Source organism: Leptodactylus fuscus, chromosome 2, assembly GCF_031893055.1.
Source record: "Leptodactylus fuscus isolate aLepFus1 chromosome 2, aLepFus1.hap2, whole genome shotgun sequence".
Lineage (NCBI taxonomy): Eukaryota > Metazoa > Chordata > Amphibia > Anura > Leptodactylidae > Leptodactylus > Leptodactylus fuscus.
The window spans coordinates 54355613-54427701 of record NC_134266.1 but is presented as its reverse complement, the minus strand read 5'-3'; positions in this window follow the sequence as shown (position 1 = coordinate 54427701).

Below are 72089 nucleotides of genomic sequence, written 5' to 3'. Positions count from 1 at the left end.
TGGTGGTGTGTGTGTGTGTGTGTGTGTGGGTCCTATGACCAGCCGCAATATCAATGTATAGAATCTCCCATAAAATAGTGAAAAAAAGAGAAGCTTTAGAAAAGTTAAAAAATAAAAGTTCTAAATCCCTCCTTTCCCTAGAATACATACAAAAGAAAATTACTGTGAAACACAAACACATTAGATCTCCCTGTGTCTGAAAGTGCCCGGTCTACTGAATATAGGGGATCTGCAGTGCTCCTGTTCCGTCGGGAAGAGGTTAATAGGAGCACTGCAGATACCCTATATTCAGCCAGGCTGAATTCCAAGTGTGTGTGTGTGGGGGGGGAATCCCAGTCCTCAAGTTTAGGGAAGGGGCAGACAGACAACCAAAACACCCCCTCCCCTTCCCCAGCACCCAGCAACTACTGCACCCAAAAACTCAGACCATTTTAATTTTTGAAATTTTCCAGTAGCTGCTGCATTTCCCCCCCTAGGCTTATACTCAAGTCAATAAGTTTTCCCAGTTTTTTGTGGTAAAATTAGGGGCCTCGGCTTATATTTGGGTCAGCTTATACTCGAGTATATACGGTAATTCCCTGGCAACAGATTCCCTTTAACTACTTTTTCACAATTAAAGAAGATTTTTCAATTTTTCATCAATGTAGCTGTATGTGGCCTTGTTCTTTTGCAGTTGTATTATTTAATAAAATCATTCTTGGGTAAATATAAATTATTTATTAAGCTTTAATATTTTTTTGAGAAGAAGGGAATGGAATGAACAGACATTTTGTCAGTATTTTTTGTTATGTATAGTAATTTTATTTTATCAACACAGTGAATTAAAACTACCATATATAGATATATGATGTATTCTTTCAAGCTTCAGTTGTTTATTATACTGCCTCTGCTCTGCTGACGGAATTGTCTGAAACTTTGCTGCACTTAACAGTTTCAATGCTGGTGCTGATACCAGGATGTGAACTAATTAGGTCCTGATGTGAGAACCCAGACTAGAGACTGTTAGGCCGGGGCCCCATGGGACAGAAACACTGCAGCATTTTACAGTATGGGCAAAGTGGATGGGATTCTAATGAATCCCATGCCCACCTTGTGGTAAAAACGGCTGTTTGGACACGCCACGATTTCCAAAACCACGGAGGTTTTGGAAATCACAGCATATCAATTATACCTACAGAAATGCTGGCAGTTTCCCCATAGGTATAATTGTAACAAAAAGTCCGCAGAGGAAAACTCCACAAACTTTCTATTTAAAGTGCTGGGGGAAGAAAGAACCGTGATGCGTTTTTTGTTGCAGGTCGTCCCGTGGGGCCTTAGCCTTAATTGCAGCTATACCTCCAACATCAACAAGCAGAATTCCAATGATCTCTGAGGGAAGGAGGGCCATAACTATCTGTTAGAATGTAATATAATTACCTGTAAACATCAGAAAGTAATACTTGATGTCATCTATAACTACAAATGAGTTAAGATTTAACATGGCATTTAATTTGTTACATGTCATGATGAAGTAAACTTTACATTGACATTTAATAGAATGCATGCCATTAAGCAATATACAGGTAGCTAAACTTTGCTGCATCATAGTACAGAATGTAACATACTAAATGTCAAGTTGAACTAAATCCAAGCTGTCCTGGATTGGCTTAGGGTCACCGTCACTGAGCGGTGGATTGGGGAGGCCGCTGGATCAGCGCTGCTCCAGCGGCCGCCCCTCACGCTCAGGCAGAGAGCAGGTCCTCTCCCTGCCTGCTCTCTACCTGCTAAAGACACTTGCTCCACTCGTCCCCGTCCCCTCGGCATGGCCCCGCCCCATTCCGCTCTGGTCCACCCCTTCCGGGGGGAGGGTTGACTATCTGACGTCCGCCTCAGGAGGCAGAAACCCATGGTTCACCCCTGGTTCTGTACAGTACATATAGGAAAAATTTTAAGTGCATAACATAAGACAATAAGAATAAACTAAATGAATGTACAGAGGGAGAGGGGAGTCTGTAGAAAAGGTGTAAAGTCTACAAGGGAAGAAGAAGGAAACGGAAAATAAGGGTAGAAACCCTTTATATGGCAATTTATAAAGAAGAGTAATTCTAAGTTGAAGACTTTTCTTAAATGTTGGAGCTTCAGGTTGCTTTTAAAGGTCTTAGTAGTGGGGAAAGTTTGATCTGCTTGGATAGTGAATTCTAGTATAGGGGCATGCACAGGAGAATTCTTGGAGAAGATTGTGTAGTATATACTATCCAAGTGCTACAATATAGTATCACACATAAAAGAAATATTGTAAATAGTTAATGCCATTCATTTCCAAAAGCTTGTAGCATCCCTTTAAGTTGTAGTTTGTAAAGTCACGTTGGATGTTTAAAAGAAATGACTTCCAAAGATTCAGACAGTTTTCATTTTATTATGAATTTGTTCAATCTCTTCTGCTTATAAAACCATTTGTCAACTTATGTGGGTGTAAGTGGGAGAAATAAATGATTCATTTTTATGATGTTTTGAATATTTAAGTACTCAAGATGCAATATTAGTCTGTGTTTCAAGGAGATTTATTACAGATTAGCAGTCTTTAAAAATGCTGTTGGTTATTGTCTCTCTTCAGTACATTATAATTAATAGTTGTGAATTTAAATACACTTACAGCAATTTAGTATCATGTCATCCACAATTCTGGATATTAAAGTTCAGTCTGGAAATTGTTAACCCATTTGACACCCAGAGTTGTTTGTTCTTTAATTATGTAATTTTTAGGAGACCTTTATAATTTTTAATTATGCTATGGGTAAAGTAAGAAAGAAAATGGATGTAAATGCACAAAACATATTTATATTTATGGTTGCTCAATATGAATTATGTATGGAAGTAATTGGAGCTCTGTTCACGATAATATTTTAGAGCATATTGTGTTAGATCGGGAAACAGATGCATTCTTTCATCATTTGTTAAAGTTTTTATTTACAAATCAAAAGGTTTATTGTTTTTCTATATTCTTACTGTACCAGCAATTCCCATCTAACAATGTAGGATATCCTGCAGAAGTATACTTTCTCAGTATAACAATGATACAAACATGACTATGAAGCAATGATATAAACCTATACAAGCAATTCAGGAACATATTACATTCCATGTGTCACCATGGTTCTGTCACCTAACACCCAGTACAGGTGGTGAGGACAGAAGGATACTGTCCGTGGTGAGCTCCATGCTGAAAAATAACTCCCATTCCATGTATGAAACTGTGATAGCACTGGGCAGTACTGTCAGTGACCGACTGCTTCATCCTAAGTGCAAGAAGGAACGTTATAAGAGATCCTTCCTCCCAACCGCAGTCAGGCTGTATAATCAACATCAGAGAACTAAGTGATCCTGAGTAGAGATGAGCGAGTAGTACTCGATCGAGTAGGTATTCGATCGAATACTATGGTATTCAAAATACTCGTACTCGATCGAGTACCACTCGCTGTTCGAATGTAAAAGTTCGATGCAGAACCAGCATTGATTGGCCGAATGCTATACAGTCGGCCAATCAATGCTGGTTCTTCTCCTACCTTTAGAAGTCTTCTCCATGCAGCTTCCCCGCGGCATCTTCTGGCTTTTCATTCACTCTGCCAGGCATTGGGCCTGGGCAGAGCTGACTGCGCATGTCCGCTTGTAGTGCAGGCATGCGCAGTCAGCTCTGTCCAGGCCCGATGCCTGGCAGAGTGAATGAAGAGCCGGAAGACGCCGCGGGGATGCTGCACGGAGAAGACTTCTCGGAGGATCCAGCCCGACCCTCACTCATGGACTTGGTAAGTATAATTTGATCGAATGTTGCCTACCCCTGAAATGAGCATTTTCTCCCCATAGACTATAATAGGGTTCGATATTCGATTCGAGTAGTCGAATATTGAGGGGCTACTCGAAAGGAATATCGAACCTCAAACATTTTACTGTTCGCTCATCTCTAATCCTGAGTCTTTCTTTTTCTTCTTAGTTGCTATGACTCCTAGTATCTTTTCTATCTGCTATGAGCTTGTACATGTTCTTTCTTGAAATATATTACTGTATTATCCATGCTGCTGTAACACACTGAATTTTCCCATGGTGGGACTATTAAAGAATTATCTTATCTTATCATATCTTATATTTGTTAGTAAGTATTACAACTAATTCTAGAGTTATTGATGTCATTCATTTCATTAATGCCGTTTTGAACCCTGATATATACAAAACTGCCATATTGTGCAGCCACATTATTCATGAATGACGAAGGTGTTAGTGGACGTCTACCAGTTATTTATCTGTGTTCACTCCTCCATTCCTACAAGAGCAAACATATGCTAATACAAACCTGATCAATCTCCCCTGATTGGGATCAAATGAATACCAACACCTTTCTATTATTTTGATAAAAATATGCCTAAAAACGGAGGAAATGAGAGCAAAAAATATAAATCCAGGCTCACATCCATTTGAGATACCGCATAAATTAATTCCACTGCACCAAGCCTACTGTAGACTGTGATACAACTGGAATAAATGAAGCAAGCAATAAATGAATAAAGAGAATGAAGCAAGCCTTCTGTGAGTGAAATACAGCATACGATAAACCGTTCAAGAAAGCATTGCAAATGCTAATTAGGTAAATAGGTTGCAATTTTATAATAGGCATGAAATTGGTCGAGATTAGCTCGATGGAGAGACAGAATCAATTTTTTGTATCTTACATAAGGAATATAATATTGATACAATTTTTGTGGAATGAGAAAATATATAAATCAACACCATACGTCATGATATAGTTCATGGAAAACAAAAGAAAGAAAGTCATTATTTTAAATGTCCCCATTAGTTTCACCACTGAGCTGAATAGTAAATATTCCTACTTTAGAGCATGAAAAATGCCATGTAATTTAATAATGATTGATTTTTCTAAAGAACATGAATGTGTCATGCTATTTAATAAATCTTCATGAAAATAAATGAACTGAGATATCCCTTGATAAACTCAGAGGTAGGTAACAAAGTAATTGAATTTATAACTGCTTGTAAAGGATTATTGTACAATGTAATGGTCCTTTGATAAGAAGAACAAAGATTAAATAGCTTTCTTAATACCTTGGTTTACAATACTGCATATCTAAACTGTTAGAATAGTCAGGAAATTTCCGCTAAAACATGAACAAATATAATAATCCTTTTTTAATATTTTGTATCAACAATCCTTATTTTTATGAAGAGACAAGATTATCCAAAGAAGACAAATGAATTTCATGTTCTTAAAGTGCAGTGTGCAAATGTGCCATGTAAACAGGGTGATGCCATGAATATTAAGTATATTAATCTGTATAGATGTAACACCGTACAGACAAGGAAAATAAATACATGTAAGGTCACAATGAATACCTATTCAGATGTTCAGATGAACATAGCCCCAAGATCTATGACTGGTTATTAATATAGTAAATGGGATTTAAAGTGTGCAGTGATTCCACCTATATAAGTATGCATCACGTTTAAGTGAGATATAGTGGTATATATCAGATATCAAATGCATATACACTAAATATTCTAGATTTTCACAACAAGAATCCTTCCATTAAGCTGAACAGAGTACATCTGAAGGGCCAGGTCTGTCCTTGTACTTGAGGTTAAGGTCCGGTTCACATCTGCATTTGGTACTCTGTTTGGGGAGTCCGTACAGGGACTCCTCAAACGGAATACCAAACGCATTGACAAGCGGTGAGCGCTGAAAGCACATGGACCCCATAGACTATAATGGGTTCCATGTGTTTTCTGCATGCTGTCCGCACGAGTCATTTGGAGGGAAAAGCCGTTCATGAAGTACTTTTCTCTACACATGGGCGTTGTTAGGATTGGGTCTCGCAGGGTTCTTGCTCAGCACACAGCGCCACCTGTGGGTCAGTCTAACTCTGGCCCTCAGCCTCGGATAGTGAGGTGTCTGGAGTGTAAGTCCAGCTTTCAGCCTACTGAGCATGCTCAGACCTATTGGAGCCGCTTGCAAGCTAAGTGCCATTTCGTCCCTACTGAGCATGAGCGGTTAGGTCATTGACCATTCGATCGAGTAGGTATTTGATCAAATACTACGGTATTCGAAATACTCGTACTCGATCGAGTACCACTCGCTATTCGAATGGAAAAGTTTGATGCAGAACCAGCATTGATTGGCCGAATGCTATACAGTCGGCTAATCAACGCTGGTTCTTCTCCTACCTTTAGAAGACTTCTCCGTGCAGCTTCCCCGCGGCGTCTTCCAGCTCTGAATTCACTCTGCCAGGCATCGGGCCTGGGCAGAGCCGACTGCGCATGTCCGCTTGTAGTGCGGGCATGCGCAGTCGGCTCTGCCCAGGCCCAATGCCTGGCAGAGTGAATTCAGAGCTGGAAGATGCCACGGGGACGCTGCACTGAGAAGACTTCTTGGAGGATCCAGCCCGACCCTCACTCATGGACTTGGTAAGTATAATTTGATCGAACGTTGCCTACCCCTGAAACGAGCATTTTCCCCCCATAGACTATAATAGGGTTCGATATTCGATTCGAGTAGTCGAATATTGAGGGGCTACTCGAAACGAATATCGAACCTCGAACATTTTACTGTTCGCTCATCTCTAATAATAAGGCATTGTGCCATATTTGTGACATTATTTTTCATTTAGAAAGATCTCAGGCAAACATAAAATTTTACCTGCAGCAATGAAGCTACCACAAATGATTTCTAGGCCTATAATAAATTAGATAATTACTATTTTAGCAATTTTCTAACCTTTTCTAAAAATGTCCTTTAAACTGGATGATGATTAGTAAACCGATATATCTGCCATGAAAGGTCTATTACAAGATACATATTTTCTTACCTATAGTGACACAGCTTCAATACCTTTTGTTCATGTTGATAGAAGAGTGAGGTTATAATTTATTGCTGGCCATATCTCAGACTGAGCGGGTTTCTAGCTATGCTATTTAATTATAAACTTTGGGAAAGTATTAATTTTACTTGCAGCTAACTCATTAATGTGAATGTGACTGAATCAGGAAAACTTTTTTTTTTTATGTAATCCTTACAAAATCATGTGAATATTATACGTAATTAGGGATGAAAAATTCAAAAGAACAACTTAATATGCAGAAGACATTGCCACTGCAATATTTTACATGGGAAAAAGCGAAAACTATATAAAAAGAGTAACTAACCATACACCAGCTTTGTCTATATATGATAGATGAACTCATTTATCATTGCTTACAGATGCAAATCAAAAGAGGCATTCAATTGAAAATATAGCATATGTATCATCATCATAAGCCTCCTGTGTTTGGGCAATTTAACAGATGTGCATCAGTTTATACAAAAAAAAGGCTCCGAGCTCAGTGTTTATTCAGTTATACATATGGGTGTCAACTTCTCTTGCTTAAGATTTAAAATTTGTATAGGATCATGTTATTTTCCATAAATGCAATGACTAATACTAACATTAGTCTTTAACAAAAAAAAATCTAACATGCATTAATGAAGTGGATGTTGCTTTTATTCTTTAGTCTTTGCTGGAATACTGAATTAATAGGAGTTTTCTGGCGATTTGCATAGAAAACTTGCGAACAGCTGATAGGAGGAAGGTTGTAAAAGTCAGGAATATTTTGACAGATTCTCAGCAGTATTAGCAGAAGGGAGGAAGAATTTGATTAGAATATGCAGATTTAAGAAACTTCTTTGGATATAGCATCTTAAACCTTCAGATATCTGACCTTCATAGCTTTCAGCATGACATGTGTTTGTGCTTAAACGTTTTAAACTGCCAAAAGTCCAATGCAGATTGTGTGTAAAGAGATAATCAGTGGCGTAACTACCACCGTAGCAGCAGAGGCAGCTGCCACAGGGCCCGGGACATTAGGGGGCCCGGTGACAGCTACCCCTGCTACCCCTGCTCTTATCACAGACAAACTGTTGTAACTGCCATAAGATCGGGGGAAAGTTTGTAGGACCTGTAGCTGAAGGACCTTGTGTGACATCAGCCGTCACATGACTAGGTGGGCGTGTCTTTATAGCCCGTGCAGTCCTGCAAGAGATAAAGAGAAGGAGAGATGTGGTGCTAGGTACTGAGGGGGAGGGATAATGTGAGATGCAGAATGGAGTGTGTGTGTGTGTGTGTGTGTGTGTGTGTGTGTGTGTGTGTCTCTGTGTGAGTGTGTATGTATGTGTGGTCTGGAGGAGGGGAGAGGACAGTGTCCTGATATCTGTGTATTAGAAGGAGAGGACAGTGTCCTGATATCTGTGTATGAGGAGGAGGGGGAGGTCAGTGTCAATAGATGGGTCAGTACGCTACACATTGTTTGTATTCAGACTTGCTTGCAATTGCTGTTACTAATGACTGTCTAATAGTAGTCAGGGGGCGCTCTGTGTATTGTATTGTATTGTACTGAAGGGGAGGGGAATGTGAGATGCAGAATGGAGAGTGTGTGTGTGTCTGTGTGTGAGTGTGTATGTATGTGTGGTGTGGAGCAATTGAGGAGCAACAGTAACCTAGGGGCAGAGATGGAGGGGAGGTCATGAAAATAGGGGTAGAGATGAGGGGTGCATGAAACTGGGGGCAGATGGAGGGAGGACATGAAATGTCATGTGGCATCCTTGCGTTATTAAAGATGGCCAACACCACCAAAGACTGCAGCGGAGCCGGAGACAGGTAAGTAACTTTTTTTTATGTCTGTATCTCCCCTCGGTCTTCGGTTATTATACTCTGGGGTCTGAAAATAACCCAGAGTATAATAATTGTTCATGGGTGTTTATTATGGGGCATAATCCCATGTGCAGAGGTCACAATTGGGTGTAATACTGTGTGCAGGGGCCACTGAGGGACATAATAGAGCGCGCAGGAATGCGGCGTGGGGGGGTGTCGGTCGGTCAAAGTCTTCGGTTTCGGTCAGGAAGGGGGGCCCCATGTCAAAAGTTCACCACGGGGCCCCGCTTTTCCTAGTTACACTACTTGAGATAATATTAGTAAATCCATAAAGTCATGTTTTCTGGGAAGGAATTTTTATTTTTTATTTTTTACCAAAAACAGTTTATCATTAGGATAGGTCTTAGCCTAATTAATATAATAATAATAATAATAATAATAATAATAATAATAATAATAAATTTTATTTCTATAGTGCCAACATATTCTGCAGCGCTGTACAATTTGTAGGGTTCAAATACAGATACATTACAAAGAAAGTAATTTCACACAATGGGACTGAGGGCCCTGCTTACAAGAGCTTACAATCTATGAGGTAGAGGGGGTGACACAAGAGGTAGCAGGGGCGGCATTGCTTATGAAGAGGTCAGACACTTCTGTAATAGAGGTGACTGTCATTGCATAAACATAAGACTTTATGAGCAGTCGACAGTCGTGTCCTTTAACATGTGGATGGAGCTTGGACAGATAAAGTTATCCTGAGATGACATCATATCATGTGGGGAAATGTGGGAGCGGGGACCGAGGAAGGTTAAGGGTTTACGTTAGACTTTCAATAATGTCCCTTTGCACCACTAACCATTTGTTCATATCTGCATTGATATTCTGTCTGGGGAGTCCATATGAGGACCCCCCGAATGGAATACCGAACGCAACTTCAAGCGGTGTGCCAGTGAAAGCACACGGACCCCATAGACTATAATGGGGTCCGTGTGAAAGCACATGGACCCCATAGACAATAATGGGATCTGTGTGCTTACCGCCAGATCCGCTTTTCTGCCTGCATGATTCCTGCATTATAGCCTATGGGGTCCATGTGCTTTTACTGCACACCGCTTGCAGTTTCATTCAGTATTCCGTTCTTGAAGTCCCCATTCAGACTCCCTGAATGGAATACCAAACGCAGATGTGAACGAAGGGTAAGAAAGAATAATAATAAGAACAATAGAATATAATTTTTATTTTATATCATGTATAAGTATGGATTTAAAATAATACAGAGTATAATATCCTTTTTACTTCCAATGTGATATTATCTTATAAACAATTTAGTTTATTAACAAACAAAAAAATCAGATGTTGGATTTTTTTTCCAGTAAATAAGACCCAGAAGACCCAGAAATAAGACCCAGAAACAAAATATTGTATACACAGCAATTCCATAATGTAGCATAGCGCATCTTCATAGAACAATCCCAGCAGCTCAGGATGAGCTTTAGTTGATAGGTCACATACTCTATACTCAGCTAGTCAAACTATTGGCTATAAAACAAAATAAATTGTGCTCCAAAAACTAATGCAAGCAATTCCATAACAGTTAGGATTACTCTTCAAGATGACTGCCTGCTATATGTTTGAAAAATGTTGTTACTTCCTCTTATCTGGTAAAACAGATATGGTTAAATGGGTTGTTCAGTTTCAGATGGATAATAAGAGACTAATATTTTATTTGTTTTTGTATGAGTAGCTGGACAATTTTTCAATATACAGTCTATATTGATTTCTCAAAATTTTATAGATTTCTACTTGCTGTTGTTCATTTTACTTACTATCAGTGGATAAAAATTAGTCTTGGTCATGTGATAATTACATAGTAACATAGTAGATGAGGTTCGATGGAGACATCAGTCCATCAAATCCAACCTATAACCCTGAAACCCCTACAGTGTTGAAAGAGAGGAAAACAAAAAACCCCATGAGGCTTATGCCAATTGCCCCATTTCTGGGGAAAAAATTCCTTCCCGACTGCAATCTGGTAGTCAGTATAAAAACCCTGGATCAATGTGTCCTTAAAATCTAGAGTCCGTAACCCGTAATATTGTTCTCTTAAAGAAAGGTATCCAGGCCCTCTTTGAACTTGTTTAATGAATCCTATTAGGTGTAAATCTGGAGGTGGGAATTACGAAGGAATAGATTTATCCCATTATCATCATAAGTCAAAAAAGTAAGGAAGATGATGAAATTACTAAATCTAATGAATGTTCTATTGCAAATTAGTCCTGGCAACTGGTTCATGATGACATTGTGACATCAGAGAAAGAGGGTGATTGCAGCTGCAATGGTAAAATTTTAGTCAATGTGCAGCCTCAACAACAACAAAAAAGATAGATCAAAGCCAAGCTTAGGTAATGGCTATGATGGTTGCATGGATGGCAACAGTAGACACATTTCCACTACTGCTGTTGGCAATAGAGATGAGCGAACAGTGTTCTATCGAACTCATGTTCGATCGGATATTAGGCTGTTCAGCATGTTCGAATCGAATCGAACACCGCGTGGTAAAGTGCGCCATTACTCGATTCCCCTCCCACCTTCCCTGGCGCCTTTTTTGCTCCAATAACAGCGCAGGGTAGGTGGGACAGGAACTACGACACCGGTGACGTTGAAAAAAGTAGGCAAAACCCATTGGCTGCCGAAAACATGTGACCTCTAATTTAAAAGAACAGCGACGCCCAGCTTCGCGTCATTCTGAGCTTGCAATTCACCGAGGACGGAGGTTTCCGTCCAGCTAGCTAGGGCTTAGATTCTGGGTAGGCAGGGACAGGCTAGGATAGGAAGGAGAAGACAACCAACAGCTCTTATAAGAGCTAAATTCCAGGGAGAAGCTTGTCAGTGTAACGTGGCACTGACGGGCTCAATCGCCGCAACCCAGCTTTCCCAGGATCCTGAATGGAATACACTGTCAGTGTATTCCTGTATACCCCATATATACACCCCAAATCCCCGTTCCAACGGTGTGCCCCCCCCCCACCTTCACCTCAGAAATACCCTGCAAGTCCCCTAGCAATAGGATTGGGGCTATATACACCCACTATTTTTGCTACTGCCAAATAGTGCCATTGTCTGACTGGGAATTCAAAGAATATATTGGGGTTACAAATACCCTCATTTCTTGCTACTGCCATATAGTGCCATTTTCTGACTGGGAATTCAAAGAATATATTGGGGTTACAAATACCTTCAAGTCCTGCCACTGACATATAGTGCCATTGTCTGACTGGGAATTCAAAGAATATATTGGGGTTACAAATACCCTCATTTCTTGCTACTGCCATATAGTGCCAGTTTCTGACTGGGAATTTAAAGAATATATTGGGGTTACGTGCACCCACAATTTTTGCTACTGGTATATAGTGCCATTGTCTGACTGGGAATTCAAAGAATATATTGGGGATACAAATACCCTCATTTCTTGCTACTGCCATATAGTGCCATTGTCTGACTGGTAATTCAAAGAATATATTGGGGTAACGTGCACCCACAATTTTTGCTACTGGTATATAGTGCAATTGTCTGACTGGGAATTCAAAGAATATATTGGGGTTACAAATAACATCATTTCTTGCTACTGCCATATAGTGCCAGTTTCTGACTGGGAATTCAAAGAATATATTGGGGTAACGTGCACCCACAATTTTTGCTACTGGTATATAGTGCCATTGTCTGACTGGGAATTCAAAGAATATATTGGGGTTACAAATACCCTCATTTCTTGCTACTGCCATATAGTGCCAGTTTCTGACTGGTAATTCAAAGAATATATTGGGGTAACGTGCACCCACAATTTTTGCTACTGGTATATAGTGCCATTGTCTGACTGGGAATTCAAAGAATATATTGGGGTTACAAATGCCCTCATTTCTTGCTACTGCCATATAGTGCCAGTTTCTGACTGGGAATTCAAAGAATATATTGGGGTTACGTGCACCCACAATTTTTGCTACTGGTATATAGTGCCATTGTCTGACTGGGAATTCAAAGAATATATTGGGGTTACAAATACCCTCATTTCTTCCAACTGCCATATAGTGCCATTGTCTGACTGGGAATTCAAAGAATATATTGGGGTTACGTGCACCCACAATTTTTGCTACTGGTATATAGTGCCATTGTCTGACTGGGAATTCAAAGAATATATTGGGGTTACAAATACCCTCATTTCTTGCTACTGCCATATAGTGCCAGTTTCTGACTGGTAATTCAAAGAATATATTGGGGTAACGTGCACCCACAATTTTTGCTACTGGTATATAGTGCTATTGTCTGACTGGGAATTCAAAGAATATATTGGGGTTACAAATACCCTCATTTCTTGCTACTGCCATATAGTGCCAGTTTCTGACTGGGAATTCAAAGAATATATTGGGGTTACGTGCACCCACAATTTTTGCTACTGGTATATAGTGCCATTGTCTGACTGGGAATTCAAAGAATATATTGGGAATACAAATACCCTCATTTCTTGCTACTGCCATATAGTGCCAGTTTCTGACTGGTAATTCAAAGAATATATTGGGGTAACGTGCACCCACAATTTTTGCTACTGGTATATAGTGCCATTGTCTGACTGGGAATTCAAAGAATATATTGGGGTTACAAATACCCTCATTTCTTGCTACTGCCATATAGTGCCAGTTTCTGACTGGGAATTCAAAGAATATATTGGGGTTACGTGCACCCACAATTTTTGCTACTGGTATATAGTGCCATTGTCTGACTGGGAATTCAAAGAATATATTGGGGTTACAAATACCCTCATTTCTTGCTACTGCCATATAGTGCCAGTTTCTGACTGGTAATTCAAAGAATATATTGGGGTAACATGCACCCACAATTTTTGCTACTGGTATATAGTGCTATTGTCTGACTGGGAATTCAAAGAATATATTGGGGTTACAAATACCCTCATTTCTTGCTACTGCCATATAGTGCCAGTTTCTGACTGGGAATTCAAAGAATATATTGGGGTTACGTGCACCCACAATTTTTGCTACTGGTATATAGTGCCATTGTCTGACTGGGAATTCAAAGAATATATTGGGGTTACAAATACCCTCATTTCTTGCTACTGCCATATAGTGCCAGTTTCTGACTGGTAATTCAAAGAATATATTGGGGCAACGTGCACCCACAATTTTTGCTACTGGTATATAGTGCCATTGTCTGACTGGGAATTCAAAGAATATATTGGGGTTACGTGCACCCACAATCTTTGCTACTGGTATATAGTGCCATTGTCTGACTGGGAATTCAAAGAATATATTGGGGTTACAAATACCCTCATTTCTTGCTACTGCCATATAGTGCCAGTTTCTGACTGGGAATTCAAAGAATATATTGGGGTAACGTGCACCCACAATTTTTGCTACTGGTATATAGTGCCATTGTCTGACTGGGAATTCAAAGAATATATTGGGGTTACAAATACCCTCATTTCTTGCTACTGACATATAGTGCCAGTTTCTGACTGGTAAATCAAAGAATATATTGGGGTAACGTGCACCTACAATTTTTGCTACTGCTATATAGTGCCATTTTCTGACTGGGAATTCAAAGAATATATTGGGGTTACGTGCACCCACAATTTTTGCTACTGGTATATAGCGCCATTGTCTGACCGGGAATTCAAAGAATATATTGGGGTTACAAATACCCTCATTTCTTGCTACTGCCATATAGTGCCAGTTTCTGACTGGGAATTCAAAGAATATATTGGGGTAACGTGCACCCACAATTTTTGCTACTGGTATATAGTGCCATTGTCTGACTGGGAATTCAAAGAATATATTGGGGTTACAAATATCCTCATTTCTTTCTACTGCCATATAGTGCCAGTTTCTGACTGGTAATTCAAAGAATATATTGGGGTAACGTGCACCCACAATTTTTGCTACTGGTATATAGTGCCATTGTCTGACTGGGAATTCAAATAGTATATTGGGGTTGCAAATACCCTCATTTCTTGCTACTGCCATATAGTGCCAGTTTCTGACTGGGAATTCAAAGAATATATTGGGGTAATGTGCACCCACAATTTTTGCTACTGGTATATAGTGCCATTGTCTGACTGGGAATTCAAAGAATATATTGGGATTACAAATGCCCTCGTTTCTTGCTACTGCCATATAGTGCCAGTTTCTGACTGGTAATTCAAAGAATATATTGGGGTAACGTGCACCCACAATTTTTGCTACTGGTATATAGTGCCATTGTCTGACTGGGAATTCAAAGAATATATTGGGGTTACGTGCACCCACAATTTTTGCTACTGGTATATAGTGCCATTGTCTGACTGGGAATTCAAAGAATATATTGGGGTAACGTGCACCCACAATTTTTGCTACTGGTATATAGTGCCATTGTCTGACTGGGAATTCAAAGAATATATTGGGGTTACAAATACCCTCATTTCTTGCTACTGCCATATAGTGCCAGTTTCTGACTGGTAATTCAAAGAATATATTGGGGTAACATGCACCCACAATTTTTGCTACTGGTATATAGTGCCATTGTCTGACTGGGAATTCAAAGAATATATTGGGGTTACGTGCACCCACAATTTTTGCTACTGGTATATAGTGCCATTGTCTGACTGGGAATTCAAAGAATATATTGGGGTTACAAATACCCTCATTTCTTGCTACTGCCATATAGTGCCAGTTTCTGACTGGTAAATCAAAGAATATATTGGGGTAACGTGCACCCACAATTTTTGCTACTGGTATATAGTGCCATTGTCTGACTGGGAATTCAAAGAATATATTGGGGTTACGTGCACCCACAATTTTTGCTACTGGTATATAGTGCCATTGTCTGACTGGGAATTCAAAGAATATATTGGGTTACAAATACCCTCATTTCTTGCTACTGCCATATAGTGCCAGTTTCTGACTGGTAATTCAAAGAATATATTGGGGTTACGTGCACCCACAATTTTTGCTACTGGTATATAGTGCCATTGTCTGACTGGGAATTCAAAGAATATATTGGGGTTACAAATACCCTCATTTCTTGCTACTGCTATATAGTGCCAGTTTCTGACTGGGAATTCAAAATGCGCAAGGCTCCCAGAAAGGGACGTGGACGAGGCCATGGGCGAGGTCGGGGGAATGGTTCTGGGGAGCAAGGTAGCAGTGAAGCCACAGGGCGTCCCGTGCCTACTCCTGTGGGGCAGCAAGCATTGCGCCACTCCACAGTGCCAGGGTTGCTTGCCACATTAACTAAACTGCAGGGTACAAACCTTAGTAGGCCCGAGAACCAGGAACAGGTCTTGCAATGGCTGTCGGAGAACGCTTACAGCACATTGTCCAGCAGCCAGTCAGGCTCTGCCTCCTCTCCTCCTATTACCCAACAGTCTTGTCCTCCTTCCTCCCAAAATTCCCAAGCTTCACAGAACAATAACCCCAACTGTCCCTGCTCCCCATAGCTGTTCTCCGCTCCTTTCATTGTCCCTCAACCTGCCCCTCCACGTCACGATTCCACGAACCTAACAGAGGAGCATCTGTGTCCAGATGCTCAAACACTAGAGTCTCCTCCATCTCCGTTCGATTTGGTGGTGGATGACCAGCAACCCACCCTCATCGACGATGATGTGACGCAGTTGCCGTCAGGGCATCCAGTTGACCTGCGCATTGTGCGGGAGGAGGAGATGAGACAGGAGTTGGAAGAGGAAGTGGTGGATGATGAGGACACTGACCCGACCTGGACAGGGGGGATGTCAAGCGGGGAAAGTAGTGTGGATGTTGAGGCAGGTGCAGCACCAAAAAGGGTAGCTAGAGGCAGAGGTCAGCAGCTTAGGCGAAGCCAGGCCACACCCGGAATCTCCCAAGATGTTCCAGTTCGTACCCAGCCCCGAAAAACTCCCACCTCGAGGGCACGTTTCTCGAAGGTGTGGAGTTTTTTCAAGGAATGCGCCGAGGACAGATATAGTGTTGTCTGCACAATTTGCCTCTCGAAATTGATTAGGGGCTCTGAGAAGAGCAACCTGTCCACCACTTCAATGCGCCGTCATTTGGAATCCAAGCACTGGAATGAGTGGCAGGCAGCAACGGCAGGACAAAGGCCGCCTGCCGTTCACGCCACTGCCACTGCCTCTGCCACTGCCACTGCTGACTGTGCTGGCAATGCACTCCAGAGGACGAGCCAGGACACCACTTCATCTGCCTCCGCCACTTTGTTGACTTCTTCCTCATCCTCCCCTGTTCCTGTCTTATCTCCTTCTCCTGCACCATCAAAGGCACCATCAGGCGCTTCTTTACAACAACCCACCATCTCTCAGACATTGGAGCGGCGGCAGAAATACACTGCTAACCACCCACACGCGCAAGCCTTGAACGCCAACATCGCTAAACTGCTGGCCCAGGAGATGTTGGCGTTCCGGCTTGTTGAAACTCCCGCCTTCCTGGACCTGATGGCAACTGTGGCACCTCGCTATGCCGTCCCTAGCCGTCACTACTTCTCCCGGTGTGCCGTCCCCGCCTTGCACCAGCACGTGTCACTCAACATCAGGCGGGCCCTTAGTTCCGCGCTTTGCACAAAGGTCCACTTGACCACCGACGCGTGGACAAGTGCATGCGGACAGGGACGCTACATTTCACTGACGGCACACTGGGTGAATGTAGTTGAGGCTGGGACTGCTTCCCAAACTGGCCCGGTGTACCTCGTCTCCCCGCCTAACATTCCTGGCAGGGACACGAGAAGAACACCCCCCTCCTCCTCCACCGCCTCCTCCTCCGCCACCGCCTCCTCCTCCGCTGTTAGATTGACCCCAGCTACGAGTTGGAAACGTTGCAGCACTGGCGTTGGTAGACGTCAGCAGGCCGTGCTGAAGCTGATCAGCTTGGGGGACAGACAGCACACTGCCTCCGAGGTGAGGGATGCCCTCCTCGATGAGATGGCAATATGGTTTGAGCCGCTGCACCTGGGCCCAGGCATGGTCGTTTGTGATAACGGCCGGAACCTGGTAGCAGCTCTGGAGCTTGCCGGACTCCAACATGTTCCATGCCTGGCCCACGTCTTCAACCTAGTGGTGCAACGTTTCCTAAAGAGCTACCCCAATGTTCCAGAGCTACTGGTGAAAGTGCGGCGCATGTGCACCCACTTTCGCAAGTCGACAGTAGCCGCTGCTAGCTTAAAATCTCTCCAGCAATGCCTGCATGTGCCACAACACGCTTTTGTGCGATGTCCCCACACGCTGGAACTCAACATTTCAGATGTTGAATAGAGTGGTTGAGCAGCAGAGACCTTTGATGGAATACCAGCTACAAAACCCTAGGGTGCCACAAAGTCAGCTGCCTCAGTTTCTCATCCATGAGTGGCCATGGATGAGAGACCTTTGTGACATCCTACGGGTGTTTGAGGAGTCCACAAGGAGGGTGAGCTCTGAGGATGCGATGGTGAGCCTTACAATCCCGCTCTTGTGTGTTCTGAGAGAATCCCTGATTGACATCAGGGATAACTCAGATCACACAGAGGAGTCAGGGATAGCATCCGATCCGTCACAGCTGGAGAGTAGGTCCACACATCTGTCCGCTTCATCGCGTTTAATGGAGGAGGAGGAGGAGGAGGAGGAGGAGGAGGAGGAGGAAGAAGAGTTGTCCGATGATGTGATGGTGATACAGGAGGCTTCCGGGCAACTTCGAATCGTCCCATTGTTGCAGCGCGGATGGGTAGACATGGAGGATGAGGAGGAAATGGAGATTGAACTTTCCGGTGGGGCCAGAGGAGTCATGCCAACTAACACTGTGGCAGACATGGCTGAGTTCATGTTGGGGTGCTTTACAACCGACAAGCGTATTGTCAAAATCATGGAGGACAACCAGTACTGGATCTTTGCTATCCTTGACCCCCGGTATAAAAACAACATCTCCTCTTTTATTCCGGTAGAGGGGAGGGCCAATCGCATCAATGCTTGCCACAAGCAATTGGTGCAGAATATGATGGAGATGTTTCCAGCATGTGACGTTGGCGGCAGGGAGGGCAGTTCCTCCAGTAGGCGACCAAGTTCTCACCGGTCCACACAAACGAGGGGCACACTGTCTAAGGTCTGGGACACCTTGATGGCACCCCCTTGCCAAAGTGCCACCACGGAGGGTCCTAGTGTCACCAGGCGTGAGAAGTATAGGCGCATGTTGCAGGAATACCTTTCCGACCACAGCCCTGTCCTCTCCGACCCCTCTGCGCCCTACACGTATTGGGTGTTGAAGTTGGACCTGTGGCTTGAACTTGCCCTATATGCCTTGGAGGTGCTGTCCTGTCCTGCCACCAGCGTCCTATCTGAGAGGGTGTTCAGTGCAGCCGGTGGCATCATCACTGACAAGCGCACCCGTCTGTCAGCTGAGAGTGCCGACCGGCTCACTTTGATAAAAATGAACCACCACTGGATAGAGCCTTCATTTTTGTGCCCACCTGTGTAAAGCACCCCAACATGAAACTCCATGTCTGTACTCAACCTCTCCAATTCTTCCGCATCCTCATACTCATCCACCATAAGCGTTGCACAATTCTGCTAATACTAGGCTCCCTCCACCCTGATTTCCCCCAACTCTGCTGGTTAGAGGCTCCCTCCACCCTGCTTTCCCCCAACTCTGCTGGTTAGAGGCTCCCTCCACCCTGATTTCCACCAACTCTGCTGGTTAAAGGCTCCCTCCACCCTGATTTCCCCCAACTCTGCTGGTTAGAGGCTCCCTCCACCCTGCTTTCCCACAACTCTGCTGGTTAGAGGCTCCCTCCACCCTGCTCTCCCACAACTCTGCTGGTTAGAGGCTCCCTCCACCCTGATTTCCCACAACTCTGCTGGTTAGAGGCTCCCTCCACCCTGATTTCCCCCAACTCTGCTGGTTAGAGGCTCCCTCCACCATGAATTGGTCCAAACTGGGGTTTTTAGAGGCTCCCTCCACCATGAATTGGTCCAAACTGGGGTTTTTAGAGGCTCCCTCCACCATGAATTTGCCCAAACTGGGCTGGTTAGAGGCTCCCTCCACCATGAATTGGTCCAAACTGGGGTTTTTAGAGGCTCCCTCCACCATGAATTGGTCCAAACTGGGGTTTTTAGAGGCTCCCTCCACCATGAATTGGTCCAAACTGGGTTTTTAGAGGCTCCCTCCACCATGAATTGGTCCAAACTGGGTTTTTTAGAGGCTCCCTCCACCATGAATTGGTCCAAACTGGGGTTTTTAGAGGCTCCCTCCACCATGAATTGGTCCAAACTGGGGTTTTTAGAGGCTCCCTCCACCATGAATTTGCCCAAACTGGGCTGTTTAGAGGCTCCCTCCACCATGAATTGGTCCAAACTGGGGTTTTTAGAGGCTCCCTCCAACATGAATTGGTCCAAACTGGGTTTTTTAGAGGCTCCCTCCACCATGAATTGGTCCAAACTGGGGTTTTTAGAGGCTCCCTCCACCATGAATTGGTCCAAACTGGGGTTTTTAGAGGCTCCCTCCACCATGAATTGGTCCAAACTGGGGTTTTTAGAGGCTCCCTCCACCATGAATTGGTCCAAACTGGGTTTTTAGAGGCTCCCTCCACCATGAATTGGTCCAAACTGGGTTTTTTAGAGGCTCCCTCCACCATGAATTGGTCCAAACTGGGGTTTTTAGAGGCTCCCTCCACCATGAATTGGTCCAAACTGGGGTTTTTAGAGGCTCCCTCCACCATGAATTTGCCCAAACTGGGCTGTTTAGAGGCTCCCTCCACCATGAATTGGTCCAAACTGGGGTTTTTAGAGGCTCCCTCCAACATGAATTGGTCCAAACTGGGTTTTTTAGAGGCTCCCTCCACCATGAATTGGTCCAAACTGGGGTTTTTAGAGGCTCCCTCCACCATGAATTGGTCCAAACTGGGGTTTTTAGAGGCTCCCTCCACCATGAATTGGTCCAAACTGGGGTTTTTAGAGGCTCCCTCCACCATGAATTGGTCCAAACTGGGTTTTTTAGAGGCTCCCTCCACCATGAATTGGTCCAAACTGGGGTTGTTAGAGGCTCCCTCCACCATGAATTGGTCCAAACTGGGGTTTTTAGAGGCTCCCTCCACCATGAATTGGTCCAAACTGGGGTTTTTAGAGGCTCCCTCCACCATGAATTGGTCCAAACTGTGCTGGTTAGAGGCTCCCTCCACCATGAATTGGTCCAAACTGGGTTTTTAGAGGCTCCCTCCACCATGAATTGGTCCAAACTGGGCTGGTTAGAGGCTCCCTCCACCATGAATTTGCCCAAACTGGGCTGGTTAGAGGCTCCCTCCACCATGAATCTGCCCAAACTGGGCTGTTTAGAGGCTCCCTCCACCATGAATTGGTCCAAACTGGGGTTTTTAGAGGCTCCCTCCACCATGAATTGGTCCAAACTGGGTTTTTTAGAGGCTCCCTCCACCATGAATTGGTCCAAACTGGGTTTTTTAGAGGCTCCCTCCACCATGAATTGGTTCAAACTGGGGTTTTTAGAGGCTCCCTCCACCATGAATTTGCCCAAACTGGGCTGGTTAGAGGCTCCCTCCACCATGAATTGGTCCAAACTGGGGTTTTTAGAGGCACCCTCCACCATGAATTGGTCCAAACTGGGGATTTTAGAGGCTCCCTCCACCATGAATTGGTCCAAACTGGGGTTTTTAGAGGCTCCCTCCACCATGAATTGGTCCAAACTGGGTTTTTTAGAGGCTCCCTCTACCATGAATTGGTCCAAACTGGGGTTTTTAGAGGCTCCCTCCACCATGAATTTGCCCAAACTGGGCTGGTTAGAGGCTCCCTCCACCATGAATTGGTCCAAACTGGGGTTTTTAGAGGCTCCCTCCACCATGAATTGGTCCAAACTGGGGGTTTTAGAGGCTCCCTCCACCATGAATTGGTCCAAACTGGGGTTTTTAGAGGCTCCCTCCACCATGAATTGGTCCAAACTGGGGTTTTTAGAGGCTCCCTCCACCATGAATTGGTCCAAACTGGGTTTTTTAGAGGCTCCCTCCACCATGAATTTGCCCAAACTGGGCTGGTTAGAGGCTCCCTCCACCATGAATTTGCCCAAACTGGGCTGTTTAGAGGCTCAATCCACCCTGATTTTCAAAACAAATGTTGGTGCCAACCTCAACTTACTACAAGGGCCAAATTCACTGCTGGTGACAAGCTCTCCTCACTGCAAGTGCCAAATACACGTTTCAAGGTGTTTTCCTACTGTCAGAGAGGTGGTATTGAGTGTGTAAAGTGTGTAGTTGTTAGGCTGTGATGTTGGGGTAATAGAGGGTCTTTGGTGTGTTAGATGCCCCCAGACATGCTTCCCCTGCTGTCCCAGTGTCATTCCAGAGGTGTTGGCGTCATTTCCTGTGGTGTCATAGTGGACTTGGTGACCCTCCAGACACGGATTTGGGTTTCCCCCTTAACGAGTATATGTTCCCCATAGACTATAATGGGGTTCGAAACCCGTTCGAACACACGAACAGTGAGCGGCTGTTCGATTCGAATTTCGAACCTCGAACATTTTAGTGTTCACTCATCTCTAGTTGGCAACAGCAGCTGCAGTACAGACCAAAAGTTTGGACACACCTTCTCATTCAAAGAGTTTTCTATATTTTCATGACTATGAAAATTGTAGATTCACACACACTAAAGGCATCAAAACTATGAATTAACACATGTGGAATTATAGACTTAACAAAAAAGTGTGAAACAACTGAAAATATGTCTTATATTCTAGGTTCTTCAAAGTAGCCACCTTTTGCTTTGATTACTGCTTTGCACACTCTTGCACACTCCATTCTTTTGATGAGCTTCAAGAGGTAGTCACCTGAAATGGTCTTCCAATAGTATTGAAGGAGTTCCCAGAGATGCTTAGCACTTGTTGGCCCTTTTGCCTTCACCCTGCTGTCCAGCTCACCCCAAACCGTCTTGATTGGGTTCAGGTCAGGTGACTGTGGAGGCCAGGTCATCTGGCGTAGCACCCAATCACTCTCCTTCTTTGTCAACTAGCCCTTACACAGCCTGGGGGTTTGTTTGGGGTCATTGTCCTATTGAAATTTAAATGATGGTCCAACTAGACGTAAACCGGATGGAATAGCATGCCGCTGCAAGATGCTGTGGTAGTCATGCTGGTTCAGTATGCCTTCAATTTTGAATAAATCCCCAACAGTGTCCCCAGCAAAGCACCCCCACACATCACACCTCCTCCTCCATGCTTAATGGTGGGAACCAGGCATGTAGAGTCCATCCATTCACCTTTTCTGTGTCGCTCAAAGACACGGTGGTTGGAACCAAAGATCTCAAATTTGGACTGATCAGACCAAAGCACAGATTTCCACTGGTCTAATGTCCATTCCTTGCATTCTTTAGCCCAAACAAATCTCTTCTGCTTGTTGTCTGTCCTTATCAGTGGTTTTCTAGCAGCTATTTTACCATGAAGGCCTGCTGCTGCACAAAGTCTCCTCTTAACAGTTGTTGTAGAGATGTGTCTGCTGCTAGAACTCTGTGTGGCATTGACCTGGTCTCTAATCTGAGCTGCTGTTAACCTGCGATTTCTGAGGCTGATGACTCGGATGAACTTATCCTCCGCAGCAGAGGTGACTCTTGGTCTTCCTTTTCTGGGGCGGTCCTCATGTGAGCCACTTTCTTTGCAGCGCTAGTTGGTTTTTGCAACTGCACTTGGGGACACTTTCAAAGTTTTCCCAATTTTTCAGACTGATTGACCTTCATTTCTCAAAGTAATGATGGCCACTCATTTTTCTTTACTTAGTTGCTTTTTTTCTTGCCATAATACAAATTCTAACAGTCTATTCAATAGGACTATCAGCTGTGTATCCACCTGACCTCTGCACAACACTACTGATGGTCCCAATCCCATTTATAAGGCAAGTAATCCCACTTATTAAACCTGTGACACCTGTGAAGTGAAAACCATTTCCAGAGACTACCTCTTGAAGCTCATCAAGTGAATGGCAAGTGTGCAAAGCAGTAATCAAAGTAAAAGGTGGCTATTTTGAAGAACCAAGAATATAAGACATATTTTCAGTTGTTTCACACTTTTTTGTTAAGTATATATTTCCATATGTGTTAATTCATAGTTTTGATGCCTTCATGCCATAGTCATGAAAATACAGAAAACTCTTTGAATGAGAAAGTGTGTCCAAACTTTTGGTCTGTACTGTACATATGATCATCTCCCATATGGGAATTTTTTTGTACAAAATAACAAATCCATGGCAAGGTGCAAGATCTCCAAGCATAAAATTAGCCATGGCTGTGCAGGCACACACATAGGAACTAAGTCTCTCCATATTCACGTGAAATGGAGAGCTATATTAATCAAAGTTTTCTCTTCTTCCCCTACCTGGAGAAATACTCAATTTATTGCTCAAATCCATTTACAGTTAAGACCATTTGCCTCGCATTCATAGGCAGAGGAAGAAGAGAAGGTGAGAGAAATAAATACATGGATACAGAAACTTTACCGCAGATAACAAGTTAAATCTCCAGAGTACTTTATGTATTTGCACAGTAGTGTCAAATACAGTGTTAAAAACCTACTTATAGCTGCAGCAAGACCATTGCGTCCATACCTCTCACATTGCTCCTTCTATTGCCCACTATATATACAGTATTACTATGTAATCTGATCTGAACTGCTTACCATTCTTTACTGAAGATAGCCTGAGCAGTAAATTTAGAAGTGTAGCTGTAAGGAGGGTCCTCTGAGTAGACATTTTACAAAGTTTATTTGAGTGTCTTATGGTAAAGGGCAATGTTTCTGGCTGCTGTTTAACAGAGTTCATTTGTATAACTACAAAAGCAAAATGTAAGGAAATTGAGTTGTGCAACTCCATAGTGCTGCTGCTGAAAACAGGAAAAAGGGAAAACAGAGGCATTGAGTCCTAAACTCGACCCAGACCCTTTCCCTACCGACTTGCCAGAACTGTCCTAGGTGACAGACGGCAAATGGGTGGCAGTCCCCACTCTGAATAAGTGATACACAGAACAAGGAAAGACAACACAGTAGAGGTCTCAACAATCCAAGGGTCAAATTCAGAGAGTCAAACAGTACCAAATCGTAATCCAAAAGAGTAGTCAAGAAAAGCCAAATGTCAATAATATAATACAATAGCAAGTAGAAAGCTTAGTGAGGACAAAATCACAGGACAGAGTCAAAATAGCCAGCAAACCTGTGTGGGCTGATGACCTGTATATGAGAAGTCCAGGACCTGCGCCCGACTTGATTGGTAGACAGGCTGTCATTCACACAGGCAAGGCTAAGATTAATTATTTGAGGGAAACAAGGTGCAGGAGATGGGTGTGGTGGAAATTTAAATACAGAGGAGAGGTAATAGAGGAGCAACAAAAAAACCCCTCTAAGCAGAGAATCAAACTGAACATGCCTCCTACACCGTAGAGTGCAAGTGGAGGGTGGTGCAAAGACCCGAACAAACAGAAACATTACACACAAACACTTGGAAAAGGAAGCACTGATTAACTAAGGCAAAAGACCATTTCATTCAGGAGACTCCACCCTATCTAACTTTGAGACTAGCCTTGTATACTGTGTTCTGGAGACAGGTCCTATTTATCTATAAGTGCATTGGAATAAATCCATTTTTTTTTTCAATTTTTACTTGTCAATATTGAATACACTTATTATAGCACAGTTAAATGTAACTTTATATTCTTGGAAATATTCATTTTTTAGATGTATTTATTATCTTTGTTTTTTAAATGTAATATCACTGTAGTTCACTAGAAACTAAACCACTGACATACATACTAATCCGCATTATCTCAACCTGGCATCATTTTAGAATTTTATATGTGTACTGGTTAATTGTTTGTCCAACAATATAGTGCATCATGCACTTTTGAACAGCATGAATAATGCAATTCACTCTTCTCTCTTATAAAACCAGTGTGCCAGTATTTTTCATAAAAAAGATGTTTTATAAAATATGCATGCTTATTTTATTAAAATAACATCAGCTGGAGTTGTATCTTAAATCAAACAACAGTGTATATCCATCAGGGGTTCCAATGGTAAATTTTAAATGGGGGTTAGATATTGCAAAAAAGCAAGAAAATAGTTCTATGCATTTTTTTTAGTACAAACATACACATGTAACCGAGATAAATTTGAATTCAATATCTTGCAACAAAAGCAATTAAAAATGAACGTCAAGTTAAAGTTTGCTGAAAACGTTCTTTAGATTTTACACTCTTAGGCCAGGGCCCCACGGGACGTAAACGCCGCGATTTGCCCGCAGCGTTATTTACCCACGCATTGAAGACTGTAAAAGAAAAATCTAAAAGAAGATGGCAGAATAGCCTTTTTTTTTTGGTCTGTCAGTCGCCAAAAAATGTTACAAAAAGCAATCAAAGTGTCACATTTTCCAAAACTACATCAATTAAAATGTACAGTCTTCCCGCAAAATTAATAATCCCTTCCACAATGCTTTTAACAAAAAAATAATTAAGTTAAGTTAAGTTAATATGCTGGAATTGGTGATGGAATTTTTTTTTTATTATTACAAAAAGGGTTTTTACTTTGCAAAAATAGTAACACTTTAAAAAATTATACAGATTTAATTGTATCTAGCCAGTGAATAAATTAGTCATATTATTTAAGTCACATGGTGAATGTTACAGTATTTATAGCATAAAAAGGCATTGATAAAATTGTTTATTTCTGTTCCTTCCTAGAAAGAGTTAATAAAAGTTATTCAATGAGGTACATCTACCCAAAAATAGTGCCATTATTCACTACCACTTGTCCTGCAAAAAAAAATTTCTCTTATACAGTTACATTGACAAAAATTGTTTTATAAGTTATAGGGCTTGGTATGTGATGATGAGAAAAAAACACAAAAAATGGTTTGTCCATTAAGATCTAAAAGAGGCCAATCACTAAAGGGTTAAATATCCTAGGTCATTAATCAGTGGCGTAACTAGGAATGGCGGGGCCCCGTGGCGAACTTTTGACATGCCCCCCCCCCCCGACCGACACCGACGACCTCGACCGACCCCCTCCTACGCATTCCTGCACACTCTGTTATTGTCCATAGTGGCCCCTGTACACAGTATTATCCCCCATAGTGGCCCCTCCACACAGTATTATCCCCCATAGTGGCCCCTGCACACAGTATTATCCCCCATAGTGGCCCCTGCACACAGTATTATCCCCCATAGTGGCCCCTACACACAGTATTGTACCCCATAGTGGCCCCTACACACATTATTATCCCCCATAGTGGACCCTGCACACAGTATTATCCCCTAGAGTGGCCCCTACACACAGTGTTATCCCCCATAGTGGCCCCTACACACAGTATTATCCCCCATAGTGGCCCCTCCACACAGTATTATCCCCCATAGTGGCCCCTGCACACAGTATTATCCCCCATAGTGGCCCCTACACACAGTATTGTACCCCATAGTGGCCCCTACACACATTATTATCCCCCATAGTGGACCCTGCACACAGTATTATCCCCTAGAGTGGCCCCTACACACAGTGTTATCCCCCATAGTGGCCCCTACACACAGTATTATCCCCCATAGTGGCCCCTACACAAAGTATTATGCCCCATAATGAACACCCATAAACAATTATTATACCCTGGGGTCTTTTCAGACCACAGAGTATAATAATCAGAGACCCAAGGGGAGAAAAACATTTAAAAAAACCTCTGTTACTCACCTATCTCCCGGCTCCTACGCTGTCGGCCTCCGAATTAGTCGATCTTCAATTACGTCATACGTGACATGACCCGGGACGCAGGCCCGACTCATGTGACGTCGGACGACTAGGCCGAAGTCTGCATGGATCGTGGAGAGGTAAGTAACAGCGTTTGTTATGTTTCTTACCTCTCCCGGTCCACCGATCATTATACTCGGGGGTCTGAAAAGACCCCCGAGTATAATGATAGCAGCTGTAGCGGCTGTCACCGGGCCCCTAATGTCCCGGGCCCTGTGGCAGCTGCCTCTGCTGCTATGGCGGTAGCTACGCCACTGACATTAATGTATAATTTCAGCTGTAATAATATGAGACAGTGTGATATCTAGCAACGATAATGTGAATCACCCCTAAGATAGTAGAAACTTCCGGTACAAGAAAACATCATGGGAGCTTGAATTAGTGTTAACAATATGTTGTTGTTTTAGAATTTAGAAAAAATGTTGAACGCAGCAATGCATATGAGTGTTTATGAATTTAAAAGATGAAATGATTGGATTTGAAAAGTTGCTCAACATTATTTACATTTCTACTGTGAAGATGTCTTAAATGTCAAAATTTGATTCAATCATGTGAATAGATGAAACTATTATTTAATATTATATTATTTCATTATCTAGCATACCATGTACCTGAAAACTGTCAAGTTGATTTTATATATTTAGAAGCAACATTCTAGTAACAAATATATAGTGTCATGGCTATAAGTGTTTGTACCACTGAAATGTTTCCAGATAATGAAGTATTTTTTTCACAGAAAATCATTACAATTATACATGTTTTATTATGCACATGCTTATTTACTTTGTTGGAACAACATAAAAAACAGAGCAAAAGTGATATAATTTCATGCAAAACTCCAAAAATGGGCCTGGACAAAATTACTGGCGCACTCTATATTTGGTTGCGTACCCTTTGGAACAAAATAACTGAAATTGATTACTTCTTACAACCATCAACTGGAATTTTGGCCCGCTGTTATTTTTCAAAGTGTTCCAGGTCTCATAGTTGAAGGTTGCCTTCTCCCATCAGCAATTTTAAGATCTCTTCACCAGTGTTCAATGGGATTTAGATCTGGACTCATTGATGGCCACTTCAGAACTCTCCAGTGCTTTGTTTCCATCTACTTCTGGGTGATTTTGAAGTATTTTTGGGGTCATTGTCTTGCTGTCACTGACCTAGGACTCAAACCCATCAGTCTAACACTGGGCACTACACTGTGACCCAAAATCGCAGTGGTAATCTTCAGATTTCATGATTCTTTCACACAGTAAAGACACAGTCAAGACAACCCAAAACATCTTTGAACCTACAACATTTTTGACTGTACTGTCTTATTTTCTTTATAGGCCTCATTCTGTTTTCAGCAAACTGTAGAATGATTTTGTTTACCAAAAAGCTGTATCTTGGTCTCCATCTGTCCACAAAACACGATTTTGGCTTACTCACGTACATTTTGGCAAACTGCAGTCTAGCTTTTTCATGTCTCTGTGTCAGCAGTGGGGTCCTCCTTGGTCTCCTGCCATAGCATTTTATTTCATTCAAATGTTGATGTATAGTTCACACTGACACTGATGCACCCTGAGCCTGCAAGACAGCTTGAATTTCTTTGGAACTTATTTAGGCTGCTTATTCACCATCCAGACTCTTCCACATCCCGGGAGATTAGCTACAGTGCCATGGGTGGTAAACTTCTTGATTATGTTGCACACTGTGGACAAAGGAACATCAAAATCTATAGAGATAGACTTGTAACCTTCAGATTGCTGTTATTTTTCCACAATTTCTGTTCTCAAGTCCTCAAACAGTTTTCTTCTCCTCTTTATGTTCTCCATGCTTAATGTGGCACACACTGACACAAAGCTTAAAGATTGATTCAACTTATATATTTTTATCTGGTTTCAGGTGTAATTTTTATATTGCCCACACCTGTTACTTGCCATTGGTATGAGCAATCAGCATCACAAGCTGGAAACAAAGTTGTTTACCCACAATTTTGAAAAGGTGCCAACAATTTTCTCCAGCCATATTATGGAGTTCTGTGCAAAATTATGTCCAGTTTGCCTGAAGATATATTTCTTTAAGGGGTTGTCCCATCTCAAGGATCCTATCTACACTGGCAGATTATATAAATTGAAGCCTTTTCCTAAATATATTGCTTTAGAAATTCTGCTTTGTTTGCCAGCTATGTGACCTTACTCCTCCCATTGTTTATACAGCATTGCTATAACCACGGACCTATAGGACAAGTGACATAACTCACTCACTGCTCTTGCCAGCAGGACAATCATTCAGCTAATTGCAGTTTGCTGATAAAGCTGAGTCTGTTATATCTCTATGTAAACACACAGATAACACTGAGACGGTTCTGTACAAGCATCTGTATAGTAACTGATCTACATAAATGTTACTGTCCTGTTCAGCCAGAGGAAGGAGGGGGGAAAGAAATACAGGAAGTGAGCAGGAGACAGTGCAGTCAGACTGCTAAGATACCGAGATGGGAAAACCCCTTTAATAATATATAATACAAAGTTTCTTATTTTCTTATACTAACTGGCACTATTTATTTATAAAACGTTGTCTGTAACTGGAGGTATGCGTGACACAAATTGAATCAAATATTGAAAAATGTTATTATAATCCTTGACAGACTGCAATTCACAAAACAAGTAGACAAAACGGTTGGATATCTCGTGAAAATATCAGGAACTCATTAAAAAGGTCATTTTGTGCCACACATGTTCGAATTTGTTTTGCCAAGGAGAAAAGTAAGCTTGTACACTTCTTCCTCTGGTTTTCTTAAAATGTAGTTTGTATATTTTCCCATGTCTAGTATTGCAGTATAGCTGCACAAATATAGCGTACAAATATGTGGTGATGTTTTTAGATAAAAATACATCTAAAACAGAATGGTAACACTTACAGAGACAGCTATGTTTCTTGCATGGATTTACATTTAATTAATAAAAATTCAATTAAATAATGAGACGTTCCCTTTAAGACATTTTTTTTTAATTTTGACTATTGTCTAAACTGTTATTTAATTGTAAGAAAAAGCCGGAGGGATTTTATTTTCTTGTTCATGGCTTAGTTACGAGGGCTAAGGCTTACTTACTTACATCTTATAAAATGTTATTGGATTACAGAGTTTTAATTACAATTCTATTGAGGGAATTTCATTAGGATGCAGATAGGTTATATTTTCTATTAACAAAGAAACAGGGGGTCCAAATGTTACTGTGAAGAAGAGAATATCTTTATTTAATACCCATTGCTTTGAGTGGATCCTGCTGGCAAGGGAGTAGGTTGCCATATGCCCTGGGAAGTGCTTCTACTCTGTTGATGTTCAATATGTTATAGCCTACATATGTGTATTTTCAGACTCCAGATGTACTCATGTATTCTAAAAATACACGCGGTAAGCCTTATGATTTCATTTTCTTAAAAAAAAAAATCCAATGTAAAAAAGTGAATTAATATTTTATCTTATTTTGATTTGTTTCAGAGAATTAAAAAAACAACAACTTTAAGTTTGTCTAATTATATAAGAATGTAATAAAAAGCAAAATAATACTAAATATCTTAAATGTATACAAAATTATCTAACAATTTAATTATAAAGATATTAAGATGAATATTCAATTTGCTTTACCACAGCAATGCATAAATAACGTATACTAATAATACCTTTTACTATTTCAGCATCAAATCACTGTTTTACAAAATTTTAATATGCAATATGGTGGTCGTGTGCGGGGGAGAGGAGGAGAGAATATCGAGACCAGTGCATTGTGCACCAATCATAAAATGAGATGTGCTGGAACTATTAAAAACTCTACCACTAAGAAACCATAACCCTTGTGCTCTAATACTCTAAAAGGTCAGGGATATCAAGATTGCACACATAAAATTACACAATACAGATATGTTTGTGCTTGTAGTTACCTACACTATAACACATTCTACATACTTCAATTGTGATAGCGATTGTGGAGATGACAAACTCACTTTGTCTTAGGCTCTGTTCATATTATCTTCAAAGGTTATGATTAGAGATGAACGAACAGTAAAATGTTCAAGGTTCGATATTCGTTTCGAGTAGCCCCTCAATGTTCGACTACTCAAATCGAATATCGAGTCCTATTATAGTCTATGGGGGGAAAATGCTTGTTTCAGGGGTAGGCAACATTCGATCAAATTACACTTACCAAGTCCACGAGTGAGGGTCAGGCTGGATTCTCCGAGCAGTCTTCTCTGTGCAACGTCCCCGCGGCGTCTTCCGGCTCTGAATTCATTCTGCCAGGCATTGGGCCTGGGCAGAGCCGACTGCGCATGCCCGCACTACAAGAAAATGGCCGCTTACAGTCAAAGCGGCTATTTTCTTGTAGCGTGGGCATGCGCAGTCGGCTCTGCCCAGGCCCGATGCCTAGCAGAGTGAATTCAGAGCCAGAAGACGCCGCAGGGAAGCTGCACGGAGAAGACTTCTAAAGGTAGGAGAAGAACCAGCATTGATTGGCCGACTGTATATGCAGATAACTTTATAGAAGCATTAAAGTCATTAGCCCAAAAGTGTGGCTACTAATTGCATTCATACTCCAGTTAATGATTATAGATAGACAGAGACTAAAACATCCCTAACTGAGGTATGCTGATATTATTGCTATAATGTGACTGTATTGCGGTAGACACCAGCCCTACTCACGTATCTGCAGTCTAATAAGATGAATATAGCACAGGAACCATTTGCCTTACAGATGAAGTCTCTGATTGTTCACATCTGGATCACAATGACCACTTCTTCCACCTATGGCTTGTCTCTATCTTTGGCTCCCCACTTTACCAGGCACTCTTCTTCTCACTCACACCCCACTCTGCTGCTACCTCTAAATATAAAATGTATAAAAAAAAAAATCCCTTGGAAATTAGTAATAACCCTGGGTTCATTTTTAATCTAATAATTAATAGTGCCCCTCAGTTAATAATGTACCTTAATTAATAATATGCCATGTATTCTGATATAGCAATAATGCTCGAGTGCCACCTAAAGTTAATATTTCCCTAATCCCCTCTCATGTTTCCTTCTGTTAATTATACCCCTGATGCTCCCTAATGCCCCATTGTATTGGCTCTTGCATTAAAGGGGCTATTCAGGGAATATGAAAACCCTGTTTAATACGTTTGCATAGGACAACTGGTCAGGAGAGAACTCTCATTCCTCTACCTCCCCAGCTGACACATGACTTTTGGTCACATCATCTCCCCTCTACTCAATGGACCTGCGGACTGAATAAAGCAGCATCTTAGTGAGAGTCAAAGCAGCTGTTGCTCATACAGAGGAATAAGAGTTATGACCACAGCAGTTTCCCTCCGCACATGCAGTAAATGGAGCACTAGGGGGTCAGTTATGTATTAATAACAAAGTTTAACCAGTGCAAGCAATGCTGCAGCCTCAGGGTGGGCCCCACAGAGACAGTGGGCCCAGGATAGCAGCCCCTCCCCTCCCCCCCCTCCCGCTAGCTATATCTCTGAAGATGACTGAACCTTGCAGGATTAATTTTGCAAGTAGAAGCAAGGTTCAATCACCAATTTAGTTTTAGACTGAACTTATTTGATCCAAACCAATATGGCTTTTATTATACTACAGGATCTCTTCAGAACCCAGAGCATAATAAGCAAAGGTCCAGGGAAGCTGGTATAAAATAACTAAGACTGAAACTCACTTCCCCTGAGCTGTCCTGTACTTCCTTGCAACATCCAGTACTCAGTTGTGGTTTTCTTCTGGTCTCTCCTGGTTGATGTCACGGGCCCCATAGTACCACTGAGGTCTGTGATTGGACCTCAGGTGTTATGCGAAGCCCCCAACATTATTTTCTTTGACACAGGTGTCATGACTTTGGCGAACCCAACAAGAACGTTGAGACACAATCACAGGCATCAGTGGTGTCCTTAGGCTGTGACATCATTAAGGAGTGTGAAAAAAAGAACTTGATGGAACACTAGAAGCCACGAGGTCAGGGAAGATGAGTATCAGTGTTTATTATTTTATCCATCTCCCCAGGCCTCCACTTACTATTAATATCTTAGTGATTCTTGGAAAATTTGTAACAAAACTGGCTCATATTGAATCATCTTACTAATCTCTACACATGAACATGTAGGCACAGCTTCTGTGCTCGCAAAATATCTATACTTTCACCAGCTCTGTACTATTATGTGTGCCAACAGGTTGATGATGGCACTCCATCTGAAAGTATAGAAGAGACAATTTCTCACAAATTTATTTAAAAATCTAAAATCTTGAGAGGCTTGAGAGTTTTTGTGAAAAGAAAAACAAGATAGCATTCAGGATGTGCCAAGATTTTATTATTTAGAAGTAGCTTTTAATATTTAGCATGATGAGTGCATTTTGCCAGTAATACTCCGCCAATTTACACAGTCAATTATAGCTCTTGAAAGCTTGCTCAAAAAAAGCATACAATTCAGAGTACATTCATATTGATAACTCATGAGGGAAATTAATACCATTATGGATCAAAAAGCCAAAAGGATTCTCAGGATGTTGCTGACTAATGATTCCTTGAACTTCCCTTTAAATGACTTAAAACAGTCTGTATATAATATCACATAACAGAGCTCTAGTAATTGTTTCATTATTTGTGTACCACTTTTTGCATTGCAAGACATTCACCTTTTACACTCAATATTTGATATTGCACTTTTATAAGGATATGTGTTCCCTTTCCTTTTCTAGTCTGGATATGTTCAGATGACCAGCTTTTCAAAAAAACATGATATCGCAGTATTCTTTAGGATGTCTCATGTATATGTTTCTTTAGATTTGTTCACACTTAAAGGGGCTCTATCACTGGAAAAAGTCATTTTTAACTTATCACATGCTTGCATGGCCTTTAGAAAGGCTATTCCACACGTACCTTTTGTATGTAAATTTCCTTAGTAGATTTTGAATATGTCCATTTTTATTCATATGCTAATTAGCTTCTCCATGCACCCCGGAAATCTCTTTGTGCACTGTCTGCTGTGTATACAGCACAGGCTGCTGCTGATGACTCCTCCTCCCTGCTGTCATACACAGTACACAGCAGGGAGAGGACAGCTGGCTGACAACTTCCTGTGAACACTGGAGCCTAATTAGCATATGAATAAAAACTGACTTATTCAAACACTACTGAGGCGATTTACATACTAAAGGTAGGTGTGGAATAGCCTTTCTAAAGGCTATGCAAGGATGTGATTAGTTAAAAATGACTTTTGCCAATGATAGAGCCTCTTTAACTGATCACTAGAGATGAGCGAACACCGTTTGATCGAACAGGTATTCGATTGAATATCAGGCCGTTCGAGGTATTCATTTCCAATCAAATACCACGCCGCATTTGCAGTAAAAATTTGCATCCCCTCCCACCTTCCCTGGCGTGTTGCACCAATAATTTGCACCAATAACTGTGCAGGAGAGGTGGGACAGGAACTACGACAACAGAGGCATTGAAAAAAAATTCAAAAAACCCATTGACTGCCTAAAACATGTGACCTCTGATTCATAAGAACATGGGCCGCCATCTTCGATTCATTTTCCGGCATTCAGACATAGGGACAGACGTACTGCTAAGCGCTAGATAGGGATTAGCTTCAGATAGGCAGGGAAAAACTCAAGAAGAACAACAACAGGTCTTTTCAGAGCTATATACTGCAGGGAGAGGAGTCAAGCTTTAACGGGGTTCTCCCCAAATCAGGGATACGGAGCAATTGAGTCCAGCGATATACGCTCAACCTAGCTTTACAGGCATTGTCCCCACAAACACACAACAGGGAGACAGAGCAATTCAGTCCAGCAATATATGCTCAACCCAGCTTTGCAGGCAGTGTGTAATCCCAAAAAAGGGATACAGAAAAATTCAGTGCTTTTCAGGCAGTGTGTAACCCCAAAACAGAGATACAGAAAAATTCAGTCCAGCTATATACGCTCAACCCAACTTTACAGGCAGTGTACCCCCAAACACCTAACAGGGATACAGAGCAATTCAGTCCAGTTATATACGCTCAACCCAGCTTTGCAGGCAGTGTCCCACCAAAACAGGGATACAGAGCAATTAAGTCTGGCTATGTATGCTCAATTCAGATATACAGGGTGTGTACCCCCAAAACCTAGGTTGGAGACACCGAAATTCAGTCAGGCTATGTACGCACAATCCAGATATCCATGGTGAGTACCCCCAAAACCTTGATGGTATACACAGAAATTCAGTCAGGCTATGTATGCTCAATCCAGTTTTTCACGGTGTGTACCCCCAAAACCTAGGTAGGAGACACAGAAATTCTGTCAGGCTATGTACGCTGAATCCAATTTTTAAGGGTCTACCCCCCCAAAGCTAAGTGGGAGACACATAAATTCAATCAGGCTATATCAGCTCAATCCAATTTTTAAGGGTCTACCCCCCAAAGCTAAGTGGGAGACACATAAATTCAATCAGGCTATATCAGCTCAATCCAATTTTTAAGGGTGTACCCCCTGAAGTTAAGTAGGAGACTCATTCATTCAGGCCATGTATGGTCAAATCTGTTTTTAATGCTGTACCCCCCTAAGCTAAGTGGGATACAGCCGTTCATTCAGTCAGGCCATGTATGGACACCTGAAGTATCTGTGTGCCAAATTTGGTGAAGATCGGTCCAGTCGTTTGGTCGCGCATAAAGAACAGACAGACGGAAATTCATTTTTATACGATAGAGAGATAATATATTATACAACTATAACATATAAACAAGATTAAATTAAAGGGATTTTATCACAAAATATATTTATGGCATATCCTCTGGGATCTGTACCTTATATCTATAATGATAGTCTTTGTGGCCCCCTAATTAACCAGACAAAGAATCGTCTAAGCAAGACATTCAGTAATGGTTGGGCTGTACAGAAACAATGTAGGGGGCCACACGGTGGCTCAGTGGTTAGCACTGCAGCCTTGCAGCGCTGGAGTCCTGGTGTTCAAATCCCGCCATGGGCAAAAAAACCATCTGCAAGGAGTTTGTATGTTCTCCCCGTGTTTGCATGGATTTCCATCCCATATTCCAAAGACATACTGATAGGGAAAAATGTACATTGTGAGCTCTATGTGGGGCTCACAATCCACATTTAAAAAAAAAAAAAAAAAAGAAACAATGTAGCTCTGAGGTATATGGCTTTTATAACTGTCATGAAAGTGACTGGGAGTTACAAAAACAACATTCTGTTATGTTTCTATGTACTGTTCTAGTTCCATCCAGCTTGTCCATTGCTGAAAGTCTTCACAATGAGGTTGTGGATGGGAAAGTAGTGTGTCACCGAGGCTGAGTGGGGTGGATTTTTAGAAATAGGTGCAGGTCCCAAGGGCAGTACCCACATCTATCAGACATTTATGGATATGCCATGGAAAAACCCTTTCAATGCCTTAGAATTGTGTTTTTATTAGGGAATATTGCTTCTTAATTTTCTGAAAGTTTTATTCTTTTGTGTAGTCATTCTTGTGTTGGTTTATATGTAAATTTTCTAGTGCTCATTAAATACAGGATCGTAGATTGATGTTTTTGTGTTCATAATGTAGCCTTCAAGACAGCTTTTGTATTGTTGTCTTTCTGTCACATTATCCAATTCATTAGCAGGTAAACAATTGTTTGATGTACAGTTATGTTGAACAGGTTCCTTTTTATAAGTGACATTTATAGTATAAATATGGAAATCCTTCATTAATTTGTTTTTCTCTCTGATTATTGACAAGTTATAATTGATGAAACTGTAAAATATGTTAAAATTTTTACTCTCCAGTATGGCACAAGCAGATGGTCCAAGTAGAAATCTGAATATTTTAACTTAGTGAACAATTTTTATCTACCTCTGCAGATAATTGTTTGCCTTTCATGAAAATTAGAGATGAGCGAACAGTGTTCTATCGAACACATGTTCGATCGGATATTAGGGTGTTCACCATGTTCGAATCGAATCGAACACCACATGGTAAAGTGCGCCAAAATTCGATTCCCCTCCCACCTTCCCTGGCGCCTTTTTTGCACCAATAACAGCGCAGGGGAGGTGGGACAGGAACTACGACACCGGGGGCATTGAAAAAAATTGGAAAAAGTCATTGGCTGCCGAAATCAGGTGACCTCCATTTTAGACGAATAGTGGATTTCAAATCCGGGTCATATGAGAATGTGAACTTTGTGACTATGAGACAGGGATAGCTGTACAGGCAGGGATAGCTAGGGATAACCTTTATTTAGGGGGGAATGTTATTAAAAATAACTTTTTGGGGCTCTATCGGGTGTGTAATTGTGATTTTTGTGAGATAAACTTTTTCCCATAGGGATGCATTGGCCAGCGCTGATTGGCCGAATTCCGTACTCTGGCCAATCAGTGCTGGCCAATGCATTCTATTAGCTTGATGAAGCAGAGTGTGCACAAGGGTTCAAGCGCACCCTCGGCTCTGATGTAGCAGAGCCGAGGCTGCACAAGGGTTCAAGCGCACCCTCGGCTCTGATGTAGGAGAGCCGAGGGTGCACTTGAACCCTTGTGCACCCTCAGCTCTGCTACATCAGAGCCGAGGGTGCGCTTGAACCCTTGTGCACACTCTGCTTCATCAAGCTAATAGAATGCATTGGCCAGCGCTGATTGGCCAATGTATTCTATTAGCCTGATGAAGTAGAGCTGAATGTGTGTGCTAAGCACACACATTCAGCTCTACTTCATCGGGCTAATAGAATGCATTGGCCAGCGCTGATTGGCCAGAGTACGGAACTCGACCAATCAGCGCTGGCTCTGCTGGAGGAGGCGGAGTCTAAGATCGCTCCACACCAGTCTCCATTCAGGTCCGACCTTAGACTCCGCCTCCTCCGGCAGAGCCAGCGCTGATTGGCCGAAGGCTGGCCAATGCATTCCTATGCGAATGCAGACTTAGCAGTGCTGAGTCAGTTTTGCTCAACTACACATCTGATGCACACTCGGCACTGCTACATCAGATGTAGCAATCTGATGTAGCAGAGCCGAGGGTGCACTAGAACCCCTGTGCAAACTCAGTTCACGCTAATAGAATGCATTGGCCAGCGCTGATTGGCCAATGCATTCTATTAGCCCGATGAAGTAGAGCTGAATGTGTGTGCTAAGCACACACATTCAGCACTGCTTCATCACGCCAATACAATGCATTAGCCAGTGCTGATTGGCCAGAGTACGGAATTCGGCCAATCAGCGCTGGCTCTGCTGGAGGAGGCGGAGTCTAATGTCGGACCTGAATGGAGACTGGTGTGGAGCGATCTTAGACTCCGCCTCCTCCAGCAGAGCCAGCGCTGATTGGTCGAGTTCCGTACTCTGGCCAATCAGCGCTGGCCAATGCATTCTATTAGCCCGATGAAGTAGAGCTGAATGTGTGTGCTTAGCACACACATTCAGCTCTACTTCATCAGGCTAATAGAATACATTGGCCAATCAGCGCTGGCCAATGCATTCTATTAGCTTGATGAAGCAGAGTGTGCACAAGGGTTCAAGCGCACCCTCGGCTCTGATGTAGCAGAGCTGAGGGTGCACAAGGGTTCAAGTGCACCCTCGGCTCTCCTACATCAGAGCCGAGGGTGCGCTTGAACCCTTGTGCAGCCTCAGCTCTGCTACATCAGAGCCGAGGGTGCGCTTGAACCCTTGTGCACACTCTGCTTCATCAAGCTAATAGAATGCATTGGCCAGCGCTGATTGGCCAGAGTACGGAATTCGGCCAATCAGCGCTGGCTCTGCTGGAGGAGGCGGAGTCTAAGATCGCTCCACACCAGTCTCCATTCAGGTCCGACCTTAGACTCCGCCTCCTCCAGCAGAGCCAGCGCTGATTGGCCGAATTCCGTACTCTGGCCAATCAGCACTGGCTAATGCATTGTATTGGCGTGATGAAGCAGTGCTGAATGTGTGTGCTTAGCACACACATTCAGCTCTACTTCATCGGGCTAATAGAATGCATTGGCCAATCAGCGCTGGCCAATGCATTCTATTAGCGTGAACTGAGTTTGCACAGGGGTTCTAGTGCACCCTCGGCTCTGCTACATCAGATTGCTACATCTGATGTAGCAGTGCCGAGTGTGCATCAGATGTGTAGTTGAGCAAAACTGACTCAGCACTGCTAAGTCTGCATTCGCATAGGAATGCATTGGCCAGCCTTCGGCCAATCAGCGCTGGCTCTGCCGGAGGAGGCGGAGTCTAAGGTCGGACCTGAATGGAGACTGGTGTGGAGCGATCTTAGACTCCGCCTCCTCCAGCAGAGCCAGCGCTGATTGGCCGAATTCCGTACTCTGGCCAATCAGCACTGGCTAATGCATTGTATTGGCGTGATGAAGCAGTGCTGAATGTGTGTGCTTAGCACACACATTCAGCTCTACTTCATCGGGCTAATAGAATGCATTGGCCAGCGCTGATTGGCCAGAGTACGGAATTCGGCCAATCAGCGCTGGCTCTGCTGGAGGAGGCGGAGTCTAAGATCGCTCCACACCAGTCTCCATTCAGGTCCGACCTTAGACTCCGCCTCCTCCAGCAGAGCCAGCGCTGATTGGCCGAATTCCGTACTCTGGCCAATCAGCACTGGCTAATGCATTGTATTGGCGTGATGAAGCAGTGCTGAATGTGTGTGCTTAGCACACACATTCAGCTCTACTTCATCGGGCTAATAGAATGCATTGGCCAGCGCTGATTGGCCGAATTCCGTACTCTGGCCAATCAGCACTGGCTAATGCATTGTATTGGCGTGATGAAGCAGTGCTGAATGAGTGTGCTTAGCACACACATTCAGCTCTACTTCATCGGGCTAATAGAATGCATTGGCCAATCAGCGCTGGCCAATGCATTCTATTAGCGTGAACTGAGTTTGCACAGGGGTTCTAGTGCACCCTCGGCTCTGCTACATCAGATTGCTACATCTGATGTAGCAGTGCCGAGTGTGCATCAGATGTGTAGTTGAGCAAAACTGACTCAGCACTGCTAAGTCTGCATTCGCATAGGAATGCATTGGCCAGCCTTCGGCCAATCAGCGCTGGCTCTGCCGGAGGAGGCGGAGTCTAAGGTCGGACCTGAATGGAGACTGGTGTGGAGCTATCTTAGACTCCGCCTCCTCCAGCAGAGCCAGCGCTGATTGGTCGAGTTCCGTACTCTGGCCAATCAGCACTGGCCAATGCATTTCTATGGGGAAAAGTTAGCTTGCGAAAATCGCAAACTGACAGGGATTTCCATGAAATAAAGTGACTTTTATGCCCCCAGACATGCTTCCCCTGCTGTCCCAGTGTCATTCCAGGGTGTTGGTATCATTTCCTGGGGTGTCATAGTGGACTTGGTGACCCTCCAGACACGAATTTGGGTTTCCCCCTTAACGAGTTTATGTTCCCCATAGACTATAATGGGGTTCGAAACCCATTCGAACACTCGAACAGTGAGCGGCTGTTCGAATCGAATTTCGAACCTCGAACATTTTAGTGTTCGCTCATCTCTAATGAAAATGTATTTGGAATTCTTAGTTTTAAAAAAAATGTATTTACATTTCCCATTTGTACAAATATAAATCTATTGCGTTGTTTATTTTATTAAAAATGTAATGACCTTATTGTATATACTGATACCCCTGATATCCCTGTGGGACCTATCATTCCACCCCCCTCCAGTCCACACTTTGGGGATGTTCCGGCAGCGACTCAATTGCAGAGAGTCTGCTCATCAAGAGAGCTAAAGAAGCCAGCTCCAGCAGCAGACTTTGGGCAGAGCTTGGCTGAAGAGACAACAAAGAGGTCATGTTTTTGGAGCTGTGTCCTGAATGATTCTACTGGATTTTGGATTGCTGTTATTCTAGGTGAGATAACCTATTCTATGTTTAGTTAGAGCCTAGCCGGGCAGGTATTTATTTTTGGATTGTTTCCTTTTGTTTCCCTACTACTTTTTTGAGTGAAAATAAACTCTACCTTTGTTTTGGAGTAAAGAAACTGGACTTTTGTGTCAATGCCACCCCACCTAGCAACCTCAGACCCCGACAATATCTCTCTATATTATAAAAATGAATTCTTGTCTGTCTGTCTATCTGTCTGTCTGTCTGTTCTCTATGCGCGACCAAACGACTGCACCGATCTTCACCAAATTTGGCACACAGATACTTCAGGTGTCCATACATGGCCTGACTGAATGAACGGCTGTATCCCACTTAGCTTAGGGGGGTACAGCATTAAAAACAGATTTGACCATACATGGCCTGAATGAATGAGTCTCCTACTTAACTTCAGGGGGTACACCCTTAAAAATTGGATTGAGCTGATATAGCCTGATTGAATTTATGTGTCTCCCACTTAGCTTTGGGGGGTAGACCCTTAAAAATTGGATTGAGCTGATATAGCCTGACACTTTGGTGTCCGGGAAGGTTGAAGATGAGACCTCAACTCACTCGGATGTACCGTTCCGGAGATACAGCTTTCCCAAAACTCAGAACCCCCATTAGCCAAAAAAAAACTACAAGTCTTTCACTCATATTCCAACTGCAATACACAGGGTCACTCCACATGTACAATCCAACACTGACATCCAAGCTGAGATACTCGTATCAGAGGATTAGATACACAGGTCAGCACATAGTATCACATGTCAGAAGATTAGATATGCACATCTGCACACAGTTCCACAAGCCGAAGGATTAGATATGCACTTCTGCACACAGTACCACATGCCAGAGGATTAGATACGCACGTCTGTATACATTTCCACACGACAGAGGATTAGATACATGTGTCTGCACAATGTACCATACGACAAAAGATTAGATAGGCACGTCTGCACACAGTTCCACATGCCAGAGGATTAGATGCATGCATCTACACAAAGTACCATGCACTGGAGGATTAGATACACAGGTCAGCACAAGTATCACAAGGCAGAGGATTAGATACACGCGTCTGCACACAGTTCTACACACCAGAGGATTAGATGCGCATGTCTGCACAAAGTACCATATGCCAAAAGATTAGATACACGTGTCTGAACACAGTTCCAGATGACAGAGGATGAGATACATGCATCTGCACAAAGAACCACACGCCAGAGGATTAGATACACAAGTCAGCACAAAGTACCACACTACGGAGGATTAGATACGCATGTCTTCACAAAGAAAACATTTGATACTCCGAAACATTAGATCCGTGTGTCTGCACACAGTTCCAAATGCCAAAGGATTACATACGTGTGTCTGCACATAGTTCCAAATGCCAGAGGATTAGATACATGCATCTGCACAAAGAACCACATGCCAGAGGATTAGATGCACAAGTCATCACATAGTATCACACACCAGAGGATTAGATACGCGCGTCTTCACACAGTACCACACGCCAGCCGGAGGCTTAGATACGCGCATCTGCACACAGTACCACAAACCAGAGGATTAGATATGCACATCTTCACACAATACCACATGCCAGAGGATTAGATACGTGCCTGTCAGGATACGGAGTCGCCGCGGTCTCCTTGCTGCGCGGCGTCTCCCTGGGAGACGTGTTAGGAGTTCTATTGGGTGTGCTTAGGTCATTAAGGGTTAATCTTTTCCTTGCTCTCAGTCTCCATGTCATTAGCCATCAGGTGTGTTCTCTGCTGCTATTTAAACCCCACCCAGGCATGGATCCTTGCCAGCCATTCACTTTGGGTTTCCTGGTCCCCCTGCTCAGTCTGTTTCCCTGTCTGTTTGTATTCGGTCTGTTCCTTGGTTATATACCCGGCTTGTATTTTTGACTATCCCTTGTCTTTTGATTCGGTACCTTTATTATATCTCCTGGCTTGACCTCTTGCTCGTCTGTCCTCGCCTTCTCTTCTGTGTCTTGCTGGGACTTGTGGCCCTCCCTGGTTCCATGCTGTTAAGTCTTTTGTTTTGCATTGCAGTTACACTGTGCTTTCTGTTTAGGTGTGACCCCGTGACTCCAGTCCCTAGGACTTTCAGGGCCTCCTCTTCCCTTATCCTAGCCGCCGGGATAGAAGCGTAAGGAGTCGTGGTAGGCACACTTCAATTAGGAAGTGCATTGGTCTGCCTCATCTCAGATATTACAGCATAGTTATAGCTGCAGGGCCTACGACCCCTTTTGTCATTAGTTGCACAGTGTTGCTTTCCCAGCTGTGTCACTTTGCACTGCCTGACCCTGACTCCAATCCTTACAGTGCCACTGCACACAATGCCACACGCTGGAGGATTGGACATGTGCCACTGCACAAAATACCACATTCTGGAGGATTAGATACGCACATCTCCACACAGTTCCACACACCACAGGATTAGATACGTGCCACTGCACACTATACCACATACCGGGGGATTGGATATGCACCAATACATACAGTTACAAATGCCACAGGATTAGAAACGTGCATCTACACACAATTCCACATGCCGAAGGATTAGATACGCGAATCTGCACACAGTTCTACATGGCAGAGGAATAGATACGCACCTCAACACATAGTACCACACACCAGAGGATTAGATACGTGTGTCTTCACACAGTTGTAACTGCCAGAGGATTAAATACATGCATCTATACACAGTTACACATGCCACAGGATTAGATACGCCCGTCTGCGCACAGTTACACATGCCAGAGGATTAGATATGCACGTCTTCACACAGTTTTACCTGCCAGAGGATTAGATATGTGCGTCTATACACAGTTACACATGCCGGCCGGAGGATTAGATACGTGCATCTGCACACAGTACCACAAACCAGAGGATTAGATACACACGTCTTCACACAATACCACACGCCAGAGGATTAGATACTCACCACTGCACACAATACCACACGCTGGAGGATTGGATATGCGCCACTGCACACAATACCACATGCTGGATGATTAGATACATGCCACTGCACACAATACCACATGCCATTGGGTTGGATATGCACCAATGCATACAGTTACACATGCCGCAGGATTAGATACACGCATCTACACACAATTCCACATGCCAGAGGATTAGATACGCTAGTCTGCACACAGTTCTACATGCCAGAGGATTAGATACGCACCTCAACCCATAGTACCACACGCCAGAGGATTAGATACACGCACCTTTACACAGTTTTACCTGCTGGAGGATTAGATACATGCGTCTATACAGAGTTACACATGCCACAGGATTAGATACACACGTCTGCACACAGTTCCATATGCCGCAGGATTAGATACGCCTGTCTGCGCACAGTTTCAAATGCCAGAGGATTAGATACACACGTCTTTACACAATACCACACAATGGAGGATTAGATATGCGCCAATGCAAACAATACCACATGGTGGAGGATTAGATATGCACTACTGCACACAATACAACACGGGGAGGGTTAGACACACGTGTCTGCACACAGTACCACACGCCGGAGGATTACATACTTGTGTCTATACATAGTTACACATGATGCTGGATTAGATACGCATGTATACACAATTCCACATGCCGGAGGATTAGATACGTACGTCTTTACACAATACCACACGATGGAGGATTAGATATGCGCCACTGCACACAATACCACACGCCAAAGGATTAGATACACGCTACTGTGCACAATACCACACGGGGATGGTTAGATACATGTGTCTACACACAGTACCACACGCCAAAGGATTAGATACGCGTATCTGCACACAGTACCACACACTGGAGGATTAGATACACAAGTCAGTACACAGTATAACACGCCAAGGGATTAGATATGCACGTCTGCACAAAGTACCACACACTGGAGGATTAAATACGTCTGCACACAGTATCACAAGACAGAGGATTAGATACACATGTATGCACAAACTACCAAGCGCCACAGGATTAGATAAACATGTCTTCAGACAATTCCACATGCCAGAGGATTAGATACGCACCACTGCACACAATACCACACACTGCTTTATGTCAGCTATAAAGGGCAGGGCACTGTGGATGACACTGTTACACAAGGTCACATACACACAGCTTTACTCCAGGTCTCCATATCAACCGATCGCTGGTTTTTCACTGATATCCAAAATGAGATGCTTATGGACACACACACACAAACTACAAAATACACCAGTGTAAACTTGGACAATTCTTATGGGGCCACTACAAAAACAAAAAATGAAATATACCCATGTGAAGCTGGGTCCTCCTGCTGATATATATATATATATATATATATATATATATATATATATATATATATAACAATTTTTCAGGCTTAATAATTGATGGCCCATATTTAGGATAGGTCATCAATTGAAGATTGGCAGGGATCTAACACTCAAAACCCCTGCTGATCAACTGTTTGAAAAGGGTGCAGCATTCTGGGTTACTACTTACCTATCACATAAGCATACATTTGTTAAACAGCTGTGCTTAGTATCACAGCCCAGATCATTCACTGGAACAGGGAACAGGACATGTGACCAATGAACTTGACCTCACTTGGCAGGTGAAGAGGAAGCTGAGCTCTTGAAGCACCACTGCTTCTTCAGACCGAGGAGGGGGCCAATGGGGAATAGTAAGGTGCTCAAACCTCTTAGATGTCGCGGTCATGTTTGACTGCGGAATCTAAGGGTTTAAAACCCTAAGTCACAGCAAACACACACTCCTGAGGCCGCTTACTCAGACACTGAGCAAGTGGAACACTTCTGCTGTTGTATATAATTATAATATGAAGTGCAGTCCTTATCAGGAAATGGAAATAAGATCCTAATCCTTACACAGATAAATAAAGGATTCCACATCCAAAAGGATTATTTCAAAGGTGTTAGTGTTTTTATTCGTAACACAAAGTAACAATGTTCCTTTGCAAAGTAGTGAGTAACGTTTCGGCCTTTAATATGGTCTTCATCTAACTCAGTAGTGGAGCTTGTATCAGGTATGTAGTATGGGAAATTGGTATGATAAATAGGATAGACGTTGGTATGAGCACTCGAGGTGATAATACAGACTGCGTTGCTGGTATAGTAAAGGATGGCGCCATCCTCCACTATACCAGCAATGCAGTCTGTACTATCACCTTAAGTGCTCATACCAACGCTTATCCTATTTATCATAATAATTTCCCATACTACATACCTGATGCAAGATCCACTGTTACTTCTGCTGTAGTATTACGGTGTGTTGAGTCCACTTTCTCCCTGCAGTGTTGCAATACTTCGGTGCATGTTGTTGAGGGGTTAAAACATTCCTCCAATTACAAAATATATTGTAATATATTACAAAGTTTCTTATATTCACTTTTTCTATTTATATACAAAATTTCTTTTATAATTGGAGATACTTTCTTTTTCATAGATATTTTCCTTTTTTGCACTTTTTTTCCTATGACAATATTATATTGCTCTGGGTTTTCAGCTACAATTTACCTTACTCATCTTTTTTTTAAATTTCTCTTGGTCTTTAATCTATTGTACTTTGGATGTATATTTTCATGTGCAACAAAATTAATTATACCATGCTTTTTTTCTTGGTTCGCATTTTGCTTTCTTTATTTGATATCCAAGGGTTCCAAGAGAAGAGAGGGCACGTGCAGAATTTCCTGTGAAGGATTAAGAAACAATCAGGACCAATTTTACTAACAGCATTAGCATAAATGAAGGTGGTAACGTTAGGAAAAACTTCAACCAAATATTGACTAAGATAGAAGGAGAAAAATAGTAGAATACAGAGAAAGAATCCACAGGAGATCCAATCTCCTGACTACAGGTGCTGACCAATGGTAGTATCTAGAGATGAGCGAACAGTAAAATGTTCGAGGTTCGATATTCGTTTCGAGTAGCCCCTCAATATGCGACTACTCAAATTGAATATCGAACCCTATTATAGTCTATTAGGGGGGGAATGCTCGTTTCAGGGGTAGGCAACGTTCGATTAAATTATACTTACCAAGTCCACGAGTCAGGGTCGGGCTGGATCCTCCGAGCAGTCTTCTCCGTGCAGCGTCCCCGCGGCGTCTTCCGGCTCTTCATTCACTCTGCCAGGCATCGGGCCTGGGCAGAGCCAACTGCGCATGCCCGCACTACAAGCCGACATGCGCAGTCGGCTCTTCCCAGGCCCGATGCCTGGCAGAGTGAATTCAGAGCCGAAAGACGCCGCGGGGAAGCTGCATGGAGAAGACTTCTAAAGGTAGGGGAAGAACAAGCGTTGATTGGCCGACTGTATAGCATTCGGCCAATCAATGCTGGTTCTGCATCGAACTTTTACATTCGAACAGCGAGTGGTACTCGATCGAGTACGAGTATTTTGATTACCGTAGTATTCGATCGAATACCTACTCGATCGAGTACTACTCGCTCATCTCTAGTAGTATCCTCTACTCTCAGACACTGGAGGATGTGGCTGATGTGGAGGAGATCTTTGATGTTTATAAAGTGATGCATTTTAGCAGTGGATGAATGTTTTCTTACATGGACATAGGTCGCTGTCCACAACCGATTTCCAAATGCTTCCTAAAAACCTATCATCCATATTAATACACAATACATTCATTTGAATAAAGTATACTGTATATGTAATAAGAATATTGGAACATAGAAGGGTCCTGTTCAGAAACATCACACTTAATCTGACATTCACTGTATTAATGATTTATTTCAAGTATTATTCTCAGATATTGTTAAGAAAACCTGCATAGCAAGAGCAGGCATGGAGAACAAAATAGGTTCACAAGATATTAAGCCGATAGTTACATTATTGCAAACAAGAATAAAAGCAACAGCAAGGGAAAGGAAGGACAAGGTAGCAATGTGTGCCTTTCCAAGACAGCATCATATTTTAAGAACAAGCGCTGAAGTAAAGCAGTTTTTATGAGACAGGGAAAAGCTTATCTTTTGGAACATACAATAGGGAAGTGCTCACAGCTGGAAGCTTCTCAGAATGACAGAATATATCTAGAAAATTGCAAACTTCATACTTTTTTTTTTTTTTTTTTGCTTACAGTGCTTTTCTGATTTTGTCTCAGAGCCATCAAAGTTACTTGAAGCTGACACTGCTTCCACTACATTTTCTACCATAATGAATTTACACCTCTTTATGACACCAATCCCATAATGTTTCTAATCATAGTAAACTCTTTGTTTTTAAAGCAACAAGTGATAAAGAAACTTGGAAGTAAATGTGAAAATAAGAATAAAACCACAGTATATTATACATTGTGAGAGTTCCTCATGGACACTGTTTTGATGTATTGAATAGTATTCACTATACATTATATACTACATTTGCTATAAACCTTTGTATATGGGGGCAACACGGTGGCTCCATGATTAGCACTGCACTGCTAGAGTGCTGGGTTCGATTCCTGCCAAGGACAACATCTGTAAGGAGTTTGTATGTTCTCCCTGTGTTTGCATGGATTTTCTCCCATACTCCAGACATACTGATAGGAAAAAAATGTACATTGTGAGACCTATATGGGGTTTACAATCTACATAAAAAAAAAAAAAAACTTTGTATATGGCTAGTAATTTCTAATAGTAGTATTAATAGTATTTTATTAATAACAATTTTACAGCAATGTTATCTGCTTAACAGGAATCAATCAACAGTACCCGGCATATCAACCCAGCCCTACAGATAGAAAGGTTAGGGTCACATGAATTATATAAAGGTTTCTCCTTGTCTATTGCTGAGATATCAATGTTTTTGTCAATATGAAAATTACCTTTTGGAGTAACGATGGGGTAGTAGCTGCTCCAAAAGTGAGTGACAATACTCCTTGCTCCAAAGACCTCACTTGCATGTTGCCAGTATTAACAATAATATCTTGGTAAAATAGATGCTGATTCACATGGAAAGAAACACAATTTGATTCAGCCATAACATATCTAACATATCTATCTGCTGGAGATGATTGATATGCTAGGTTTTGGTGCAAGAATCCCTTTAACATCTTCTACATGAATAATGTGATCTTATATCCCTTACTAACCATGTATCTCTCTCTTTTATCTCTTGCTCATAGGCTAAAGCTGATTGATTGTTTGGTTACATACAAAGATCAACTTTCCTGCAGCTAGTATACCGCTCATGGCTTTAAAGCTCTGTGCATGTGTTTCGTGCATGTGCAGTGCTTCCTCCCCTGTTCACATCGTACACAGGGCTGCACATGTGCAATTGATTTGGCGCACCTGCACACTACCCTTCTGAGTATTGCGCCCTCCTGTCCATCCAGGGGGCTACGCATGAGAATCTACACACACAGGATGAGTGCAGCTCCCACAATGCCAGTATCAATCTCCATCTACATCAGCAACCACGTGTAAGACACATCCTTTTTGTTTACATTGATTTACCTGCTGTCTCTTCTATATTTAAACAAGTGCCCATTACAAACTTATCCTATGCAATATTATTGCACCATACAACAATACACTAAGACACAAATATGCACATTGGTGTATTTTATTTTATTTTTCATTAATTACAGTTTACAATTGTCACGGAGCAAAGGTATACGTCTTCCTCCGGATGGTCTTTTGAATCAACACGGACGCAAGAGGTCGGGAGACAACAGCAATTTATTGTAATCCACAAAGTTAGTAGCCGGCAGCGGTCACATCAACCGTAATAACAATAAGTCCACAGAAGTCACAATCCAATGATAACTTTGGTTCCTTGGTCCTGTAACTATATCCTGGCTCTCTGCAGAGCTGTGCACAGGCCGGCTAACACATACTAACTGCTAGCTACAACTATATACTAAGACTGTTACTTCCTCTATCTGTGGGTGGGGAGGGCTGAGTCACAGATCCTTCCCCCCTCACCTATACCAAGGAGAGCAGACTCCCTGTCTCCTGTGGACAATGCACCGTCCAACATCTTCTTGGAGACACTGATCAGATTATCTCCACCCATTGTCCTCACTGGTCCTCACTAGTTAGAGGTATTTGCATACAATGTGCTAACACACTAGACCCTAATCAGCCAACTACACACTGATGTTTACAACAGGTTAGAGAATACATTCCACATGAAATATATATTACACATTGCCTATAGTATAGACTCTAACCATCCCGTGACAACAATTTTTAATCTTTGTATACATGATATGAAAATGTGTTTGTTTTATAGTTATATTTATGTTTTGAACACAGGTCACTAACAATGTGATGATCTCACCACGCCCACTTATAAGGGCGGTGATAATTTACTTTATGCTTTTATATAGCTACCAATTATGACTGTCAGCTAGCATGTTATCCTTGTTAGGGAGCGTTCACACTACCGTCGGTGTCCGACAGGTAGTGTCCGCTCCTAGTGTCCGCTCAAAATCTGTCACGGACATTAGGAGCGGACACTAGCTGTGTCCGTGACACCTGTCATTCATTTCAATGGGCATCGGGTGCGTTCTTTTGCACTCTGTGCCCGTCCTTCCGTGTCCGCAAGTGAAGATGTCCGACTGCTCAAGCGGACAGAAAAACCCTGCATGCAATGATGGGCGGCTGTATGTCTGAACTCAATGTGAACTACTGCAGAACACTGCAGCGTAACTCAATGTGAACTACTGCAGAAGACTGCAGCCTGAACGACAATGTGAACTACTGCAAGACACTGCAGCCTGGACTAAATGTGAACTACTGCAGAACACTGCAGCCTGAACTCAATGTGAACAGTGTGTACTGTGCAACACTCCATGTGAACATAGGTTCAACTAAAACCCTGCCAGTTTAGCTCACTGGCCAGGTGCACCAGTACAAGTGAAACACAAATGGCTGCCAAGGGTTAACACTCACCTCAAGCCAGCAAACACACACACTTACCCCTGTGACAGCTAGGAGCCACCACGGAAGTTTTAGAACATTCTCCTGCACACAGCTTGGAGTCCCCAGGGGGGTTGCATGCTCCAGCACACAGCTTGGAGACATCACACACCCATGCTCCTGCACACAGCTGGGAGCCATACATAAAGTCAGACAGTACACATAGGCTATCTCAGAGACCATGCCTGCTGCAGCTCCACAAGCTGGAACGGCCCTGGTGTAGAGCTGACACTTCAGGGCTTACAGGTCCTAACTAACAGCACCCAGATTGAAGCAGAGAAACCCCACACAGAGGCCTAGTCGGACAACCTGCCTGAATACTGGAGCCAATCCCTGACTACTGTCATTCACTCCGTGGACTTTGAGGAAATTTTAGACAAAGTGTGAGCACCCGGCGGCCGTCAGCTCACACTATTTAAAGGGAAGTCCCCGCCCAATAGGGGTGGTGGCCATGACCTCACCGCTCATGCTCAGTAGGGGAGAAATAGCACTTAGCTTTTGAGCAGCTCCAAAAGTCTGAGCATGCTCAGTAGGGTGAAAGCTGGATGGTTAGACTGACCCGCAGGTGGCGCTGTGCGCTATGATGACAACCTGTGGGACCCAATCTTAACACTTGGTCCTCCATCCTTTAATATCTTCTTATCACTATGTCACACTATAAATAGACTCATGTCCACAATTTATATCTCTATTTGAAATCAAAGAGAGTCCTTAACCAATACAGAATATCTAGTGGTATCTATTTACCCCTAACCTAAAAAAAAGGAGGCAGTTATGTATGTGCATGTCAACTAAGTGATAAATTACAATAAATAATATAGGATAAGATAATCCTCCATCGGGAAATTCAGTGTGTTATAGCAGCATGGATAAGCTACTTAGCATGGATAAGAAAAGATAGTAGAAAAAAAGATACTAGGAGTCATAGCAACTAAAAGAAAAGAAGACTTCAGGATCATTTAATTCTCTGTGCGGAGTGATCTCCTCTTAGCCTGGTGTTGATTATAGAGCCTGACCGTGGTTGGGAGGAAGAATCTTCGATAGCGCTCCTTTTCACACTTTGGGTGAAGCAGTCGGTCACTGACAGTACTGCCCAGCGCTTTCACTGTCTCATACATGGGATGGGAGGTATTCTCCAGCATGGAGCTCACCATGGACAGTATCCTTCTTTTTTTTTTTTGTTAATTCGTGTTTATTGACAAAATAAGGTAATACAAAGCTGAATACAGGAAGGCGAAGTGCTCCGGAGAAGACGCAGCTTCCCTAACAATCTCTGCCAGTTAGTGTCACAAAATAAAATTGACAACCTTGTGATTAGCAAAAAAGTCCATAAACAGTTTTACATTTTCAATATATAACAACAGAACAGATAGAGAGAGAAGCAAGGCAATGGCAAGAAAGAGAGACAGTGTGAAAGAACGAATAGAGAAATGCGAGGAGGGGGGAGGGGAAAAAGAGGAGGATAGGGGTTTGAGGCCAAGGAGTGGTGCTAGTGATCAGCGAGTATAAATCCGATGTCGTCATCACTAGGTGCATAAGGCAAAATATAGAAGTGGTCAAAGAACAGTAGGTAATAGCTCAGGTAAATCAGAACAAAGAGTGCCAGGTAGTGGGGAAGAAGTCATTTATGTTCTAACTAGGGGGACCATATTTTCAAAATAGCTTTCCTATTCCTGTAGGACCAGCTACGCATTTCTTCATATCTAGCTATCTGATGCGATTTTGCCAGCCACAGAGAGGGAGAGGGAGCTAGTGTTTGTTTCCAGAATTCAGGAATTAAAGCTTTTGCTGCCGACAAGAGGTGAAAAATCAATAGTTGTGAAGATACATCTAAATTTGGGATTGGAGCGAAGAGAATAAGAACTACAGGGTCCAATGTGAAAGAGGAGAAGCCCAAGGATCGAATTTTAGCCTCCACCACTTGCCAATACTCTTGGATTGCAGAACAGGACCACCAAATATGCAATAACGTTCCCCTTTCAAGTCCACATCTCCAGCAAGAAGACGAGTCAGTGAGACCCTTAAGCGCCAGCCAGTCAGGAGTACGGTACCATCTCGATAGTATCTTAAAGTGACTTTCTTGAAGTCTTATGCAAGTTGATACTCCATGTGACCTAGATAGCAACAGTTTAGTAGTCTCCGCATCCAGTGATACACCTAAGTCCTGCTCCCAACTGACCAAGAAAAAAGGCTTCACCTCTCAATTTTAAATAGTCTAGGTTTTGCTAGCAAATGACATGGACAGTATCCTTCTGTCACCCACCACCTGTACTACGTCCGGGGAACACCCCAGGACAGAGTTGGCCCTTCCAACCAGCCTGTCAAGTCTATTTCTGTCCCTGGCTGGCCCTTGCCACATTTTACATCTACTTTAACTCACACCAAAACTGAATTATATAGGAAGTCTACACCAATTCCTGACTGGCGTAGATTTCAGTTCTGACATATGGGAATGAGCCTGAATTAATAAGAGACCGGAACCTCTAAATAATTCAGGCACCGTTTTATACCTACCCTATAAAGCGAAGAATAAGATATGATTATTTGCTATGGGCAACCCTAGTAAAAGTAGTGTACGCATAAGGGGCACTACTGTGCAAAGCCATAGCATTGTCAGAAAGGCAGAAAAATAGCAGATAAACGCCAGCTGGCCCCATAAGATTTAATATAGATTTTTATATAAAAAGTGGTATTTTATGAACTATATTCTAGTTGAAAAGTTATTGTTCTATAGAATTACATGGCTGAGCCTGTAGCAAGAACTTCTGCATTTATCCACTACTACAGATTAGAGATGAGCGAACAGTGTTCTATCGAACACATGTTCGATCGGATATCAGGGTGTTCGCCATGTTCGAATCGAATCGAACACCACGTGGTAAAGTGCGCCAAAATTCGATTCCCCTCCCACCTTCCCTGGCGCCTTTTTTGCACCAATAACAGCGCAGGGGAGGTGGGACAGGAACTACAACACTGGGGGCATTGAAAAAAATTGGAAAAAGTCATTGGCTGCCGAAATCAGGTGACCTCCATTTTAGACGAATAGTGGATTTCAAATCCGGGTCATATGAGAATGTGAACTTTGTGACTATGAGACAGGGATAGCTGTACAGGCAGGGATAGCTAGGGATAACCTTTATTTAGGGGGGAATGTTATTAAAAATAACTTTTTGGGGCTCTATCGGGTGTGTAATTGTGATTTTTGTGAGATAAACTTTTTCCCATAGGGATGCATTGGCCAGCGCTGATTGGCCGAATTCCGTACTCTGGCCAATCAGTGCTGGCCAATGCATTCTATTAGCTTGATGAAGCAGAGTGTGCACAAGGGTTCAAGCGCACCCTCGGCTCTGATGTAGCAGAGCCGAGGCTGCACAAGGGTTCAAGCGCACCCTCGGCTCTGATGTAGGAGAGCCGAGGGTGCACTTGAACCCTTGTGCACCCTCAGCTCTGCTACATCAGAGCCGAGGGTGCGCTTGAACCCTTGTGCACACTCTGCTTCATCAAGCTAATAGAATGCATTGGCCAGCGCTGATTGGCCAATGTATTCTATTAGCCTGATGAAGTAGAGCTGAATGTGTGTGCTAAGCACACACATTCAGCTCTACTTCATCGGGCTAATAGAATGCATTGGCCAGCGCTGATTGGCCAGAGTACGGAACTCGACCAATCAGCGCTGGCTCTGCTGGAGGAGGCGGAGTCTAAGATCGCTCCACACCAGTCTCCATTCAGGTCCGACCTTAGACCCCGCCTCCTCCGGCAGAGCCAGCGCTGATTGGCCGAAGGCTGGCCAATGCATTCCTATGCGAATGCAGACTTAGCAGTGCTGAGTCAGTTTTGCTCAACTACACATCTGATGCACACTCGGCACTGCTACATCAGATGTAGCAATCTGATGTAGCAGAGCCGAGGGTGCACTAGAACCCCTGTGCAAACTCAGTTCACGCTAATAGAATGCGTTGGCCAGCGCTGATTGGCCAATGCATTCTATTAGCCCGATGAAGTAGAGCTGAATGTGTGTGCTAAGCACACACATTCAGCACTGCTTCATCACGCCAATACAATGCATTAGCCAGTGCTGATTGGCCAGAGTACGGAATTCGGCCAATCAGCGCTGGCTCTGCTGGAGGAGGCGGAGTCTAAGATCGCTCCACACCAGTCTCCATTCAGGTCCGACCTTAGACTCCGCCTCCTCCGGCAGAGCCAGCGCTGATTGGCCGAAGGCTGGCCAATGCATTCCTATGCGAATGCAGACTTAGCAGTGCTGAGTCAGTTTTGCTCAACTACACATCTGATGCACACTCGGCACTGCTACATCAGATGTAGCAATCTGATGTAGCAGAGCCGAGGGTGCACTAGAACCCCTGTGCAAACTCAGTTCACGCTAATAGAATGCATTGGCCAGCGCTGATTGGCCAATGCATTCTATTAGCCCGATGAAGTAGAGCTGAATGTGTGTGCTAAGCACACACATTCAGCACTGCTTCATCACGCCAATACAATGCATTAGCCAGTGCTGATTGGCCAGAGTACGGAATTCGGCCAATCAGCGCTGGCTCTGCTGGAGGAGGCGGAGTCTAAGATCGCTCCACACCAGTCTCCATTCAGGTCCGACCTTAGACTCCGCCTCCTCCGGCAGAGCCAGCGCTGATTGGCCGAAGGCTGGCCAATGCATTCCTATGCGAATGCAGACTTAGCAGTGCTGAGTCAGTTTTGCTCAACTACACATCTGATGCACACTCGGCACTGCTACATCAGATGTAGCAATCTGATGTAGCAGAGCCGAGGGTGCACTAGAACCCCTGTGCAAACTCAGTTCACGCTAATAGAATGCATTGGCCAGCGCTGATTGGCCAATGCATTCTATTAGCCCGATGAAGTAGAGCTGAATGTGTGTGCTAAGCACACTCATTCAGCACTGCTTCATCACGCCAATACAATGCATTAGCCAGTGCTGATTGGCCAGAGTACGGAATTCGGCCAATCAGCGCTGGCCAATGCATTCTATTAGCCCGATGAAGTAGAGCTGAATGTGTGTGCTAAGCACACTCATTCAGCACTGCTTCATCACGCCAATACAATGCATTAGCCAGTGCTGATTGGCCAGAGTACGGAATTCGGCCAATCAGCGCTGGCCAATGCATTCTATTAGCCCGATGAAGTAGAGCTGAATGTGTGTGCTAAGCACACACATTCAGCACTGCTTCATCACGCCAATACAATGCATTAGCCAGTGCTGATTGGCCAGAGTACGGAATTCGGCCAATCAGCACTGGCTCTGCTGGAGGAGGCGGAGTCTAAGGTCGGACCTGAATGGAGACTGGTGTGGAGCGATCTTAGACTCCGCCTCCTCCAGCAGAGCCAGCGCTGATTGGCCGAATTCCGTACTCTGGCCAATCAGCACTGGCTAATGCATTGTATTGGCGTGATGAAGCAGTGCTGAATGTGTGTGCTTAGCACACACATTCAGCTCTACTTCATCGGGCTAATAGAATGCATTGGCCAGCGCTGATTGGCCGAATTCCGTACTCTGGCCAATCAGCACTGGCTAATGCATTGTATTGGCGTGATGAAGCAGTGCTGAATGTGTGTGCTTAGCACACACATTCAGCTCTACTTCATCGGGCTAATAGAATGCATTGGCCAGCGCTGATTGGCCAGAGTACGGAATTCGGCCAATCAGCGCTGGCTCTGCTGGAGGAGGCGGAGTCTAAGATCGCTCCACACCAGTCTCCATTCAGGTCCGACCTTAGACTCCGCCTCCTCCAGCAGAGCCAGCGCTGATTGGCCGAATTCCGTACTCTGGCCAATCAGCACTGGCTAATGCATTGTATTGGCGTGATGAAGCAGTGCTGAATGTGTGTGCTTAGCACACACATTCAGCTCTACTTCATCGGGCTAATAGAATGCATTGGCCAGCGCTGATTGGCCGAATTCCGTACTCTGGCCAATCAGCACTGGCTAATGCATTGTATTGGCGTGATGAAGCAGTGCTGAATGAGTGTGCTTAGCACACACATTCAGCTCTACTTCATCGGGCTAATAGAATGCATTGGCCAATCAGCGCTGGCCAATGCATTCTATTAGCGTGAACTGAGTTTGCACAGGGGTTCTAGTGCACCCTCGGCTCTGCTACATCAGATTGCTACATCTGATGTAGCAGTGCCGAGTGTGCATCAGATGTGTAGTTGAGCAAAACTGACTCAGCACTGCTAAGTCTGCATTCGCATAGGAATGCATTGGCCAGCCTTCGGCCAATCAGCGCTGGCTCTGCCGGAGGAGGCGGAGTCTAAGGTCGGACCTGAATGGAGACTGGTGTGGAGCTATCTTAGACTCCGCCTCCTCCAGCAGAGCCAGCGCTGATTGGTCGAGTTCCGTACTCTGGCCAATCAGCACTGGCCAATGCATTTCTATGGGGAAAAGTTAGCTTGCGAAAATCGCAAACTGACAGGGATTTCCATGAAATAAAGTGACTTTTATGCCCCCAGACATGCTTCCCCTGCTGTCCCAGTGTCATTCCAGGGTGTTGGTATCATTTCCTGGGGTGTCATAGTGGACTTGGTGACCCTCCAGACACGAATTTGGGTTTCCCCCTTAACGAGTTTATGTTCCCCATAGACTATAATGGGGTTCGAAACCCATTCGAACACTCGAACAGTGAGCGGCTGTTCGAATCGAATTTCGAACCTCGAACATTTTAGTGTTCGCTCATCTCTACTACAGATCTGTATTAGCTCTACCTGCTCACAGACTTCATTTTCTGTTTTAAAAACTTTATTTAAGTTTAATTTTTAGACCTAACTTACTATTTTTAAATGTCAGTACAGCAAGACAAATGAGTAATCCTTCCTAGACTTTTTGTAGCTGTAATTCTACTTTACTTTAATAATAATATTCCTATTACTTTCATTATGACTAAGCTATCTATAGAAATAACTTATTCTTTGATTTGAAATATGACGCAAAACAAAATCCAAAATTAATTTGAATTTCATTTTGTTTCTTGTTAAAATGTCATTTTCTGTAGTTCTTGGTGATTTATTATTTTGTGCTTATTATGAAAGCAGAGGCACAAAGGTTTAAAATTGACCATTATTGCTGCTTTCATTCCATCTTGTCTTTTACAGATAAAACCGCTATTGATTTTGGTTGTTCACTTTGGTATAATTGCTTTTGTTTCTAAATTACGTAGACTTTAAAATTGATTTCTATAGAAGCTTTAGATGATGATACAAATGTATACACATGCAGTCCCTATATATGCAGAAAATACACTTTCTACTAATAAGTATTTGGACACCCAGTAAAGTTCAGGGGAGGTGGAGTTATGGTCTGGGGGTGTTTCTCCTGGCATGGATTGGGACCCTTGGTGCCAGTGCATGGTAAACTCAACGCCGACACCTATTGCACTACATTATGATGGTTTCATGGGTCGGACCAATGTTACTTCCAGGATGACAACACCAGCTGTCATGTAGGGGCACAGTGGTCTACCATGGCTTGGCACAGTGAAAATCAGGTTAACCGACTGGACTGGCGTGCCCAGAGCCAAGACTTGAACCCTATTGAGCACCTCTGGGATGAGTTAGATCGGCGAAATAAGGGTTGCAGCAGCCGACCAAAATCAGTGAAAGAACTTACCTTTCTTTTCCAAGCCAAATGGAATAAAATACCACTAGCCATCATACAAGGACTTGTGGAAAGCATGCTAAGGAGGGTTGATGCTGGAATTGCCACTTGTGCCGCTCGGACCAAAGGTCTCCAAATACTTATTGGTAGACAGTGTATTGAGGTTTTCTAACACAGCCCACCCAACTCATCCTTTCCCTCTTGTTGCTACAATAATGGTATACATGGCTGGAATCCGGTGGACAAATGGAATAATCCAGGAGAAGATAGTTACTGAAGAGTAGTAGTCTGAGGTGCAGCTTGAAGTGTAGATTGCAAGGGTAATACAGCAAGGAGTAAGAACAGTCTGGGAAAGACAGTTCTGAGGAGCAGGAGACTGGAAAAAGTCACAATACTCGAGCACAGGCTGTACTACCTCATGGGTATAAAAGGGCCCAAACACGAAACAAGATGGCTTGACATTGGTATAGATGGGTCATCTTTGTTAAGGCAGTTCCTAGGAATCAGACTCCAGTGGTAAGAAGTGGAAATGCAAGAATATTTCAGAGTGAGAGAAATAGCAGCCACTGGTAGTAGATTAGCAAAATACACAGGATTCTGATACTTGTTTTGTTTATGCATTTATTGGTTAGGGATTTGGAACTTAAAACGTGGGTATTAATAGCAATTTACTGTAAGTCACATTTTACCCAATTGTTACTGTAGTTCAACTGCCATCATAAATACTTGTCAATACTACTTTTACCACATACACCAATGATTAGTGCAGCTCCCAATTACATTATAACTATTATAAATAGCTTACTATAGGACCACCCTGTTGCAACCCTCACCCAAAAATAAATAACTAATTCAATAAAAAGAAGTGGGAAAGTACAGGGTGGGCTGTATTCCAGAAATAAATCAATGGGCACAGTAGAGTAGACTATAACTTGGAAGGTATATTTACCAACTGTCAGGGTCTGGGGTTACTAAGTGGGGTGGCATTGACACAAAAGTCCAGTTTCTTTAATCCAAAACAAAAGTAGAGTTTATTTTCACTCACAAAAGGTAGTGCAGCAACAAAAGGAAACAATACAAAAATAAATACCTGCCCGGCTAGGCTCTAACTAAACATAGAATAGGTTACCTCATCTAGGATAACAGAAATCAAAAGCCAGTTGAATCACTCAGGACACAGCTCCAAAAATATGACCTCTCTGTCAGCTATCCAGCCAAACTCTGCCAAAGTGTTGCTGCTGGAGCAACTTCTTAAGCCTCCTTGACGAGGAGACTCTCTGCAGCTGAGTCGCTGCTGGAACATTCCCAAAGTGTTGACTGGAGGGGGGTGGAATGACATGTCCCACTACCAATCTACCTGCCATTCCTAAAAATCCAGCCCAATACTGAGCAATTACAAAAATCCTCAGCAGACAAAAGTTGTCTGCTGAGAAAAAACATTCCTGGAGTTTTCTCTTCTCACCCACCTGAGTAGTCTGGGTGAGATGTACACCCCCTCCATTACCTGACCAGCCATCGGATTACACAACACATGGAAGTTTACAAAAATTTGTAAGAAGAAAAGGTCTCATAAAAGGACAAAAGATTTGTGTCATATGCTAGTATTGTTAATATTGTAGTAGAATAATGTATAATGGCAGGTTAAGTGGGACAAAGAGGGATTTTTTTAAATCATGGCTATTTGAAAAGTTTATTTGCATTTTTGGAGACAATAAAGATAGTCTATAAAAGTGCATGGCAATGTTATATTGTAATACTATAATCTACTTCACATAATGCTGAACAATGTAACATTCAGAGGTGTCCTCTACTATCTATTCTCTTGGTTGAACCTGTATTTTATTGGTTTATTGAGAAATTGGAGTTTCTAACCAGGCGAGATATGGAAAAATAATATACACTGGTAGTCATCTTCACTCCCTCACCTCTCCTAAATTCCCAGAACCTCTTGGAAAGCATCTTTAGTCCTCGTCTGGCCTCCTCCAGCATCCTGGGAGATGGTATGGGCCCAATGCAACTGCTGAAACCCAATTGCAGGCCTTATTAGTTGTTCAAGGCTTGAGGTGTCCCCCAGTAGGTCAATAGAAACTGAAAGACTAACAAAGATGCTCACAAAGGTGCAAAGGAGCGCAATGGAGGTTAGGAAATTTAAGTATCAATGTTTTAATTTTTTCACCGCACCTCTGAAGAGACCAAAAATCGTCAACACAGAAAAAAAGAAATGCGACTCAACTATGTCATTTTTTAACACTTTTTTATGCAAAAAAAAGCCTTCAAAAAACAAAAAGTCCTTAAATGACTAAAACTCTCCAATTTGATTTTGTAACACAAATTAATTATTTTTTTAATGAATGTGACCAAATGAGATAAAAGCTTCACATAAATCATGTACAAAGAAAAATATATATAGTACTATTATAAAATTATTATTACTAAAAAATTACTTACTACAAAAACATATTGAGGTTAAGGCCTCACATTGCAAAAAGGCAATGTTTTTGTTGCATCTGTTGCTTGTGTTTTTTGAGCCAAAGTTAGGAGTGGCTTGAAAAGGAATGGGGAATGTAAAGGGAGCTCTTACACCAGGCGAGGTATGGAAAAATAATAAACACTCCCTTCACTCCCTCACCTCTCCTAAATTCCCAGAACCTATTGGCAAGCATCTTTAGTGTTCGTCTGGCCTCCTCCAGCATCCTGGGAGATGGTATGGGCCCAATGCAACTGCTGAAACTCAATCACAGGCCTCATTAGTTTCCCTTATGTTAAATCCACTCCTGACTTTAACCAATAAAAATGCAGTAAAATCTGCAATAAAAAAACCATGTGTTTCTGCAACATGGAGCTAAGTCTGAAGCCTGATGTTGTGGAAGCGCAGCTTTTTTTTTGTTGCGTTTTTTTGAGCCAAAGTAAAAAATGGATACAAAAGAATCTCTTATACTTCTATCTTTTCTTTAATCCACTCCTGGCTTTGACTCAAAAAACTGCAGCAAAATACTCAATAAAAAAATCTGCTTTTCCGCAATGTGGGGCCTTAGCCTAAAACAGCATTTTGAGAAATTTTGGAGTTACCATTCCATGATTACTATCAAACCTCCATCATGTGTTATGTTTAATGCATATCACAGTGTTTGGATAAAATGTCTTCTGGTTTCTTCACCCTTATTAAAAACGTTAATATTCAAAGATCTTTTTATTTATGGCTTTCAAAGTATTGTGCTTAAAACTTTTTTGACTTAGTACACCACATACTGTCAAAACAAGGAGCAGAACTATAATTAAACATAAAAATGGGATTCTAGCGACTTAATTGCTCATTGTGCATTAATACTTTAAAGTTTGCTGAAAAAACAAGTGGATGACAATATGACATTTTAATTGTTGCACATTTTCTGAATAGATGATTATCCCAAAGCTAACACTTAGCTCTACAAAGACAAGGTCACCTCGGTTATATCTCGCAACCACAGTTTGATTTAAGTAGCGAAAAAAACATTAGGAGGACAAGTAAACTTATAAGCAGATACCAAATACATAGTAATAGTGCAGCAATTGTAGGTAAACTCATTCAATAACCCCTCTTCATTATCTGATATATACAGAATACACAGAATCCAAAGCAAGCAGCTAGCAACTAGCTCCATCAATGTACGACAGCAAACAGTGCCCACACCATCACCTTCACGTTGGACACTTGTGTTTGATAGTTACCCTCGAGTGGCAATGCCAATGTTCATCCTAAGAGTTGTAGACAAAGGGCATGCTTTATATGGTTCCCTATCATGAACTAATTTGTATGTCACAACAAAGAACCGAAATCTTGCATTTTCTAAATGCCTATTAATTTATGCTTTAAATTGGCATGGTTGTCTCCCAGGAAGACCAAGAAAATACAATTTAGTAATACCAAAACACTTTTTAATTACATTCTGACAAAAAAAAAAAAAAACTAAAAAAAACTGTGGAGTTATATGTACAAACACAACTAAATGATATTTCCTAATAGTCACCCTCATCCTGTTTTTCATTGCTATACTTTTGTTAAAGCAAATAAAGTGCTTATACTGTGTAGTGGCCTACCTATTAGGCATTGCTATTAGAGATAAGCGAGTAGTATTCGATCGAGTAGGTATTCGATCGAATACTACGGTATTCGAAATACTCGTACTCGATCGAGTACCACTTCCTATTCGAATGGAAAAGTTCGATGCAGAACCAGCATTGATTGGCCGAATGCTATACAGTCAGCCAATCAACGCTGGTTCTTCTCCTACCTTTAGAAGTCTTCTCCGTGCAGCATCCCCGCGCCGTCTTCCGGCTCTTCATTCACTCTGCCAGGCATCGGGCCTGGGCAGAGCCGACTGCACATGCCCGCTTGTAGTGCAGACATGCGCAGTTGGCTCTGCCCAGGCCCGATGCCTGGCAGAGTGAATGAAGAGCCGGAAGATGGCGCGGGGATGCTGCACGGAGAAGACTTCTCGGAGGATCCAGCCTGACCCTCACTCGTGGACTTGGTAAGTATAATTTGATTGAATGTTGCCTACCCCTGAAAGAAGCATTTTCCCCCCATAGACTATAATAGGGTTCGATATTCGATTCGAGTAGTTGAATATTGAGGGGCTACTCAAAACAAATATCAAACCTCAAACATTTTACTGTTAGCTCATCTCTAATTGCTATAGCAAGTCACAGATGTTACCTACTAATACCCTTACAGTTAATGGCTGTCAGGGGGCGATCACACTTGTTGGCTGTGTCCGCCCGGTTCTCCGTCCTACTCCCTGGGGAATCAGCATAGGGGATGGCTTCCCGGCAGTCAGTTTTAAACCAATTCACTTGAATGAGTTTTTAAAGCAAATTGCTGGTTCCTGTATGCAGCCTCTCTGCAGGGAAACCGTTTTTTTTTTCACTAACACAAAGTCCTGCATGTCTGACTTTTTGACTGTGCAAACAAAAAAAAAAAAAAAAAAACAGTTTTCAGAGAGGCTGCATACAGGTACCGGCATTTTAAAACTGCCTATCCAGACGTCTTCCCCTATCCAGTTTCCCTGGGAAACAGGATGGACACCCTGCAAGAATACATGGGCGCAAGTGTGAACGCCCCTTTATCGCTGACAACTGTTAGGATTGGGTCCTGCAGGTTTCTATAATAGCACACAGCGCCACCTGCGGCTCAGTCTAACCATCCAGCTTTCACCTTACTGAGCATGCTGAGGCATATTGGAGCTGCTCACAGCTAAGTGCCATTTTTCCCCTACTGAGCATGAGTGGTGAGGTCATGGCCACCGCCCCTATTGAGCAGGGACTTCCCTTTAAATAGGGTGAGTCGATGCCCGCCGAGGGCTCGCTCACACTTTGTCTAAAATTTCCTCAACGTCCACGGAGTGAATGACAGTAGTCAGGGATAGGCTCCAGTATTCAGGCAGGTTGTCAGACTAGGCCTCTGTGTGGGGTTTCTCTGATTCAATCTGGGTGCTGCTAGTTAGGACCTGTAAGTCCTGAACTGTCAGCTCTACACCAGGGCTAGAAGCGGTAGATGCCGTTCCAGCTTGTGCAGCTGCAGCAGGCTTGGTCTCTGAGATAACCTATGTGTTACTGTCTGACTTCATGTATGGCTCCTAGCTGTGTGCGGGAGCATGGGTGTTTGATGGCTCCAAGCTGTGTGCAGGATCATGCAAACTCCCCTGGTAACTCCAAGCTGTGTGCAGGAGAATGTTCTAAACTTCCGTGGTGGCCCCTAGCTGTCGCAGGGGTAAGTGTGTATGTTTGCTGGCCTGGGGTGAGTGTTAACCCTTGGCAGCTGTGTGTGTTTCACTTGTACTGGTGCACCTGGCCAGTGAGCTGAACTGGCAGGATTTTAGTTGCACCTTGTTCACATGGAGTGTCGCACAGTACACACTGTTCACATTGAGTTCAGGCTGCAGTGTCTTGCAGTAGTTCACATTTAGTTCAGGCTGCAGTGTCTTGCAGTAGTTCACATTGAGTCCTGGCTGCAGTGTCTTGCAGTAGCTCACATTGAGTCCATGCTGCAGTGTCTTTGCAGTAGTTCACATTGAGTTCCACCATTGGGCCTGTGGACCTCGCTGTAGTGTTCTACAGACTAGAGGTTCTGTTGTTTAAAAAAATATATTTATATATATATATATATATATATATATATATATATATATACAGAACCGTACAACACCTTAGCTCTATCCATATCAATGACAGCAAATAATAAACAACCAACAGCCTAAAGTTATCCCTGTAAGGTAAACTTAGCTAAAAATGGGGTACTACCACACAGCCAAGAAGCATCAATCACAGTGGGCCTTTCATACACCACATACTTGAATAAGATGTAGCAACATACTGGGAGCATTTTGCACCTAAACACAAACTGTGGACTCTACTTGCAGTCAACACCTACAGTGACCTACATGCCTGACTATACCTCTGGGTGATATCCAGGAGCAGGGGTGAACCTACCCCTTTCGCCGCCCGAGGCGAACTACAGAAAGCCACCTCCGGGAGGAGAGGGCAGGGCGGAGGGGGCGTGGCTTAGCGCCGTTCGCAGGCAGAGAGCAGGCACGGAGAGGACCTGCTCTCTGCCTGAGCGTGAGGGGAGGCTGCTGGAGCAGTGCTGCTCCAGTGGCCTCCCCAAACCACCGCTCGGTGCTAAGCCAGTCTAGGACAGCTTGTCCTGGACTGGCTTAGGTAACCAAAAATGCCGCCCTCCCTGGGGCCCTGGCATAGCGCCGCCTGAAGCAGTCGCTTCAGGTCGCCTCATGGGAGGTGCGGCGCTGTCCAGGAGCCCCATTTTGCTGTACTTCAAACCTCAGAGCATAATAGAGGCCCAGGGGAGTTAACAAAAAGAAGGAAAAAAAAACACTCATACTCACCCTCTATTTACTCTTATTGGCATCATCAGACATTCTTCTGTGACGTCAGTGGCATATCCATGTGACCACTGATGGCCCAATCATAGGCCTCAGCTGTGACCCAGGGTCTGATGACATCACAGAAGAGTGCCAGTTGTCACAAAAAAAGTGCCAGACAGCACGAAGAGGCCCAAAAGAGGTAAAGGAAAGGGAGTATGAATGTTTTTTTACTTTTTTTTTTTTACAATTCCCCTGGCCCTCTACCTATTATATTCTGGGGTCTGAAGACATTCTAGAGTATAATAACATTACTTTTCACTTTGATGTATCTTTGGAAGTTGGATATATAGGTTCCTAGGAGCCCTAGGAGTACTTAACAGTATTTTGTAAGCCAATTTAAAGTGTGGTTCTGGGGAAATGGGGACTCAAAACACCAAACCCAAACACAAACGAATCTTGAGAAGTTTTCCCATTTCTAGTTTCAAATACAACATTGCAGAGACCCAATCTGATGCAAAAGTACCCCTACATACAGAGTAGCTGCACCATTGCATAAGATGTAACTGGGTGGATACGTGCCACGGTGTATGCTCAAAAGCTTCATACAATACTCAATTGCCAACAAGGTTCTAACTCTCTAAAATGGGATGTTTCGGTCCCAAAATAACCTGCCTAAGAAAGGTATTTCGGGACCAAAATGTCACATATGAAAGAAAACCCACAATAATTATATTTTTTCCTAAATATAGGGGTGCTTTCTTTTTTGTAATATGTAGATAGATAGATAGATAGATAGATAGATAGATAGATAGATAAGCAGCACAGTATACGAAGTACAAATAGGTGCCACCTTCAGACAGAGACCAGGTATGTGTGTTTCTAGATAGATAGATAGATAGATAGATAGATAGATAGATAGATAGATAGATAGATAAAATTAAATTAAGGATTAAGCTACTATAGCAGTAAAGTAAACAAGATACAATTTGTTTTTCCAATAAAATTACATTGGCCTTTTATGCATGATTTGTTTTCATATCTAGCTTATGCTATGAGGAGTATTAAACTATATCAGTGGCCTTGCACCTGCCAGTAATTCTACAGATGGCAAATGTAAAATTGGTTGTTGCATTCAAAACAGGAAAGATGAGATGAACATATTGCTTGTGCAAGATGAACACATATTTCCAGAATGCTAATTGTTTCCTACAGTTCCTCATATAAATGTATTTGTAATATATCATGCATACATTAGGTATCATAACTTCTGTTAGACATTATGCTGACAAATCTATTATTCTTTTCCAAATACGGTACGGTTAAATTGAAGATACAGTTTAAGTTCTTAAGAAATTATATGATTATTGTTTTAGGTTTATTATCTTTTGCCAATTAGCACTAGAATGCCCACTTGCATAATAGATGGTATGTTATAATACAGTAATATGGTCATTGCGTCATTCTGAAGGAGTAATAAATATTGGGGACATGTCAGAGCATGTGCAGTAGAAATGAAACAATAGAAAGATTGAAGATATGGCCAAGGTCCAAACTACTTCACATAAAACAAAAAATAGCAATGTTACTGGGCAAGGACACAAGGGCCTTAGGCCCGGGTTCACATCTGCATTTGGTAATATGTTCGGGGAGTCCTCATGGGGATCCCCCGAACAGAATACTGAACGCATTGGCAAGTGGTGTGCAGTGAAAGTACATGGACCCCATAGACTATAATGGGGTCCATGTGCTTTCTGCTTGGTGGCTAATCAGGCACCGCTAAAGTTATATTAAACTACCCCCCCCCCCGTTTTAAAATAAAATCCTAAAAAATAATGTTATCTACTTACGAATCGTACACGCTGGGCGGGCATTCAGGGTGTGTCTTCATCTTCATCCCTGCCTCTTCGTTCTCCGGTCCTGTCCTCCTCCGGCGCTCGCGAGCAGACACTGATATGAAAAAATGGCCTGGGCGCCTGCGCAGTAGCATGCGGCTTCTACTACGGCTACTGCGCATGCACCCAGGCCATTTTTTTTATATCAGTGTCCGCTCGCGAGCGCCGGAGGAGGACGGGACCAGAGGACATCAGAGGAAGAAGAGGCGGGGATGAAGATGAAGACACACCCTGAATGCCCGTCCAGCGTGCACGATCCGTAAGTAGATAACATTCTTTTTTAGGGTTTTATTTTAAAACGGGAAGGGGGGGGTAGTTTAATATAACTTTTACGGTGCCTGAATAGCCTTTTTAAAGGCTATTCACGCATATGTAGGGCTTTATCAACATGATTTTGCTGATAGAGCCCCTTTAATGTGTGGGGGCACAAAATTAATACCATTACTATCCAGGGTACTTAAAGGGGTTCATTTGAGTGATAGTATTAATGTCTGGGGCATCTAGAAAGGCATTATAACTGTCCATGGATTGCAAAATTGTTTAGAGGTGGTGAAAGGGACGGAAGAGTGCTGTGTAATGTAGGCTGAGTAGATGTAACCTGGTTCTGGAGATATTATCACTCCTTAAGGAGAGATCACCTTCACAGGCGTATGAAGTCTTACAAAAGCCTTTTTGCTCCACTGGGGGATCATGGGAAAACAAACTGCAAACAGAGGCACTCTTTTGCTATTTACATCTTGGGAAACAGATTTGCATATTTTTCCCATGATCTGTTAGGTCCAAAATGTTTCCCATTATAGATAGTTGTGAATTTCAAATATTCACAGCAGCTGGATATTTTTTTTTTTTTTTTTTAAGTCGGATGTTGCTGCCATGGTATTGGGTGATCCAACAAGACCAGGAGACCCACAGAATGTTAAGCAAATTGGTAGAGAAAAAAATTCTGTTGGCGCAATATTCTCAGTTGGATGTAAATGAATGATTTAAACAGTGGTATTCTGATAAATGCTTTTATTTAGTCTCAAATACATGGCAATGTATTTCAATGTAACAACTCTTTATCAAGCCAAATGAGGCATGGATTTATATCAATCTGCTAACAAGGACACATTAGGGTTAAAGGGAGACCGAGAGGGGATTCAGCAATTCAGATTTTAACATGATATTATTACAAAACTGATACAGAATGACACAATGTTACAACTGTATATGAAATATTAATAATATAAATGAGCAAAGACTAGTAAAAATACAACACATGATATTATAATAGTAAATATACTGATCAGAATATAAATTAAGAACAATGTCGTACATAATGCAACAAAGCACAAAGTTAAAAACGATTAGAATCAATATAAAAAAAAATATATTTAAAACCAATTAGACAAATTACATGTCCTTACACTGAGTTCCTATGTCCATCACTCACAGATGGATTATAAAGTTTAATTTAGTCCCAAAGGTGTCAAACTATTCAGGGGAAACATCCAGAACATTTCTCTAAGTTTGAGTTGTTTAAGTCTATTACTGGAATCGGAGGGAATTTGTTCGATGAATGTCGCTTTGAATTTGGAAAAATCACAGTTATAAACTGCAGCCCCTTGTCTCCATATACTGTTTTCATAACCTGCAGACATATTAGAGGGATAATTATTGATGCGACACTGGAATTGCCGCATCGTCCTACATATTATAAGTGGCAGGGACGCTAAAGCAGGTAAGTCACATATTCAAAGGAACATGGCAGGTGGGTTTTTATCTGCAACATCTTACCAGTAGTTCTGTTTGTAAAGTCTTTAGTTGTGTTGGTTACCATCATTTCTATAATTTGCGGATATATTTGTAACAACCTCTTATTTTGGTGTTGACTTCTTTATTTTCTTGTGCAGATTTTAATTTACTTTGAGCAAAAATAGATTTCACTTTCTTTGCCCATCTGAAATTTTAATTGGTTTTCCAAGTAATATAGTAGAGAGGTATGGATCGTTGCCGAGGATTGGTCATAGTATTTCGGTAGAAGTGGTTAAAAGTGGTGATAGAGTTGTTACTATAGTTTTATTGTGTTTGAACAGTCTTCCTTGTGTGGAGGATGCATATATGGTATGTAAGGCACATTTGTTTGCAAGAGTATTCATACCCTTTGAACTTTTTCACATTTTGTCACCTTACAACCACAAACTTAAATGTATTTTATTGAGATTTTAAGTGACAGACCAACACAAAGTAGCAGATAATTTTGAAGAGGAACGAAAAATATACATGGTTTTCAAAACTTTAACTAAAAAAAAAAAAAAAGAATCGAAAATGTGTGACGTGCAAAAGTATTCAGCCTCCTGTACAGAGATACCTCTAAATAAAATTCAGGGCAATCAATTGCCTTCAGAAGTCATTTATTTAGTTAATAGAGTCTAGCTGTGTGTAATTTAGTCTTGGTATAATTACAACTGCTCTGTGAAGGCCTCAGTGGTCTGTTAAAGAAAACTAGTGAACAAACAGCATCAAGAGAACCAAGGAACTCACCAGACAGGTCAGAGACATAGTTGTGGAGAAGTTTAAAGCAGGATTAAGTTATAAAAACATATCCCAAGCTTTGAGAATCCCAAGGGGCACTGTTCAATCATCCAAAAATGGAAAAAAAAAAAAATTCTACGACTGCAAACCTACCAAGACATGGATGTCCATCTAAACAGATAGATCCAGTATGGAGAGCACTGGTCAGAGAAGCAGCTGAGAGGTCCATGATCACGCTAGAGGAGCTGCAGAAATCCACAGCTCAAGCCGGAGAATCTGTCCAAAGGACAACTAGAAGTCCACTCCACAAAACTTGGCCTTTATGGAAGAGTGGCAAGAAGAAAAGCATTGTTGAAAAGAAAGACATAAGAAGTGACATTTTCAGTTTTCCACAAGCCATAAAGGGGACACAGCAAACATATGCTGTATAGAAGAAGGTGATCTGGTGAGATGAGACAAAAGTTGAACTTTTTGGCCTAAATGCAAAGCACTATGTGTGGCGGAAAAGTAACTGCTCATCAACTTGAAAACACCATTCCCACTATAAAACATGCTGGTGGCAGCATCATGCTGTGGAGAGGCTTTTCTTCGGCAGGGACAGGGAAGCTGATCAGAGTTGATGGGAAGATGTGTGGTGATAAATACAAGGCAATCTTGTAAGAAAATGTGTTGGTATATGCAAAAGATTTGAGACTCCATCCAATCTGGATTAACTTGAGCTATTTTGCAAAAAAAGAATGGGAAAAAGTTTCAGTCTTGATGTGCAAAGTTGGTAGAGACATACCCCCAAAGACTTGCTGCTATAATTGCAGCAAAAGGTGGCTCTGCAAAGCATTGATATATGGGGACTGAATTCTTTTGCACAACACACTTTTCAGATTTTTATTTGATTATAATTTTGAAGCCCATGGATCACTTCCACTTCACAATTATCTGCAACTTTGTTTTGGTCTATCACTTAAAATCTCAATAAAATACAATCGAAGTTTGTGTTTTTAAGGTGACAAAATGTGAAAAAGTTCAAGGGATATGAATATTTTTCCAAGCCGTTGTATCATGTAAGATGATTGGTGCAAGTGGAGATGTCGGAGTGAATGTGAAACCCAGGGGTTACCCTTTACTATAAAAAGGAAGTCTTTATCTCATGTTAAGAATAATTCAGGTCAATCACCCGCCTACAATGACTCTGTTAATTTAAAGGGGCTCTATCATTGGGGATATGCATTTTAAATTAAGGACATTTTGGAATAGCCTTAAGAAAGGTTATTCTACTCCTACCTTTGGTTAAATTTTTGAAATAACTCGCTTTATCCTTCTATGCAAATGAGGCTCACAGAGCACAGCGGGTGTTCCTCCTATGCTCCTATGCTCCGCACAGCTTCCTCATTACTTGAATGCCACCTCTTGGGCCATGTGTTAGGATTGGCTCCCGCAGGTTGTCATCCCAGCTCACAGCGCCACCTGTGGGCCAATCCAACTCCCATCCTCCGCATCGTGCAGTGAGGGGTGTGGAGGCTAAGTCCCATTTCTCCCCTACTGAGCATGCTCGGACTTTTTGGAGTCGCACGGGGGCTAAGTCCCATTTCTTCCCTACTGAGCATGCTCATACCTTTTGGAGTCACACAGAGGCTAAGTCCCTTTCTCCCCCTACTGAGCATGTGTGGTGAAGTCAATGCCACCACCCTGTGAAGCGGGGACTTGGCCCATGGCGCTGGCAGCAGGGCTCTGTGGAATATACTATTGCCCGTGTATTGACACGGTAGCTCTAAGTTGTTGTGGAGCATTTTTGTGTTGCTGATCAGGGGTGACGTTTAACCCCTGACAGCCTTTACTTAATAGCACCTACACACAGGTGCAGGTTCCCAGTGAAGTTAACCGGTGTAAAGTCATTGTAGTCTGTTCACACTAAACTTGTTCGTACTTCAGGCCGCACACACTAACCTTGCCTGTGAGTTAACTGTTACAGTGTGTATTGCG